Genomic DNA, 72089 nt, shown 5'->3' with positions numbered 1-72089 from the left:
ATTTTCATAAATATATTGGATAACATAAATTTCACGTTTTCAAATTTAAATAATGACAAAATTATGCATCTTAAGACACTCGGCTCTGCCTATACTAATACGAATTTAACCATTTTTTATCCTTCATCAAAATTGAATCTATAACTAAGATTAAAACATCACTTTCATTATAAAAATGATACAATTCCCCCTCCCCCCCCTTTTTACCATTATCACTTTCTTTATACATACGTACAAAATCCTGTATACATTAAATATTGAATCTAGATTGAGCCTTAATTCGGTCATATGATATTATAAGAAGCCATTAAATTTTATATTAAAAAATATATTAATATTATAATTGATGAAGCGTCAAGGCATCCACTTATTATAATACTAATATGTCATGAATGATTATTTCCTAAAATGCTTGTATACCCTACCTTATATGATTTATATATAAAAATATATAATAGAGGAGAGATCCACTTATACCGGTATAAAATAAAATGATTTTACACATTTCAACAACTTTTGTATGACTAATATTTTAATTATTAGATTATCATATTTCATGTTTCATTCATGTAGATCATGTATATTAAGTTTGGAGTAAATTAAAAATTTCTAACTATTTGTTTTATATAAAAAATTTAATCATTATATATATATAGTAGTATAGGCTATATTTTAGATTGACATGATAGAGACATTATATCGATTTAAGATTTTACATGCATGACACAAATATAATTATATTATTAAATTTAACATTGAATTGGTAAAATATCAATCGTATAAAAAACATCAAAATGTGTAAAATTATTTTAGTTTTACACTAGTGCAAATGGATCCCAGCTCTATAAATATATATCTATCTATTTATATATCAACTTTTGATTATCTAAAAACTGTAAAATTTTGATATAACATTTAAATATATCAAAATTTGTCATGTCAATTCTTTAAGAACAAAAAACTAGATGTGAAAATGTATCTGAATCCATCGATTGTTTGAAATCCATAAGTATCGTGTTTTGATATTCCAAATTAACATATAACTTTTAGAGAAAGGGACTCTTCATTTTTTGAAGATAAGATGATTCGTCAACCACGTCAGCTTTTAACGATTAAAACGGATGAAATTTTTGATAGAAATACTAATTTTCTCTTTGATCAAAGATACATGGATTAATCTATTTATTTTTTGAATAAAAAAATGCTAAAAACTTCTACTAAAATGACTCATAACTCACATATATAATTTAATCAATGATAAAAACTAAATACTTTCTCAGATTCACACCAAAGCGATTCATACATTTATGAATTAATGAAAAAGTTGAATACGACACAGACTTGTGAAAAATACATAGGACAACAATCCATGCCTTGAATGATTCAATACCGACTTACCTGTAAATCCTAATGATATATAGGAGAACCATATAATCTTTCTTAATGTGTAACCTTTTCTCTATCGAAGTACCATTGGCTTGCCCAATCCGAATTCAAAATACCAAATTTATAAAATCTTAACAATCAATTAAAAGCAATAGAAAATCTATTTTGAAACTATTTGCTAGATTTACAAAATTTTGATATAAAATTTAATATGTGAAGATTTGTAATGTAGATTAATAAAAAGTAGATATCAATATTTATTTGAATTTATTAATTGATATATTGAAATATGAGTATTGTGATTTTAATCTTCAAAATTACTACATCACTTATAAAAAAATGACTTTTTTTTCCTATAATGATGACAATGGAATGGGTCGGATTTTTGCTTGCCTAACTTCCATCTAAAGCTCTATCACCTTCACTTGATCCCAACCTGATCTTGACTTAAGAAAATATAACCTGCCCCGAATTTGATCCTAATCCTAACCTCAAAAATTGATAGAGAAATCGACTTAAATTTTATTGTTGATTGTTGAAAGCAATTCACTGACATGAATTTGTTTAGTAAATAGATCTTGCATCATACACTTATCAAACAGATTTTCATAATAAACTTTGCTCTGCTTGCCAACATATTTTTAGTATATGTTTATATTTTATGACAAGAATGAAACCATAAACTTTAAGGAAGTGGCAATGTAACGGTCTGTTTAGTGGTGTAGGAAATAGTTATTTCGAGATCACAAATTTGATGAATAAATTCATATTAATTATTATTTAATTTGTATGAGTCTATTATAATTTTATATTGAATTTTGACTTGATGAATTTTAGCTAATTGAATAAATAGATAATTATAAGTAGTTTATTCAGATAGTTAAGTAGTTTCGAAAAGTGAGATATCGGGATCTTGTTTCTGTAAATCGAACTTGTAAATATTTTTATTAAATATTTATTGAGTTATTATTTAGGTATGTGAAGATTCAGTTTGAAAGTTTTACCGTTTAATTAGTTAATTAAATAAAAAGGGTTAATTTATAAAAGATGCAAAACTTAAATCAGTATTGAATTATAATGATTAGATGGCTTAATTATTAAATGAGGGGGACTTATATGATATTTAGACCATAATATGTTTACATGGACGGTTAAGAGGTTATGTTTAATGTTATTGATGTTATTTTATAAAGGGTAAAATTGTAAATTAATAATTAAAGCATAAACAAAATGTAAGAAAATCTATCATCATCATCTTCCTTAGTGCCATTGACCACCGAAATTGGAAATTGAAGAACATCATAGCTTAGTTTAACATTCGGCCAATCACATACCATTGCATGTAAGTGATTTTCTTTATCGTAAATTTTACGTTTTTGAAATTATTGTAGCTTAATTTAGCTAATCAACGACTATTTTATAAATTTGTTAAAGATTTTGGAAATTTTCATTGATAAATGCTAGGTGTTTTTGTGATTAAATGATGAAATTGTAATCTTGGTTGTTGATTAAGACTAATTTATAAAGTGATTTTAGTTAGTTTTAAGTTAAAGGATTAATTTGATAAAATATTAAAATTGACATGAAATTCTTGTGAATTTTGATTAATTATGGGCTGTGTTAGTTTAAAAGAAAATTCGTTTAGCATGAAAGTGGGTGAAATTGTGATAAATTGAAAGTTTTGGGTTTAAGGATTAAATTGTGAGAAATGTAAAAATTTAGGAAAAATTTATAAAAAGATAAAAACTAAATGAGTTGATAATGTTTTTGAAATTGATAAATTGAATTTAATCATTATATAGATCAAGAGTTGAATCGTAAGGAAGATAATCGAGAAAAAGGGAAAATCATGATTAGTTCCTATGAGTCAACTAAAAGCATAATCTAGGTAAGTCCATAGTATAATTATATATATGTGTACTTATTTATAGCTTGTATTAATATGTGTTAGTTTAATTGTACTTAATGTGGAATTTTGATATTAAGTTGTAAATTTTTAAATACAACAATTAAGTACAAGTGAGAAATGAATATTCAATAGTTGGTGAGTAATATGGTTACATGACATTGAAATGAATGTAATAGGTTTACAGCATGTGTACAAATATTATGGAAGTGCCTCTGATTTGGTAATGTGAGGAATTAAATTAAAATGCTTGGTTGAACGTAGTGGACGATTAGGTGCCTCTATTAGTATTTCGATGCTCTCTGGTATGATTTAGAAAAAATTCGAGTATTTGAGTCAAGTTGTTATAGTTCAACGAGCCATGAAAATATATGTTTATGGTTAAATTATTCATTGAATTGGACTTATGTTTATTGAGATTTTTATATATATATATATATATGAAAGAATGAATTGCTTTGGTTTGAGCCATTGTGAATTATGAATTTTAATTGAATGTTTTGGTACTAATGATATGTGATTTTGGAAACGGTTATTAGGGTTTTAACAATTTAAGTTCATTTAGTAATCAATTATAAGGAAGGCTGGTATCTTCATTTCACAACAGAAGTATGCCCTAGATGTTCTAAGGAAATTTAGGCTGGAATTTTGCAAAAGAGTTGACTCACCAATGCCTTTAAACTTGAAGTTGTCAAAGAAAGATGGTGAGAAACTTTGTGATCCTTCAATTTACAGAAGCATAGTTGGAAGCTTACTTTATTTGACAGCAACATTGTTATCGAGGTTTATGAGTTCACCTTCTGATGTTCATTTGGGAGTTGCCAAGAGGGTTCTTAGGTATGTGAAGGGCACAACAAGTGAAAAGTTGAATTATTTAAAGGTAGGTAGTGTGAAGTTGACTGTTGGGTAGGGAGTTTGAATGACATGAGGAGTACATCCGGGTATGTTTCTAATCTTGGATCAGGTGCAATCTATTGGAGTTCCAAGAAGTATCAAGTTGTGGCTCAATCAACTGTAGAAGCAGAATATATTGTTGCTGTTGTTACTGCTATTGTAAACCAAGCAATTTGGTTGAGAAATTTGCTTTATGATCTTAGTTTTGAGTAAGAAAGTGCCACTGTTCATTTGCGTGAGAATGAGTCAGCTATTGCCATTGCTGAAAATCTAATTTAGCATGGCAGAATAAAGCACATCAATGTGAAGTTTCATGCTATTCATGAGGTTGAGAAAAATTTGCTAATCAATATGGAATTTTATTATTCTGAGATGCAGGTTGCTGATTTGATGACAAAGTCTCTTTTAAGGAATAGAATTTCTTTTCTCAAACGTGAGCTTGGTATGTCCAATACCAACCTCAAGGTGGAGTGTTGATATATTTTGAGGTTGATATTGGTAATCAAATATATGTTTTGTGTGTCAGTTGCTTTAGGCTTGCAGTAGTAACTATTAGTTTGTTGCGCGGAAGTGTGTGAAAGAGTAAAATTATTGTACTGAAAAATCACACTAAGTTCAATTCCCAGGAAAGAGAGGTAGATCACGAAGATCACTTAAATACCAAGTCTTTCCTAGCCAGAATATCCCTCTATCGTAATTTAATAGCACAATAAATCACTACAATCACATTCACAAAATATGCAAAATAAATAATAAAGAACACCAGAATTTTAACGAGGTTCAGCAAATTTTGCCTACGTCCTCGGGCACTACCAAATATATTTCACTCCAAAAATTACAAGTGAAATTTACAAATAGAGAGAGAGAATAATGCCTTAAGTAGAGAATGGCAATTATGGGATGAAGAAAGTAAGAAATGGTTAGGCCTATTTATAGTTGAGGTTCAAGGATCAACTTGCAATGTCCCTATACAATTAGGGACCAAAATTGCAATTATCCCATGCCAACTTTTAACCCAACTTGCCAACCAATATTACTTTCTACTTTCGGTGCCCATCCCATTTGACTTTTCAAACAATGGTGGGTTCCAATAATCTCCACCTTGAAGATTTGATTAGGATAATCTTATCTTTACACAATTCTTTCTGCTTTTGACAACAATATTTGATAGTGCCTTCTTCAACTGTTAAACTTGCAGGATATTAATCAAGTTCAAACAATGTTCGAACTTGGTTGCTGTTACCACATTGGTCATCATATCTGCGAGATTATCTGCAGTCTTGATTTTTTGAAGACAAATTTTCCCCTCTTTAATAATTTCCCGCACAAAATGGAATCGTACGTCGATATGTTTTGTACGTGCATGATAGACTTGATTCTTTGCTAAATGAATAGCACTTTGACTATCACAATACACGTTAATATGCTCCTGAACCAACCCCAAGGTTTTAGCCATACCTTGTAACCAAATAGCCTCCTTTACAGCCTCTGTTACAGCCATGTACTCGGCTTCTGTGGTTGACAATGCAACTGTAGACTGTAGTGTAGACTTCCAACTTATTGGTCCTCCAGCAAGTGTAAACACATAACCGGTGGTTGATCTTCGCTTGTCCAAATCACCGGCATAGTCAGAATCAACGTACCCAATAACACCTTTACCAAGTCTATTATCCTGCTTGAACAGTAATCCAACATCCACGTTCTTCTGAATATACCGTAGAATCCATTTCCAGCTTGCCAATGTCCTTTTCCAGGATTATGCATATACCTGCTCACTATACTAACTGCCTGTGAAATGTCGGGTCTTGTACACACCATTGCATACATCAAGCTACCCACTGCATTAGAATACGGAACTTGCAACATGTATTCTCGTTCCGTATTCATCGAAGGAGATAGTTGTGTAGAAAGCTTGAAATGAGAAGCCAACGGGGTACTTACAGGTTTTGTCTGCTCGTTCATGCCAAACTGCTGTAGTACCTTCTTCAAATACTGCTTCTGAGACAAGCTAACTCTATCATGAGCTCTATCTCTTCATATTTCCATGCCGAGAATCTTTTTAGCTTCTCCTAAATCTTTCATCTCAAACTCGAGATTGAGTTGAGTCTTCAATCTTTCAATCTCAACTCTGCTCTTAGATGCTATTAGCATATCATCAACATATAAGAGCAAGTATATGAAAGTTCCATCTTGCAGCTTTTGAAAATACACACAATGATCAAATTTGCTTCTTGTGTACCTTTGCCCTTTCATGAACTGATCAAATCGCTTGTACCATTGCCTCGGAGATTGCTTCAATCCATAAAGCGACTTTGTCAGTTTGCAAACCCAATTTTCTTTTCCAGTAACCTTGAATCCATCTGGCTGAGTCATATAGATTTCCTCTTCCAAATCACCGTGTAAAAACGCGGTCTTCACATCAAGCTGAACTAGTTCAAGATCATATTGCGCAACCAAGGCTAGCAAAATCCGAATAGACGAATGCTTCACAACTGGAGAAAACACTTCATTGTAGTCTATTCCTTCTTTCTGAGCGTAACCCTTTGCTACCAATCTAGCCTTGTATCGAATTTCATTTTTATCAGGAAATCCTTCATTCTTTGCATATACCCATTTGTATCCAATTGCCTTCTTTCCCTTGGGTAGTGTCACCAACTCCCAGGTCTTATTTTTATGAAGAGACTGCATTTCTTCATTCATTGCTTGCTTCCACTTTACACCATCAGGGTTACTTATTGCTTCTGTGTAAGTAGAAGGAACATCATCATCTGCAATTGGAAGTGCATAGGCCACTATATCATCAAATCGAGTAGGCTTGCAAATCTCTCTTCTTGGCCTTCTATATGCAATTGAATCTTGTTGCTGTAGAGGTTCTTGGGTAGAAACCTCTTCATCATTTGTTCCTCCAATATTAGCTGGATCATCGTTAACCTTTTCAAGCTCCACCTGCTGTAAAGTACTACTGGTTTTGTCATCCTTTTGTGAATCCTTGTACTTTAACATGGTTGATTCATCAAAAGTCACATCTCTACTGAAAACAATCTTCCTTGTATCAGGACACCAGAGACGATATCCTTTTACTCCATTAGTTATACCCAAGAATAATGCTTTTTTTGCTCTTGGGTCTAACTTAGATTCTTTTACAAGATAATATGCAGTGGAACCAAATACATGTAAAGAATCATAATCAGTAGCAGATTTACCAGTCCACATCTCCATAGGAGTTTTTCCATTTATTGCAGCTGATGGCAAACGGTTAATTAGATGACATGCATATATAACTGCCTCAGCCTAAAATTCCTTGCCCAATCCAGCATTGGACAACATACATCGAACTTTCTCCAGTATAGTTCGATTCATGCGTTCTGCCACCCCATTTTGCTGTGGTGTATCCCGAATAGTGAAGTGTCGCACAATGCCCTCATCTTGACATACTTGTAGAAATGGATCATTTTTGTATTCAGGGCCATTATCTGATCGAAGTCGTTTGACCTTTCGACCAGTCTGAGTCTCCACCATCTTTTTCCATTTCAGAAATGCATCCAAAACTTCACTTTTTCTTTTCATTAGATACATCCATACTTTTTTTGAATAATCATCAACAAAAGTAACAAAATAGTGCATACCTCCCAAAGAAGCCACTTTGGTAGGTCCCCACACATCACTGTGAACATAGTCCAGAATTCCTTTCGTATTGTGAATTGCTGGACCAAATTTTACCCTCTTCTACTTGCCCAGAACACAATGTTCACAGAATTCCATTTTGCAAGAATTTGCACCTTTCAACAAGCCTTACTTCGCCAATGTCTGCAAAGCTTTTTCACCAGCATGTCCCAATCACATATGCCATAATCTGGTAGCCTCTGAATCTACATCTTTTGTAGAAACTGTTGATGTTGATCCAATAACTGTACTTCCATTTAAAAAATACAAGTTATTTCTTCTTGTGCCTTTCATCACCGTCAATTGCCCAGCTACTACTTTTAGTAATCCATCTCTCAAAGTGATTGTGAGCCCTTTAGATTCTAGGGCCCCTAATGAGATGAGATTTTTCTTCAGGCTAGGTACGTAGCGAACATCTGTCAAGACTTGGATTGAGCCGTCGTGATTCTTCAATTGGACTGTACCTACTCCCATTGTCTTCCAAGCACTATCATTGCCCATAAGAACAATTCCACCTTCTAGCTCTTTAAGACTAGAAAACCAGTCCTTATTAGGACACATATGGTAAGTACATCCTGAATCCAAAATCCACTCATCCGTTTGACATACCATTGCCATGCCAACCAAGCTAAAGTCTGACTCCTCATCATGCTCCGCTACATATGCATTAGAAATAGCCTTGCCCTTTTGTAGCTTAGGACAATTCTTTTTCCAATGCCTTTTTTCACGGCAAAAGGCACATCATCTTTGGCGGGTCTCCCTTTGGACTTTCCTCTTCTACCAGATTTGCTGCTGTGTGAACGACCTCTTACTGTTAAGACTTCTGCAGTTGTATCTCTGTGATCTCTTTTATCTTTCTTTCGAGTCTCAGATCTATACAACGCACTACAGACTGCATCAAATGTGATCATGTCCTTCCCATGAAGCAATGTGGTGGTAAGATGATCATATTCATCAGGAAGGGAATTCAACAACAATAATGCCTTGTCTTCATCTTCAAATTTCTCATCCAAATTTAGCAAGTCTGCTAAAATTTTATTGAATGAGTTTACATGGTCATTCATCGACATACCGGGTACGTATGTGAATCGATAAAGTTTCTTTTTCATATAAAGCCTATTTTCAAGACTTTTCGTTAGAAACTTTTCTTCCAGTGTATCCCATAACTTCTTCGCTGATGTCTCCCTCATGACAGAGTACTTCTGCTCTTTGGCCAAACATAGGCGGATTGTACCACATGCCTGTCTATTGATCTTGGCCCACTCCTTGTCATCCATCTTGTCAGGTTTTCCTTCAAGGGCTATATCTAGCTCTTGCTGACATAAGACATCCAGGATCTCACATTGCCACATACCAAAATTATTGGTACCGTCAAATTTCTTTACTTCAAATTTTGCATTTGTCACAGTAGTCCTTGCTGATGACGATGCTGCTGCCATTTTTCTCCTCAATCCCAACTACTGTATACGTGAACAGTATCGTATACGTGAATAGTACCGTATACGTAAATAGTACCGTATATGTGAATAGTGTCGTATACGTGAATAGTACCGTAAACGGTCGTATTCCCCAAGTACGAATCTGGCTCTGGTACCAATTGTTGTGCGGAAGCATGTGAAAGAGTAAAATTATTGTATTGAAAAATCACACTAAGTTCAATTCCCAGAAAAGAGAGGTAGATCACGAAGATCACTTAAATACCAAGTCTTTCCTAGCCAGAATATCCCTCTATCGTAATTTAATAGCACAATAAATCACTACAATCACATTCACAAAATATGCAAAATAAATAATAAAGAACACCAGAATTTTAACGAGGTTCAGCAAATTTTGCCTACGTCCTCGGGCACTACCAAATATATTTCACTCCAAAAATTACAAGTGAAATTTACAAATAGAGAGAGAGAATAATGCCTTAAGTAGAGAATGACAATTATGGGATGAAGAAAGTAAAAAATGGTTAGACCTATTTATAGTTGAGGTTCAAGGATCAACTTGCAATGTCCCTATACAATTAGGGACCAAAATTGCAATTATCCCATGCCAACTTTTAACCCAACTTGCCAACCAATATTACTTTCTACTTTCGGTGCCCATCCAATTTGACTTTTCAAATAATTGTGGGTTCCAATATAGTTGTTTTAAGTTAAGTTTTTCTGTTGTAAGTTTTCTTTTAATTTATGTTTTATGTTTTTTTTACTCTAGTGTTAAGCAACGGTAAAACTTTTTTTTTTTAATAAAAAGGTTGTGTGTGTGAAAAGCTAAATAGATAGCCTTCTCCATTATTCTGAAAAATTTTGTTTTCCTTCTCTTTTTGTAACAAAAACTGCACCAACAGTTGTAACCCATGCGCTAGAGCATAGCTCAAGTGGTATTATCTTATGGATAGATATTTTATATGCTAATAGGGAATGAATTTCAACACTACTATATGCCAAGTCCTGGTAAAATGAAAGAAACCGAAAATTGATTCAAACAATAGTGTGCGCACGGTTTTTGTCAATTCAATTAAAAAAACCACCATTACTTATCAACCTAAATTATATTTTTTTACTTATTTATAGTTACTTTTTGTTTTTTTTGATATAAAGATAAATATTTTTACATTGAAAATAATGAAATAACTTAAAAATATTATATATGTTTAAAAAATTACTATGTAAGAGTTATTTTTAAAAGAAATTAACGTTATTGATTTTTTTTTTTGTTTTTTTATGAAAACGACTTTGAAATTTTACTAAAACATCTAAAGCCTTGAAATAAAGTCTATTTTGTTAAAATAAAGTACAAAAACTCAAAATCAAAATCAAAATTAGTAATGAAAATTGAGAACTAAACTAAAATAAATAATTATAGATGATTCAAAAAATCTTAAAAACTTGAACAAACCGAATTCAGCCCTATCACTCGAAGTTCTTGAGTTTGTACATTTCTAGACACTACTTGTGACTCTGAGCATAGTCATGTGAACCATTAAGCTCTTAGAACCATCGTGTGATCCATTGACAAAGGGTCTAATGCCCTCTTTAAAGATAGAGACAAAATCTCCATATTAAATTAGAGCACAACTACCTTAAAAATACAATATCACACTTGTTGAGAGTAACCTCAACGAATTTCAATGTATTTGTTTTTATAAGATCAAACTGCATTTCAATTTTTCACATATATGCATCATCAAATTAGTTACTAATGTCTTAATTGTCAACAATAGTTAGAACTTTTAGCAATTTTACTTATTGTAATATGGCTGTTTAGTTTTTGAAATGGATTGAAAGCTTTTTAATCACAGGATATGGACGGTAGAAGTGAGTTAGAACATGAAGAAGTGAAGCAAGAAGTGGGGAGAATGTTGGTCACAAGTATGGATAAACCATCGCTAAAGTTGCACTTAATTGATGTAGTCCAACACTTAGGCGTGGCTTACCATTTTGAGAAGAGATGGAAGATATTTTACAATATATATATAAAGTTGGTTGCATTGATAACGAGAGTGATGATCTCTACAATACAGCAGTTCGATTTCGATTACTAAGAGAGCGTTCAATGCATAGATAGGTTTGTACCTTGTAAGATGATTTTATTGCTACTTCTAACCGAATATTGCCGGAAGCTTCACCCCTCCAGGCCAGCGTGTCATTATGAGGAAACTGAGCAAGTAGGATGTACAAGATCCTGGTAGCTTCATCTGCTGCCAAAGTTCTGGTAATTAGCTGCACATTCCATTTTCTTTGCTGCTAATCTATTAAGTTAGAAACATAATTTGTAGGAGTTTATTTTGGTTCCATGCATCATTCCAGAAATTTATTTTGGTTCTCAGTCCTCCTCGCCAGCACAACCCGTTTGGAGGAGTTTTTTGGCAGCCCATACACTCTTCCAAGTATACGAAGGGTGAGTACCTAATCTTGAATTTAGAAAATCCAAGTTCGGGTAATATTTAGCCTCTAAAAATCTCGTCAATAATGAATTCATACTGCAGAACAAACGCCACCCCTATTTTTTTTTTTTTTGAAAGAAGCGCAATATTAAATTTTGCAAGACACTTGAACCCCATCCCACCATTTTCCTTAAGATTGTACAATTTTGCTCACTCGCACCAATGAATACTTCATTTTTTTCCCATGCTTTTTCCACCAAAACCTACTAACAATACGCTCAAGATCCAAACAAAGAGATAACGGTAATAGAAAACAGGACATTGAATAAGTTGGTATTAATTGCAAAACACTTTCAATAAAAACTTCTTTCCCTCATTGGGAAAGTGGTCTAATACACCAACTATTTATTCGACTATTCATGCGCTCTTTAAGCAATTGAAAAGCTTGCCTTTTTTTTCGACCCACCGTGTTAGGGTGCCCCAAGTATCTCTCCGGATCCGAAGAGTGCCTTACCTCCATAATTTCAGAGATTTGTTCCCTATCTTGATCCTGCACATTAGTGTTATAAAAAATGAGCGATTTGTCAAAGTTGATGCGTTGTCCCAAACAACTTTCGTATTCTCTCAGAAAGTATTTTATAACCCAGCTCCTCTCCCTGTAGCTTCCCTAAAGAGAACACAATCATCAACAAAAAGTAAATGGGAGACCTCCACGGAAAACCTTTGCTCCTGTTAATAATCCATCTTTGTTCGCCAAAGTCACTAGAGAGGATAGATCTTCACTGCAAACCAGGAAAAGGTAAGGGCTAATGGGTCTCCTTGTTGAAGGCCTCTAGTTGGTTTTATAATCCCGCCCACTTCACCATTAAGAACAATGGAATATGACGCTGAACTGATGCAGTGCATGATAAGATCCACCCACATCATTGAGAAGTCCATTTTTTTGCATCATCTATCTCAAAAAACCCCATTCCACTCTGTCATACACCTTACTCATTTCGAGTTTTAGGGGAAAAAAATCTTTTTCTTCCCATTCTCTTCTGCTTGAAAGTGTTCAAAATTTCATAAGCTAATAGAACATTATCTGTGATCAAACGCCCTGGAACGAAAACAATCTGTGCTTCATCTATGCATTCGTTCAACACTTTCTGAAATCGATTTACCACTGTCTTCGAAATGATTTTATAAAACACTAAACATAAGCTTATGGGTTGAAAATATTTCAAATTATGGAGATTTGCCACTTGTGGAAGGAGGACAACATGAGTATGATTTATATCTTCCAGCGAGGCCCCTGTATCCAGGACTCAAATAATTATGAGCTCATATTGACACCAACAAACTTTCGAGTTTAAATTTGTTTTGTCAACTCTAGTATTGCTTCATGGTTTGGTATTATTTTGCGTAAGGATTTGGTTCCTTAAAAAGGATTCATTTTCTGTAAGCAGATTTACTAAATCTTTGTAACCTTACTAGATGTTTTGGTAATCAACGGTATTATGTAAACAAAAATAATTAGATGTTTAAACCATTTAAGATTTTATTGCTCATATTATCTTCAATTCCGCATTCGTCTTATTACGTCCAATTTTAAAATTAGATACTTTTTAGTTTTTATTTAATTTGATCACTTCTTTTTTATTTTCAAGAAAAGATTGTATATACACATTCCTTGGGCATTTCATGTTTGCTACTTTCCATCTTGATATTAGGCTTAGAGTTGGGTGAAAACCAAAATAAGATTTAATTACAATAATGGAAAAGTAGAAAGATAGTTAAGATAAAAAGACGGAAAACTCTTTCTTTTCATTTCATTTTGTTACTGTTTTTTTTTTGTTTTTTTTAAATATAATAAATTTTATCTTAATAAAAGGACTAATCGATTTTAACAACCTTTCACATAAAATAAATGAAGAAAACAAATAAGTCAATAATGAAGTGATCCCACATTAGGTGTATAGTTTCAAAGTGGGTCAGGTTCAATCAGTAATGAAGTGATCCCACCTTTCGCAGCTTTGCCAACATGTGTGTAGCCATCCCCTTCTCTATAAAGCACATCCATAACTCTTGCAAGATTGAGACTTCGATTTAAAACTGGTATTGGCATTTCTGTTGGTTTTAAGAATTCTTTATTAATTTCCTTCCACGAGCTCCTCTATATTTTTGTTGAAATCATCGTATGCCTCTTGTGCTGTCACACCATATTGTTCCATATAGCACTCAATGGCTGAGCAATCATCTTCTCTCCTGTGTTTGAACTTGTGCTCAGCAATGTCATCCATGAACCTTCAAATTATAGTGGAGGCTTTAATGATCTTAGGGTCACCGGCTGCCCAAGTAAATGTCTCTGGAGTTATAACATCTCCCATGCACACGAAAGCTGTTATAGCAAGCATGGCTTAGCCAGAGGTCAGTAATGCATTGTCCCTAAACTCCTCGAATGTTGGTTTGTAGTTTTGATGAGTCCATTTGACTTCCAAAAGATAAGCTTGAGCAAGTTGTATCATCTGTATGGCCATAAAAACCCAACAATTGTTACTACTTATTAATCTTTTCGTGCTTATCAAATTAAACAAAATTAGGCATTAAGTTTTTGATGATCCAAGTTAAGTGCCAATCTATGTACCGCCTTTTTCTGCATATTCGACACGATATTGTCTCCTTTGCTCGGTCATCAATTGATCCATTTCTTCATAAACATCTAATAGCGCCTTATAACTAATTTTCATGAACTCTGGGAGTTGATCCATAAATTTATTATCCCATCTAAAACACAATTTCATAGCTAATTTTAGTATTAATTCGATAACGTATGCACACTTCAGAAAATGAAAGTTAATCTACAATAGTTGAACAAGTCTAACCTTTCAATGGCATCTGTATAGGGAATGAGTTCATCATATGTGTCATCTACGATGAATGCCATGGCTATTACTTTTGTCATCATCTTTCTACCAAGAGAATATTGAGGCTCAAAGTACACTCCCATTATCCAAAAATAACCTTCAACTACTCTATCTCTTGCAAATGGTAGTTTTCTTGTAAAGTCTAAATCCTTCCACCACCTACCAGAAAACAACAGAATTCATACTCGTTAGGACAATCTAATACTCATTTCATTTAGTAGAAAAGAGTGCTGAATTTTTAATTCAAGTGATTAATCCGGACAACCTTTGCTAGAGAAAAAAGATCCAAACAATTACCTGCAAATCTCACTTAGCTCTTTCCTGTGCAAAAGCTGTAACAAGTTGAAATCTATCTTTGCAAACTCCAACAATGCCTTATTGTGGGATTCAATATCCTGGTATATGGAAATGTATCGCCTAGCCTCGACCCTTGCCAAGCCTCTTCGGATCGACTGCTTTAAGACATGAGTAATCTGTTCTGACAGAGGATAGTCTAAAGTTGCATCTGCAAGAGTTAGGTGAGTGGTGGTGAAAGAAATAGCCTCATCCAATATATCTTCCCCATGCACACGCATATAGGAAGCTTCGTAAAGTTCCAACAGTCCTTGCACATCATTCGTCAGAGATGACTTGAAATTCCTTTCCTCATCTTTGAATTTGTAGAATGCCTCTACTCAAACAGTATCCAGAGTTATCATCAAACACATTATTGGAATATGAAATAAATATTAAGAAATTCTAAAGTTGAAGATTTAATTACCACATGAAACATCAAAACCGTGCTCTCTAAGTAATCGGAATCGAAGAGAAGTAGTATGGAGATCATTGTCAGCTTCATTGTTGTCATGGTATATAGCTTCTAATGCATCTTCAATCTCTTTTTCGAAGTGGTAATTCACACCCAATCTTTGGACTGCATCGATTAGGGGCAACTTTCGGATTGAAGTATCCATGGGCGCCACAACCATCCTCCTCACTTCTTCTTTTAATTCTTCATAATGTAGTTGAGTTGTAATATCAATATCCTGCTCCAAGATGAAAATATCTTCGTATTAAACACAATTCATATTCATATATACACAAATTACGTATGTATGTATGTATGTATGTATGTATGTAGACCTTATCAGGACAATTGAGGAAGACATCTCCCCAAATGCCAGGATGAAAATCGGCCTTGGGACGATTTTCCATGTTGCAGGAAATGGGTGAAGCAAGGATTTGAGGAACTTGTGAAGCCATTTCTCTAGCTTGTTGGAACTTAATATTGTTCAATTGCTAATTAATTTTCTCTTCTTAAATGAAATTAGCACAGATTTATGTGAGGCTAAGTCAGCAATTGTTGCACCAATTTATACATACCAGATTACTCATTCAAGTCAAAGAAAGGCAACTCCAAACTTAGGAAAGGAAATTATAATAATTAACAAAAAGAGCATCTGACGTTAGGAATGCAAATGAAAAAGAAAAGCCCCCTTTCTTACTTTTGTTGGTTTCTATTTCGACCTTGGTATTAGTTTTGGGTGAACTTTAAGATCAATTCGGTTGTTAAAATTATAATATTATTTCAAAGTTAGGTTGATGTTAAATTCAAGGTTTTTAGGTTTAATTATTTCGGATTTTAATGTCAAATTATTTTGGTTTTTTTTTTTTGAGAAAAATACTCCGATTGGGCTTTCATTAATTGAAAAACAAGATATATACAAAATCCAAGAAACAAATAAAACAATCGGATCATAAAACTTTTGGCCCAAACTCCACTAATAAAAGAATATTCTAGAAGCTAAACAAATGCCAGCCCTTTCACCCAATCAGAGAGTTCTGTGTGCGTCTCATCCTTTCATCTGTCTTTTCATTTTGGAGACGTTCCAGAATTTCGAGGAAATTTGTTGCCTCATGACTTTTGATTTACTTTTGTTCTTTCCTTTTCCATTTCATATCCTTTAGTCCTCTCCTGAAACTTGTTCTCTGTTACTTTAACTTCAGTAAAAACTCTTTGATGATGACTCATAGCCGATTGGAGATGTCGTTTCCAGCCCCGATCAACTTCTGCTTCAGTAACAACCTGTCCATTTTTAGATGTGTTGTTGCCAGCCCCGATTAGAGTTGTCGTTGCATGCCTGTGGTTAGCATCTGTATGCCTGTCCATTTTCAGAGCCCTGATGCCAGGTTATGTGCTTCTGCATTTTCTGTTCTCTTTACATGTTGGAACTAACATTCAAGAAACATTGTTCTTCGTTCTTTTATGTAAAAAATGAAAGGCCCTATTTCCGACCTGTCTTTGTTTTGATTCTATATCTTCTTTATCACTGTCAAAGAGTCGCCTTCAATGATTACATGAGTTAAGCCTAGTTCTCTGCCTATATTAACTGCCTGTAAACATGCAATGGCTTCAGCTGCAAAACTAGAGGAAATGTTGGTATGTATTTGTTCTTTTGATACTGTAACTGCTCCTTTGGGGTTCCTGACTATTATTCCTGAACATGACTTTTTCTCCTTTTTATCGAAAGCAGCATCGAAGTTGATCTCGAAGAAACCTTGTGGCGGAGGCCTCCATGCCTTGAAATTCCGATCCGAGGTGAGTTCCTTTCTTTCAATATCTTTTAGTTCTTGTATGTACTTCTAGATGAAATTTGCTGTTTCTGCTCCAGACCGCTTCTGACTTTCGTGGACCCATTTATTCCTAGCTGACCAGATAGCCCATATGGCGCAGATAAAAATTTGGACTACTTCTGTTTTACTGTTTAACACCGTCCCGGTAAACCATTCCATATATTCGGATTGTAAAATGTTCTGGGGCCATGCAAACTCTAATTCTGCCCATGTTTCTTTGCTGACAGCACAATCGCGAAAAAGATGGTCTCTATTTTCCTGGCCTTGCATGCACCTCTGGCAAATGTCGTTATTAGTTACTCGCTTTGTTTTTAAGTTTGCTAGGGTAGGAAGATAATTAAGAGTGGATCTCCAAGCTGTAATTCTAATTTTTAAAGGGAGGTCACTTGTCCAGATTTTCTTGTAAAAGTTATTATTTGCACTTTGGTTGTAATTTCCATTACTTTGTAAGAGAATTTTGTACCCACTGCGTGCCTTATATTCGTCGGATGCCTTGCCTCTCCAACAAAGAAAGTCGTCGTGAGGAGAACGGGCCAATGGGATTAATAAAATCTGTTGTGCAACCTCTTCCGAAAAGGTAGTATGAATCAGCTTCGACTTCCATGTTCTATTTCTATACTCGATAAGTTCTGAAACTATTGGAACCCACCCATTGTTTGAAAAGTCAAAAAGGGTGGGCACCGAAAGTAGAAAGTAAAATTGGTTGGCAAGTTGGGTTAAAAGTTGGCATGGGATAATTGCAATTTTGGTCCCTAATTGTATAGGGACATTGCAAGTTGATCCTTGAACCTCAACTATAAATAGGCCTAACCATTTCTTACTTTCTTCATCCCACACTTGCCATTCTCTACTTAAGGCAATTGTTCTCTCTCCCTATTTGTAAACTTTCACTTGTATTTTTGGAGTGAAATATATTTGGTAGTGCCCGAGGACGTAGGCAAAATTTGCTGAACCTCGTTAAAAATTCTAGTGTTCTTTATTTTTGTTCTGCATATTTTGCAAGTGTCATTGTAGTGATTTATTGTGCTATTAAATTACGATAGAGTGATATTCTGGCTAGGAAAGATCTGGTATGTAAGCGATCCTCGTGATCCACCTCTCTTTTCTGGGAATTGAACTTAGTGTGATTTTTCAGTACAATAATTTTACTCTTTCACACGCTTCCGAGCAACAATTGGTACCAGAGCCAGGTTCGTACTTGGGGAATACGACCGTTTACGGTACTATTCACGTATACGGCACTATTCACGTATACGGTACTATTCACGTATACGGCACTATTCACATATACGGTACTGTTCACGTATACAGTAGTTGGGATTGAGGAGAAAAATGGCAGCAGCATCGTCATCAGCAAGGACTACTGTGACAAATGCAAAATTTGAAGTAGAGAAATTTGACGGTACCAATAATTTTGGTATGTGGCAGTGTGAGATCCTGGATGTCTTATGTCAGCAAGAGCTGGATATAGCCCTTGAAGAAAAACCTGACAAGATGGATGACAAGGAGTGGGCCAAGATCAATAGACAGGCGTGTGGTACAATCCGCCTATGTTTGGCCAAAGAGCAGAAGTACTCCGTCATGAGGGAGACATCAGCGAAGAAGCTGTGGGATACATTAGAAGAAAAGTTTCTAACGAAAAGTCTTAAAAATAGGCTTTATATGAAAAAGAAACTTTTTCGGTTCACGTATGCACCCGGTATGTCGATGAATGACCATGTGAACTCATTCAATAAAATTTTAGCAGACTTGCTAAATTTGGATGAGAAATTTGAAGATGAAGACAAGGCATTATTGTTGTTGAATTCCCTTCCTGATGAATATGATCATCTTACCACCACATTGCTTCATGGGAAAGATTCAATCACATTTGATACAGTCTGTAGTGCGTTGTATAGATCTGAGACTCGAAAGAAAGATAAAAGAGATCACAGAGATACAACTGCAGAAGTCTTAACAGTAAGAGGTCGTTCACACAGCAGCAAACCTGGTAGAAGGGGTAAGTCCAAAGGGAGACCCGCCAAAGATGAATGTGCCTTTTGTCGTGAGAAAGGGCATTGGAAAAAGAATTGTCCTAAGTTACAAAAGGGCAAGTCTATTTCTAATGCATGTGTAGCGGAGCATGATGAGGAGTCAGACTTTAGCTTGGTTGGCATGGCAATGGCATGTCAAACGGATGAGTGGATATTGGATTCGGGATGTACTTACCATATGTGTCCTAATAAGGACTGGTTTTCTAGTCTTGAAGAACTAGAAGGTGGAGTTGTTTTTATGGGCAATGATAGTGCCTGTAAGACAATGGGTGTAGGTACAATCAAATTGAAGAACCATGACGGCTCAATCCAAGTTCTGACAGATGTTCGCTATGTACCCAGCTTGAAGAAAAATCTCATCTCATTAGGGGCCCTAGAATCTAAAGGGCTCACAATCACTTTGAGAGATGGATTACTAAAGGTAGTAGCTGGGGTATTGACGGTGATGAAAGGCACTAGAAGAAATAACTTGTACTATTTAAATGGAAGTACAGTTATTGGATCAACATCAACAGCTTCTGCGAAAGATGCAGATTCAGAGGCTACCAGGTTATGGCATAGACGATTGGGACATGCTGGTGAAAAAGCTTTGCAGACTTTGGCGAAGCAAGGCTTGTTGAAAGGTGCAAATTCTTGCAAATTGGAATTCTGTGAACATTGTGTTCTGGGCAAGCAGACGAGGGTAAAATTTGGTTCAGCAATTCACAATACGAAAGGAATTCTGGACTATGTTCACAGTGATGTGTGGGGACCTACCAAAGTGGCTTCTTTGGGAGGTATGCACTATTTTGTCACTTTTCTTGATGATTATTCAAGAAAAGTATGGGTGTATCTAATGAAAAGAAAAAATGAAGTTTTGGATGCATTTCTGAAGTGGAAGAAGATGATGGAGACTCAGACAGGTCGAAAGGTCAAACGACTTCGATCAGATAATGGTACTGAGTACAAAAATGATCCATTTCTACAAGTATGTCAAGATGAGGGCATTGTGCGACACTTCACTGTTCGAGATACACCACAGCAGAATGGGGTGGCAGAACGCATGAATCGGACTATACTGGAGAAAGTTCGATGTATGTTGTCCAATGCTGGATTGGGCAAGGAATTTTGGGCTGAGGCAGTTACATATGCGTGCCATCTAATTAACCGATTGCCATCAGCTGCAATAAATGGAAAAACTCCTATGGAGATGTGGACTGGTAAACCTGCTACTGATTATGATTCTTTACATGTTTTTGGTTCCACTGCATATTATCATGTAAAAGAATCTAAGTTAGACCCAAGAGCAAAGAAAGCATTATTCATGGGTATAACTGGTGGTGTAAAAGGATACCGTCTCTGGTGTCCTGATACAAGGAAGATTGTTTTCAGTAGAGATGTAACTTTTGATGAATCAACCATGATGAAGAACGAGGATTCACAAAAGGATGACAAAACCAGTAGTACTTTGCAGCAGGTGGAGTTTGAAAAGGTTAATGATGATCCAGCTAATATTGAAAGAACAAATGATGATGAAGTTTCGACCCAAGAACTTCTACAGCAACAAGATTCAATTGCATATAGGAGGCCAAGAAGAGAGATTCGTAAGCCTGCTCGCTTTGACGATATGGTGGCCTATGCACTTCCAATTGCAGATGATGATGTTCCTTCCACTTACACAGAAGCAATAAGTAACTCTGATGGTGTAAAGTGGAAGCAAGCTATGAATGAAGAAATGCAGTCTCTTCATAAAAATAGGACTTGGGAGTTGGTGAGACTGCCCAAGGGAAAGAAGGCAATTGGATGCAAATGGGTATATGCAAAGAAGGAAGGATTTCCTGGTAAAAATGAAATTCGATACAAGGCTAGATTGGTAGCAAAGGGTTACGCTCAGAAAGAAGGAATAGACTACAATGAAGTGTTTTCTCCAGTTGTGAAGCATTCGTCTATTCGAATTTTGCTAGCCTTGGTTGCGCAATACGATCTTGAACTAGTTCAGCTTGATGTGAAGACAGCATTTTTACACTGTGATTTGAAAGAGGAAATCTATATGACTCAGCCTGATGGATTCAATGTTGCTGATAAAGAAAATTGGGTTTGCAAACTGACAAAGTCGCTTTATGGATTGAAACAATCTCCGAGGCAGTGGTACAAGCGATTTGATCAGTTCATGAAAGGGCAAAGGTACACAAGAAGTAAATTTGATCATTGCGTATATTTTCAGAAGCTACAAGAAGGAACTTTCATATACTTGCTCTTATATGTTGATGATATGCTGATAGCATCTAAGAGCAAAGTTGAGATTGAGAGATTGAAGACTCAACTCAATCTCGAGTTTGAGATGAAAGATCTAGGTGAAGCTAAGAAGATTCTTGGCATGGAAATATGTAGAGATAGAGCTCATGGCAGAGTTAGCTTGTCTCAGAAGCAGTATTTGAAGAAAGTACTACAGCAGTTTGGCATGAACGGGCAGACCAAACCTGTAAGTACCCCGTTGGCTTCTCATTTCAAGCTTTCTGCACAACTATCTCCTTCGACGAATACGGAACGAGAATACATGTTGCAAGTTCCGTATTCTAATGCAGTGGGTAGCTTGATGTATGCAATGGTGTGTACAAGACCCGACATTTCACAGGCAGTTAGTATAGTGAGCAGGTATATGCATAATCCTGGAAAAGGACATTGGCAAGCTGTGAAATGGATTCTACGGTATATTCAGAAGACCGTGGATGTTGGATTACTGTTCAAGCAGGATAATACACTTGGTAAAGGTGTTATTGGGTACGTTGATTCTGACTATGCCGGTGATTTGGACAAGCGAAGATCAACCACCGGTTATGTGTTTACACTTGCTGGAGGACCAATAAGTTGGAAGTCTACACTACAGTCTACAGTTGCATTGTCAACCACAGAAGCCGAGTACATGGCTGTAACAGAGGCTGTAAAGGAGGCTATTTGGTTACAAGGTATGGCTAAAACCTTGGGGTTGGTTCAGGAGCATATTAACGTGTATTGTGATAGTCAAAGTGCTATTCATTTAGCAAAGAATCAAGTTTATCATGCACGTACAAAACATATCGACGTACGATTCCATTTTGTGCGGGAAATTATTGAAGAGGGGAAAATTTGTCTTCAGAAGATCAAGACTGCAAATAATCCCGCAGATATGATGACCAAGGTGGTAACAGCAACCAAGTTCGAACATTGTTTGAACTTGATTAATATCCTGCAAGTTTAACAGTTGAAGAAGGCACTATCAAGTATTGTTGTCAAAGGCAGAAAGAATTGTGTGAAGATAAGATTATCCTAATCAAATCTTCAAGGTGGAGATTATTGGAACCCACCCATTGTTTGAAAAGTCAAAAAGGGTGGGCACCGAAAGTAGAAAGTAAAATTCGTTGGCAAGTTGGGTTAAAAGTTGGCATGGGATAATTGCAATTTTGGTCCCTAATTGTATAGGGACATTGCAAGTTGATCCTTGAACCTCAACTATAAATAGGCCTAACCATTTCTTACTTTCTTCATCCCACACTTGCCATTCTCTACTTAAGGCAATTGTTCTCTCTCCCTATTTGTAAACTTTCACTTGTATTTTTGGAGTGAAATATATTTGGTAGTGCCCGAGGACGTAGGCAAAATTTGCTGAACCTCGTTAAAAATTCTAGTGTTCTTTATTTTTGTTCTGCATATTTTGCAAGTGTCATTGTAGTGATTTATTGTGCTATTAAATTACGATAGAGTGATATTCTGGCTAGGAAAGATCTGGTATGTAAGCGATCCTCGTGATCCACCTCTCTTTCCTGGGAATTGAACTTAGTGTGATTTTTCAGTACAATAATTTTACTCTTTCACACGCTTCCGAGCAACAAAAACTTTAGTAACATCTTGCCTATTGCCTATTTTCTGAACCAGCAAACCATTAGCATTCGGAACCCAAGCATCTTCTTCAATTTTGATGTTACTTCCATCACCAAGCCTTCAGCTTAGACCTGAGAGCAGTAGCCCTTTGGCTGCCCATAAAATTTTCCAAGTATATGATGGTGAGTTTCCTAACTCTGACCTTAAGAAATCAGAGTTTTGATAGTACTTTGCTTTTAATGTTCTTGCCAAAAGGGACATCGGATTATCAATTAATCTTCACCCTTGTTTTATAAGGAGGGCCAAATTGAATTTCGCTAAATTACGATAACCAAGTCCACCCTCATCTTTTAATTCACATAATTTGTGCCAAGAACACCAATGAATTCCGCGTTTACCTTTCCCCTTTTTCCACCAGAAGTTTGCCATTAATTGTTCCATTTCGTAGCACGTAGTCATCGGTAGTAAGAAGCAGGACATTGTGTATGTGGGAATTGCTTGTAAAATAGCTTTAATGAACACCTCTTTCCCTCTTTGTGATAACAAACGAGTACTCCAATTGTCTATTCTCATCTTTATACGGTCTTTTAGATATTGAAAAGCCCCACGTTTTCTTTGGCCCACCATATTTGGTAAACCCAAGTATTTTCACAGTTATTGGACCTTTTAGCTCCCAGTCGGTTTGATATATTCGCTCGAACTGTCTCTAAAGTATTTGAGCTAAAAAACATCGTTGATTTTCCATAATTAATGCATTGGCCGGAACATTCCTCGTACTCTTTTAGAATTTGTTCAAATGTTGTAATTCCCCGCTCTGTTGCTTCCCCAAATAGAATGCAATCATCAGCAAATAACAAGTGAGAGATTTGAGGTCCTCGTCTGCTTGCTTTGATCCCTTTTAGTCTTCCTTCCTCAGCTTCTAACCTTAGTAGTGTAGAAAGTCCTTTGCTACATATGAGAAATAACAAAGGGCTAAGTGGATCGCCTTGTCATAGTCCTCTTTCAGGGTTAAATACCATTCTTGGGACGCCATTTAAAATCACCGAGTATGTGACCGTATTAATACACTGCATAATTCTCGCAACCCATTCTTCATCAAAACCCATCTTAATCATCATTTGTTTCAGAAACCTCCATTCTACCCTATTGTATGCCTTACTCATATCAATCTTAAAGGCCATGAACCCTTTTTTCCTCACTCTTTTGTTCCGGAGAGTATGTGTCTAAAATCTATGGGGCTATTCGGGTGAGCTGGTTTTGGAATTAATACTATATTCGTATGGTTTAAAGGTTGCAAAGACATACCTTTATTTAGGACTTCTAAGCAAAACTCACAAATCTCTTTGCCTACATTAAACCAAAATTTCTGAAAGAAAATAGCTGGGAAGCCATCAGGCCTAGAGGCTTTTGTCGGCCCTATGCTCTTAAGCGCTTCAACTATCTTTTCCTCCTTATAATTTGCTGCTAATATTTGGTTCATATCCTCATTGATACATTTTTTAACCCCTGATAGAAGATGGTTTGTGTTGCCAACCCTTTTTGATTTAAAGAGCTCCATAAATTAATCTTTAACGATGGTCTCCATATCCTCTCTTTCTGTCTTAAAGATTCTATTCTTGTCTTCCAATCCCTGGATACGATTCATCCTCTGTCTTTGCGTGGCTTTACTATGAAAAAACACTGTGTTTTTATCACCCTTAAGCAACCAATTGGCTCTGGCCCGTTGTTCCCAATATAATTCCTCCTTTTCCATTTCCTAATTAAGCTCCAACTTTATATCAATGATTTCTGCTATCACATCATCGTCCCGATCCATATTATCAAGTTGAACCAATCGATCTCGAAGGTTCTTCCTTTTCCTATCTTATGTGTACTTGATACTTCGTCCCCATTTTTGTAGGCCAGCTCGAAGATTTTCCAATTTAGCAAGAGCATCACCTGATTTCTCATCCCATAGTTTCCTAATAACATCAGCACAATTTGGTTCCATAAGCCACCAAGACTACTTAAAGCGGTTTTTCCCATCATGTGCACTATTCATCTCTGTTTTGATTAGAATTGGACAGTGGTCAGAGAATGAATGCGGAAGATTTTGTACCTCGTAATTACTAAACAAGTTGAGCCAAGCATTATTTGCCACTCCCCGGTCTAGCCGTTCTCGAATATTTGTGTTCTGAAAGTTGCCCCTCTCCCATGTATCCTTCTAGCCCGTATAACCCAAATCGACTAATTCACAATTTGTCAAGACCTTTTGAAAAGCCTCCACCTGCCTTTCATTTCTTGTTGCGCCTCCTGTTTTTTCATGGGCATACATAATCTCATTGAAATCACCACATACACACCATGCTCCTGAATTTGTTTCTCGTAGCCTTCGAAGAAGATTCCAAGATTCCTGCCTATCTGAGACTCGTGGATTCCTATAAAATCCAGTGAACCTCCATTTGTTTGAGTTATTTTCATCAGTGACTTCAACATCAACATGAGATTCTGAATAACTAAGAACATTAACCAAGTGATTTTCATTCCATGCAAGGCAAATTCCACCACGTGTACCCGTTGCTGATATGTCTATCCCGTTTTGAAAACCACATTTTCTCTTGACTCGTTCCATGCATCTATGATCTAATTTTGTCTCCATTATGACGACCAGTTGGGGTTTGTAGAGTTTCAACGTGTGTTGAAATCTCCTAATAGCCCGGGGATTCCCCAGTCCCCAGACATTCCAGCTTAGGAGTTTCATGGCTTCCGGTCGGCTTGCCCATTGGCAGCCGCTGATATAACTTTTGTCAGTTCTGAACTAACGTGGGAAACAGTCTGCTTACAATCAAAATTGGCATAACCATCCTCCCTATCCTTATTTGCCTTTGCTTTTTTAACCGGACTTTCATTAGTGGGGTATGTCACATTCTCAACTAGGCCTTTGTGATTAAACTTGCTTTTACCCAAGATCCTTTCTGACATATTTACATCAAAGTTCTCCTTCCTGTCCAATAAACGCCATCTGCTTCTGTGATATCTCGGTTGTTGTGTTGCGTACCATTCTTCATAATTTTTAATCTTCATTTCATCTCTCTGATTTTCTGCCATGCTACTTTGGTTTTTCTGTAACTTTTCCTCCACAGTGGTCATACGCTTTCCAAGACTATCAATACCATCATTAAATTTGTTATTTTCCTCCCCATCACTTGCTTCCAGAATATTTGGGTCTTTTTTTGAAACTTTTTCCATCTTCATATCTATCTGTGTCTTCGGCATCAATAAATCTGTACTGCACTTACTGTTACTATCTGGTTCTTCCATGCCTGTATAGTTACACTGTATCATTGTTTTCTTTTTCAGGGACCCGAGCCATATGCTTTTTTTTCCTTTGATAGAAGATTCAGCTTTGAGCGCTATTGAATAAGGTAAGTCATCCTCTGTCTTTACCCTTTCTTCAGACGAAATACTCATGCAGTCTTTAAACCCATGCCCTATCCGACCACACCCAAAATAGAACGTTGGTAGGGTTTCGTATTTAAAAGGAAGCCAGGTTTTTCTTTGATTATTTGGAGAGACAAACAGACCTCTCCGTAGTGGTTTCTGAACATCTAAATTGACCTTAAGCCGACAAAAGTCCCCTTTAATCTCTGATCGTATCACACTCCCAAACGTGGATCCCACCGCATGCATCAGATCCTTTTTGTTGCATTCTGGAGGACATGGCCCTGTTTTTATCCAAAAAGGAGAAAAAATCACTCGAATCTTGCCTCGCTCCAGTGGTTCCTTTAATTGATCAAGAATTAGTAGTTGTTTTCGAAAAAGCCATGTGCGACCTTCCATGATACGCTCCAAGTCATCCTCGTCTTCAAAAACTATTGAAAACAGGTTCTGCCCCATAATATTAATCTCGAATTTCTTTCTACTTTTCCATACACTTCTTAATTGTGCTCTCAAACTATCTGGGTTATATGATTTCTTTGTCCAAACAGTGCAAATCAGTGTTGGATTTTCTGCCGGAGTTACTAGCGAACTCTTTACTGTTAACTGGATCAGTTCTTCTTCAAGGAAAGCTAATTCCTTTTCTGCTTCCATACCCTCAAGTCACCACTCGTACGCTGCCTAACCACAGTAGCCGCTGTTTCTTTGGGATGCTCAGAGAGCACTCTTGACTTTTTAGGGTTAAATTAGAGTTGAATTAATTTCCAACCTATTTTGGGTTTTATTTTTAATGTTCTAACAATAGAGTGAAAATTATTTTAAGTTTAGGTTATTCTAGACTTAAGCATTACTAATCTAAACTATTCTTGAATTTAAATTATTAAATTTTTATGATGGAATTAATTAAATCATACTATAAAATATTACTTAGATATTAATTAAAAATGTGGTACACTATTTCATTTTGCTTTCTTAGACAGAATTGAAGTCATGTATGTGTGTGACCAACCCATTGTGAATGGTTTATTGTTGAAATTTCCTAGAAAGGAAGAGTTGCCACTTGGTGGAAGACTTTTGAGTATTAAGCATGCATCCATCCATCCAAGTCATTTGATAAATTAAGGTTTTATAGTATATGGGTAAGACTGAAATATATTTTCATATTGGGTGTTTTAAGGAATAAAATAGAGTGGCCCATGACATATTTAGCACCATTTCTTTCTAAAAGGGTATTTGCGTTTTCAATTGAGATGGGATGATTCCATTTTGAAACCATTAAAATCCTCACACCATGTTTGACCAAGTGAGAGTTTCCTTTACATGAAAACAAAAATCCACAGCCAAAATATCTTAATATCTATTATCTTTTTATTTATTTATTTGAGTATGTTATAGTCGTCATTCTCTTCTCAAGAAGTGAACTAACAAATTAAATTCAATGTTTAACTCTTTCTTAGCATACCCAATAATATAACTAAAATTCAATATGCTGTTCACTCCAATTGGATACAGAACCCTTAAGTGAATTTGCTTTCCAACATAATGTTTTCAATTCAAGCCCTCTTGTTTGAATGAAGATTCAAGTAACTGCACGTGTTTGCTTCTTTTTCAACAAGTTTGAGAGGAAAAATCATAGCAATCCAGATTTTCTGCTGTAGATGATACAGAAAATTACTTTTTTATTTCCACATTTCCCGGGCACCCTTTGTTTCTACACTTCTCAGCTGAGGAAGAAAAAGAAAACGATTAAAAAGTAAATGTTACACTAGTAATCTATTCAATTAAAAAATCATCAATATATGAATTTTTTTTTATTTTTATTTTTTATGTTTAGATAATGACATGTAATTAAAAAATGTAAATGTGCGCCACTTAAAAAACTAACAAAAATAGAATAATAAAACATTGCAAATTAGCCTAAACATCTAATCCATCACCCTTTTTTTTTAAATTTTAATTACTGATTATCCATTATATTAATATTACTTGTGCATATGTTTGTTTTTTCTTTTTGGTACATTACTTTTGGATTTGGATATGTTAAATGTCTTAGCAGGCCATTGTAATTTGCAATTTAAAAGTAAGTAGTCAAATATAATTAAATTTATTAGATATTCTTCTAGAGACTGTTTAGATGAGGGGTTTCTAAGTTTTTATAATTTAAATTTTTGTTAAAATTATGAAAAAATTTAAAATGGGATTTCAGTAAGTCAATTTCTTCCTCTTTTTAAAATACAAATTCTTTCTTCAAATTGGGTGGTTTTTCAAATTTTCTTCAAATGGGATTTAAGCTGGAGAAATGGCTTCACAAGTTTCTCAAATCCATGCTTCACCCATTTCCTGCAACATGGAAAATCGTCCCAAGGCCGATTTTCATCCTGGCATTTGGGGAGATGTCTTCCTCAATTGTCCTGATAAGGTCTACATACATACATACATATTTTGTGTATATATGAATATAAATTGTATTTAATATGAAGATATTTTCATCTTGGAGCAGGATATTGATATTACAACTCAACTACGTTATGAAGAATTAAAAGAAGAAGTGAGGAGGATGCTTGTGGCGCCCATGGATACTTCAACCCAAAAGTTGCCCCTAATCGATGCAGTCCAAAGATTGGGTGTGAATTACCACTCTGAAAAAGAGATTGAAGATGCATTAGAGGCTATATACCATGACAACAATGAAGCTGACAATGATCTCCGTACTACTTCTCTTCGATTTCGATTACATAAAGAACACGGCTTTGATGTTCCATGTGGTAATTAAATCTTCAACTTTAGAATTTCTTAATATTTATTTCATATTCCAACAATGTGTTCGATGAGAACTTTGGATACTGTTTGAGCAGAGGTATTCTACAAATTCAAAGATGAGGAACGGAATTTCAAGTCATCTCTGACGAATGATGTGCAAGGACTGTTGGAACTTTACGAAGCTTCCTGTATGCGTGTGCATGGGGAAGATATATTGGATGAGGCTATTTCTTTCATCACCACTCACCTAACTGTTGCAGCTGCAACTTTAGACTATCCTCTGTCAGAACAGGTTACTCATGCCTTAAAGCAGTCGATCCGAAGAGGCTTGCCAAGGTCGAGGCTAGGTGATACATTTCCATATACCAGGATATTGAATCCCACAAGAAGGCATTGTTGGAGTTTGCAAAGATAGATTTCAATTTGTTACAGCTTTTTCACAGGAAAGAGCTAAGTGAGATTTGCAGGTAAGTGTTTGGATCCTTTTTCTCTAGAAAAGGTTGTCCGGATTAATTACTAGAATTAAAAATTCAGCACTCTTTTCTACTAAATGAAATGAGTATAAGATTGTCATAACAAGTATGAATTCTGTTGTTTTCTGGTAGGTGGTGGAAGGATTTAGACTTTACAAGCAAACTACCATTTGCAAGAGATAGGGTAGTTGAAGGTTATTTTTGGATCATGGGAGTGTACTTTGAGCCTCAATATTCTCTTGGTAGAAAGATGATGACAAAAGTAATAGCCATGGCATCCATCGAAGATGACACATATGATTCATATGCAACCTATGATTAACTCATTCCCTATACGGATGCAATTGAAATGTTAGACTTGTTCAACTATTGTAAATCAACATTCATTTTCTAAAGCGTGCATAAGATCAATTATCGAATTAATACTAAAATTAGCTATGAAATTGTGTTTCAGGTAGGATATTAAACGTATGGATCAACTCCTAGAGTTCATGAAAATTAGTTATAAGGCGCTATTAGATGTTTATGAAGAATTGAAACAACTAATGGCTAAGCAAGGGAGACAATCATGTTGAATATGCAGAAAAGTCCATACATAGGTTGGCACTTAACTTGGATAATCAAAAGCTTAATGCCCAATTTTGTTTAATTTGAATAATTAGGAAACTTTTAGATTATAAATACTATTTTATTTCCTTATTTTTACCAATCTTTTCTCTTTGGGTTTAGTGTATGACTCGTAGTAGGGGAACACCTATAGAGCCGGTCACAAATCCAAAAAGAATAATTCGTAGGAATCGTTGATAGCAACAACAGCAACATCAAATGCAGAACCAACCACCTGCTCTAGGTAATTTACCACCACGTGAGAATCCATTCTTCGACGAAGCTAACAATAACAATTTAGAAGATCCACCACCACAGCTACCCGCAAACATTAACATGGCGCGTAATGAGAGGACTCTAAGGGAATAGGCGTTACTAAATCTGGATATAGTCCAAGGAAGTATATGAGACTAGATATCACAACCAATAATTTTGAGATCAAGCTAGCTATGATCCAGAATAATTTGTAGTTTCAAGGAATGATGATAGAAAATCTGAGTTAGCATTTAAAATGGTTCCTTCAGCTTTTTGATATCTTCAAATAAAATGGGACATTGGTGACGTTATTCATCTTCTATTGTTCCCCTTTTCATTAATTGATAACACCTTTTGTCGGTTAGATTCGTAGGCACTAAGATATATCACAACATAGGATGAACTTGCAGAAAAGTTCCTACAAAAGTTCTTCCTTATTAGCAAGACGGTCTAACTAAGAGGGAAAATTTCTATGTTCAAACAATTAGAGGGAGAAAGTTTTCACGAATCTAGGGAGCATTTTAAAATGCTGATTCAGAAATGCCCACATCACAGGTTGCCGAATGGTTACGACTGCAAATTGTTTACAATGGTTTAGATGTATATGTAAGGTCAGGATTAGATGAAGCTATAGGAGGTGCCTTAATGAACCAAACGTACGAGGATACGTACGAATTAAAAGAAAATATGGAGATGAATTCCTGCCAGTGGCCAACTGAACGATACATATATGGCTAAAAACCATTTATGGTGAATGTTGTCCAAGAGGACGACTGATATCAATAGTTAGTGGATAGAATCAACCGCATAGAAGCTGGGAAGAATGCATTGTCTATATATGGAGAAGACAAACTGCTCTTCCAGTATATTATCAATTACATCATGAATAGGGGTGGAAATCCTTATTTAAATACTTACAGTCCTGGATGGAATTGTTATTCGAACTTGAGATGAGGAGGAAATTAAGGAGGAGGGACTAGTTCTGATCAAGTCAAAAACACTAACTATCAACCTCCTTATCTATAGAAACTTCAGGAAAGGGCCAACCCAAATGACCATACTATATGTGGTCAATGCTTGAATCGAATCGAGGGGGAAATGCAGTCAATGAGGATAGATGTGAAACATGTGTAGTCTGAGTGCACCAACTCAGCAAAAATATTGACTAAGCTTGAAGGTCAGATGAGCCAATTGATGAGCATGATAGGTGATATAAAAAGACAAATTGACACAGGTATCTTTAGCAACATCGAAGATAGCCCTTGGAGAGAATGGAATGAACATGTAAAAGTAATCGCGCTCCGATTAGGTAAAGTATTAAGTAGCCTAGAGAACCTTACTCAGGAAAAACATAAGGGGAGTACAAGTGGTCTTAATAAAGGATTCTTAGAAGCTATTAATGAGCCAAAACTAGAGGAACTAGTCGAACCAACAGCTGAATTGGAGAAAGAGGCAATTAAAGAACCTCCCGTTGTAAAGATAACATTCCTACCAAGGTTAGAGGAGAAATAAACACGAGTAAAACATTAAATGATAACTTGCCTTTGATCGAACTAATTGAAAAAGTCCCTAAATACACTAAAATTTTAAAAGAAATCATATCTAGGTGTAGGAAAATTAAGGTAGGTAAATAAGTTAATATGAATGCTTCTTGTAGTGCTATTATATCTAGACAAGTTCCCCAAAAGCTAAAAGATCCGGGAAGTTTTACAATTCTCATAGAGATAGGAAGTATAAATCTAATGCCCTTATCTGTATATGAGAAACTCGTATTAGGGAATCTGAATCACACTCAGGTAGCATTACAACTGGCTGACAAATCTTTAGTACAACCAAAAGAAGTATTAGAAGACATGTTATTTAAAGTATGCAGCTTCATTATCCCGACGGACTTCATAATTCTAGACTTCGAGGAATATTATAAGATACCTATTATGTTAGGTAGACCATTCTTAGCAACATCAAAATCAATCATTGATCTAGAAAAGAATGAGTTAAAAATGAAGATCAATGGTGAAACTGAAACTTTTAAATGCAATTATCAACAGAGGGGGAAAAGAATACATTAAAAGAATACAGTAATGAAATATCTATTACTAAACTTGACTACACTGAATTAGAGAAAGTACTTTTTGTGAACATTGTAGGTCCAAAAATTAGGTTTAGAAAAAGGGACAAGCGAAAGAAGGTGGAGTGGCATGACAGACGCAGGGCCAGTACCGAGAGAAACAAGAATGACATAATGTCTTTAAGACTGTCGGACGAATCTGGTAGTGAAACGTGACAAATTGGAGTAACTTTTAAATTTAATGTAACATATTGTATATTTAACTAACTGTTTAGTGTAGATTCTAGTTTGTATCAGATTGATGTTTTATAAAAACCGAGACATCCTGGGGATTGGAAATTTAGGCTAAAACAGATTCGGTGTTGCAAACAAGGCTAGAATTGAAGGAATCAAGAAAACCATCTCGATATCGTAACATGGAAACCATTATGTCCCGACATGGTAGGCAGCTTCCCCAAGTTTTTCAAAACTGCAGGGTGTGTCGCGACATTGACATTCTGATAGAGATGTCGCGACACGGTACCCTTGTGTCGCACATCACTGTAATTTATTTTATTGGGTTGACCCGACCCAATTGCAACCCAAATGACTAAACCTAATTATATCTGGTTTTAAGCAAAAAATCTTTATTTTAAAACCCCAAGACACTCTAAACCATTACTTAAAACCTTTTTAACGTCTAATTCTTTCAAAATCCTCTAAATTTATTAACCCCTAAAATTCTTAAAACCTCAAATTTCTTTTTATTTCCAAATCTTTGTTTTGCAGATCTTATTTTCGGAATAAACTCACTAGGTGTAAGGATTTAAAGACAGAACAACAAGATTTCTCAAGGGAATCCGACGAATCTCCATTTGAGGTTAAGAGTTCCTAACTTATTTTATTGTTTTTACTATTCTAGTGGAAGGTTTGATTGCTAGGTTATTAGTCATTAGCCTAAGAATATAATTGAATATACCTCTAAGGAAAGTTAAGTGAACTAATGAACTGGAACCATCGAAGGTTCCAAAACTCTCAAATTTCCTTAATCTAAATGTTGGATGATATTTATAGAACTCTAAGGAAAAATATTTATTCAAGAACAGGGTTTGAACCGTTAATGATCCTATGTCAGGAGACATGACCTCTAATAAGATATCATAGATGCGAACATTTTTTTACAATCCCAAAAGACTTTATTGTGGTCCCTGTAGTTCAGGAATTCTATTCATCTTTACGGGACCAAGAGTCTAAGAAAACTAAAGGACACATGGGATACAATACCAGTGCGAGGGAAAGAAGTACGAATTACCCTTCGGATTATTTGTGAATTTTATAATGCTCCATTTTATGAAATTTTTTTATAAAAGAAACTGATTTGAAATATTTTCGAGATATAAAAATGGATAATATTATAAACTTCCTAACAGAGAAGAGGGGTGAATGGAAATGTCGCCCATGTACTGATATTCTAACCTCCTTTAATCAAGCAATAATGTTCCCTGAAGCAAAATTGTGGATTCAATTTTTGTGCACCAAAATAGTTCTTGCTTTGAATATTTCTAATGTCAATACTTTTCGAGTGGTTTTGCTTTATGCTATTTTGCAAAAAAATAGGTATGCATTGGAACGTGGATATTTCAAAATATGAAATGGTGCACTGGTAGCCAGAAAGTGGGAGTATTCTTTCTCAACTTAGTGACAACCTTATACAAAAGAGTAGGTGTTCCAATGTCATCTACAAAGCAATCAATGAAGCCATCCCTAAGCATAATTGGTGACACTTTGTATACACAGTACATTGAGCTTCGGACTAAATAGGTTATGGAGTGGAACAAATGCGAACAAAAGATGATGGCCGCTACGGCTTCGTTTCAAAGGAAAGCAAAATTGACCACTCAACAAGAAATTGATGAGAGTAGTCATCCCAAGCTAGATTGGATGATACAGTGGATGCAGTAGTTGGACCCGATTTTTGAGAAATTCGCACAAAAAACAATATTAAGGTACCTAATTACATACCAGACATGTTTGAGCCAATGCATCCAGAGTAAGAAGAAGAGGAGTAGGAGAGCGAAGAGGAAGAATGAACTAAGGAGAGGGAGGAACATGATGAGATGGATTTTGAGGAGGATGACTGAACTTCTAATTTTTATTTTTAAAGATTATATTAAATTTGGGATGATTTTTAATTTATTTAAATTGTTAGGAATAGGAGTAATAGTAGATTATTAGTTGTTTGGTGTTTTGTTTAAATTTTCTACGTAGGAATCCCACATAGTAGATGCACAACAATTTTGAGTTGTTAATGATCGAAAGAGGAAACACCCACCAATTGTAATACCCCTTACCCATGTCTGACTTTGGGACAGTGTACGAGGTATTACCGGACTTAAACATAACCAATCATACAAGACCGAGTCATAAAATTTCCATCCAAATTAAAACTTTTCATGTTTCATCATAAAGTCCCTAATATGGGCTTACGAGGCCCAATACATGCTTTGAAAGTGGTTCGGGACCAAATTGAGAACTTATGAAAACTTTGAAAAATTTCTTAAAAAACAGGGGCACACGCCCTGAGCATATGGCCGTGTGGCCAGCCGTGTGGATAAAAGTTAGGCTATTTACCAAGCCTTTTTCTATCCAAAACGTTTACACACTTATACCAAATTTATCAACACACAACATGGCATTATCATAAACATACAACTTAACCAATAATAGCCAACATTAATGGCCTTATACAAAATGAACTATCAAATAACATAGGCCAACTTTTTAGGCCAAATCAATTATGACACATAACAAAATAACCAAGTCCCCTATACATGCCATAATTCAAAATATTGCTTACAAAATACCAAAAGAGTGTTGATAGTGTGGATGGATCTCCGACGATCTCCGTACCTCGAGCTAGCTTGGTGACACTATAAGACAAGGGAAAAAAGAGGGAAGTAAGCATATAGCTTAGTAGGTAGGCATGTAAATAATAAACAAATTATTAGCATGCTTTTATAAATCCTCAAAATATGTTTTCAAAGTAATACAATCATAACTACACATAGATCCACTATTTATTCTAGTTTAAAACAAGCTGTCTATTCAAGTCACAGTCACTAAATTATTTATATCTAGAGTTATGGAACTCTAAATTAAGACCCGCTAAATTTTTTAGAAACTAGACTCGCATATATTCTTACCATAAAATTTTTAGAATTTTTGGTGTAGCCAATAAGTACATTTTATTCTTTAAATTCACACCTGTTTTGCTATCTGATAGTTCTGACCCCTCTTCACTAAAAATTAATTATCTCCTCATACGAGATTCAGATGATGTTCCTGTTTATTTCTTTTGAAACTAGACTCATTAGGAATTTTAAGAATATAAATTATAACTCATAATTATTTTTGTAATAAGAATAGGGGATTCCGAAATCATTCTGACTTTGTCTCACAAAAATTCAAATATATCATAATATGAAATTCTTTTGCTTACACCATTTCTTTATATGAAAATAAACTCAATAAGATTTAATTTCATATTTTATTCAACCTCTAACTCTATTTCGACCATTTTTTGTGATTTTTCAAAGTTATACAACTGTTGCTGTCCAAAACTGTTTTATTACTAAATTTCACTCTTTCATGGTTTTTTTGTAGTAACTTTCGTTGTAACACTTACTCCATATCAATCTTACCAAAGTTCGATCACATATTGAGCACATTGCTCATATTTTTACACACACATACCTGCACTTATTCATCACATAGTAATATTCAATTACACCTAGTCATTTCCCGTTGAACACATCGGAATAATAACGGATACCCGGCGGCCTACACATAGTACCACCGTTGTAGTCAAAGCTACCTTCTTCACAAAGTGGCCTTCACATAGTACCACACTTGTGACCAAAGCTATCTTTCTTCACAAAGTAGCCTTCACATAGTACCACACTTGAGTCACTAGTGACATGTCACTTGTATCCTATTCTGTTCCTAATGTTTAACTGGGAAATTTCTTACTCTTCGATACTTGTCAATTTCATTCAATATTCAGCCACATTTCATAAAACATAATAAAATGTAATAACGTAAGTAAAAATGATGCATTATTTACATACAAACTTACCTCGGTGCAAAATATGATGAATTTGCAATTTAGTCCACAACCTTTTCTTTTCCCCGATCAAGGTCAATTCATCGTATTTCTTGATCTATAATAACACATTTAAATTATTTAATACTCACATTATTCAATTTAGTCCAAAAATCACACTATGGTAAAATTACATTTTTGCCCCTAAAGTTTCACATATTTATAATTTTGCCTCTAGGTTCGTAAGATGAAAAGCACTTATTTTTCTCAAATTCTAAGCCTAGCCGATTCATGTTCCCTCTTATAGCAGCTCAAATTTTTCACTAAATCACATTTTCTACACATAATTTTACAACTTTTACAAATAGGTTCTTTTTTGCAATTTCATCAAAAATCACTTAGTAAAAGTTATTTATCACACCCCAAACTTTCATATTCTTCCATAAAACATCAAAAAACATGCATATAATCCATGGGTAAATTTTTAAACACAAACCCTAACTCAAAATAATGGTGGAAATAGCTAAATCGAGCTATAAGGATCTCAAAAATGTAAAAAAATATTAAAAATGGGGCTAAAAGGGACTTACAGTCGAGCTTGGAAGCTTGAAAAACCCTAGATATGCCTTCATCATGTGAAATTTGGCAAAGGGGTTGAAGATGGACAAAAATTGGCTTTTAATTTTGTTTTTAATTCATTTTAATTACCAAATGACCAAATCACCCTTAATGAAAAACTTTAGAAATATACCAAACCATGTCCATTTTTGTCCACCAACTTAACCAATTGTCTAATTACCATTTAAAGACCTCCAATTTAAAATTTCATAGCAATTTGACACCTATAGCTTCTAGAACTCAAGTTTTGTACTTTTTACAATTTAGTCCTTTTGACTAAATTGAGTGCCCAAACGTCAAAATTTTTGAACGAAATTTTCACAAAATCATTCCGTGAAATTGTAGACCATAAACATATAATAAAAAATTTCCTAATTCGGATTTGTGGCCACAAACCACTGTTCTGACTAGACCCAAAATCGGGCTGTTACACCAATAGCCCACGAAACCATCACGGTTAATTGAGTAACTCTGTCTGTATATTTTATGGGGCTACACGTTGGAGACAATGTGTTATCTAAAGTGTGGGTGGTAACATAGAGAATTTGTTTAAATTTGTATGTTTTTTTTTCTATTACTTGTCAATTGTTTGCTTGAGCTTGTAGAAATACAAGTGATTGGTTAGGAGCATGTACATAGGTTGATTGTATTTATGGTAAATTTGGCATGATGATAATTGATTTTTAAAATTATTATTCTACTAAGTTCTATATATTACATTGTAAATAGGCATTATGATATTGAATGTACCAAATGATATAGAGAATACAAGGAAACAAGTGTGCTAATATGAATGATAAATTTTTGAATTTGTGATTGTTTGGCTGACTAAATTTATGAATATTGAGATACCTAAGGATAACTTAAGGCATTATTTAGTATACACCTAGAACCAAAAAGCTAACCCTATTTATTAATCCTTAGTACCTATTTTGAGCCATAAAACACTTCTTGATGAACCCATATACAAAACTTGAGCTAAAAATGATAACTTGTGCTTGCCCCCTTTTTTTTGGTCCTGAACTGCATGATTATAAATGTCTAGCCATACATATTGAGGGTTAAGTAGAAACATTACAGTGGTTTTGTACAAATAGAGTGATAGGAAAGATCAGTAGAGCATAGTGATTATAGGTTAGCTTAAAAGTGCAAAAAGAAAAAAATTCAGAAAGGAAATAAAAAAATTCAGAAAGGAAATTACACGAGTAGAAAAAGTATGTGAAAAATGAAGGCATTTGTGAATGAGGTACTGTGAAAAAGAAAGAAAAATGACAAATTTACAACAATAGAAAAACTCATTCATTAACGTCTCATTCATTAACGTACAAAAACTCGTGAGCTAGATGTAATTGTTGTATGATACTGAGATTTCCTATAAGGAGACATAAGGAAGGTGAGAGAAGGAGAAAGACTGGGGTGAGTGGGAAAGGGTTACTAAGGGGGAGAATAGGGGACAATATGATGTGCTAAACTATTTTCATTCTTGAAACTATTTTATGCTTACTATTCTTGATTTCCATACCTATCCTAAGCCTCAGATTGTTACAAGATGAAAAGCCCTATGCGATCTAGGTAGATTTATTCACAATTTGAAATCATACTGAATAATTGCAATTATGATTGTTTGTATTCTACTAGGATAACCAAATTACTTGTATAATTTATTGATGGATCCTTATAATGCTGGTGTTTGATATCAGGAGTGGCAAGTCAAGTACATATCATGCCAAGATTATGTATGTGTATTGAAATACTTACTCATGTGCTCCAAAGCTAAACAGATGTACCATACTTGCTCAAGGGTCGTCTTTTCATTTTCAATTTGTGATTTGTTTTACTTGAGGACAATCAATGACTTAAACGTGGGAGAGTTTGATCTACCTTAATTTGGTGTAGTAGATTAACTAGTTTTCACATGTTAGGAGCTTAAACACAAGCATTTTAGTTAAGTTTTAATTACATTTTCATAAGTTTAGTTAAATTCAATAAAGTGCATAATTTGAGTGTTTTATTAATCTTAGGGGCTGAATGAGGCCTAAGGGTGAGCTAATATACTTCGTGAGCATGCATGATACTATTAAAAGGCATGCTAACTCGATATTGGTCACTCTGTTGCAACACGGAGAGTCGGATGTCGCAACATAGGGAGCAAAATAGAAGAATTCCAAGACTATCTTTGGTGTTGTGACACAACCTGAAGATGTCGCGACACACTTCTGAAGACACCCTGAAGATGAAGCATACTACCTTTGCAACAACCCGTTTTTCAGTGGTGTGAAAAACAGTGGTTTCTAGACCATGAATATGACGAGTCGTTTAGTAAATATTAATTATTTAATATTTACAAGATCATTAGTATTGTATGAAATTCTGTTTAATAATTTAATCCATGAGAGTTAAATTAGTGGATTTAAATGATGATATACACATGTGGATTTAAATTAGTGGATTTAAATGATGATATACACATGTGGATAAGTTTAATTGGGCCTAATAATAGTTAATTAAGAATTAATTATGAAAGTTGATATATTTTCAAAAAAAACCTAAGTATATAAAATAAATTAAAGAAAAATAAATAAGTAATTGCTTCATTTTGCTCATCTTCTCCATGGCACACAAGAAAACTAGGGTTTCCATAGTTTTCAACTTTGAAGCTTTGGTTTATAGGTGAATCCTAGCCCGTTCTTAGTAATTTTTATGTTTTTGGGTTCATATTAGAATAATCTAGCTAACCCGAGGATCAATTTGTGAAATTGTTAAATGTTTTGGATTGTGCCATTCTTGATTTAGAGTTGTTCTTTAAATTTTATGGAGGAATATTAAGCTTTGATGTTATATTTGGTTATTTAGTAAAGTAATTTTTGATGAATTTAATGTTTAGAGACTAAATTGCTAAAGTATTTGATAAATACTCTAGAATGACATATATTTATATATTTATTATATATTTATTTTGAGTATGATCCTACTAATTTGAGCTATTTATGGTTTTTTATCTTGTAGGGACTAAATTGAAGGCAAAAAAAAATTTAGGGGCAAAAAGCGTTAATTTAAAGATAAAATGGGCCAGCATGCGAAGTAGGAAAGAAGTGGTGTCAAAAATGTAAAGTATGGAAGACTTGAAGGCAAAAGTGCAAAAAAGAGATTTTATAAACACAAGATTTTATTTAAATTTTAATTATATTAGGATAATTGTTAAGATTATTATTTAGATTTAATTTTAGCTTTTATCTCTATTTATCTTTTAGAATTTAATTAGGAATAGACTATATTTTCTAAGTACTATAAATAGGGGATGGAGTGACACAAATTTCACACATATTTTTTGTCAACATTCCCCCTCCCAAAAAGGTTAGCCTTTGTTCTTTTCATATTATTCAATAAAATTCCATTTTCATTACGTTTATTTTTTCCCCCTAAAAGCATGAGCCACTAAATTTATCTAGCCAAAGGTTGTCGAAATTCCCCCAAAAAGGGTTCATGAGGCTTAGAATCTACGCTTAGCCTTCTCAACGAGTATTCATCGTTTCTCCGCATTACGGGGTGACGCTGTCGTCCATGTCCGTTTAAAGGTGATCTTTTCAACTTGTTTAAAGAACGACCGCTTTGTATGTTTTGGGAATGTTGCGCTGTTGGTTCGTTAGCTTACTGCATCAGTGGTTTTCGACCCTAAGAGACAAAATGGAGTGACATTTTCCATTGAGAAGTGATTTTCTAGTGTAAGACGATCCCACAAAAGCGACGGTTGGCTAGAGTCAAGTTCCTGTAAATCGTAAGTCTAAAATCTAAGTTTAGCTGGTGGTCATAGGCGTCCTCTTCCACTATAACTGTCTTTCTCTGTTCGAGAAGGATCACTTAAAAGCCTAGAATTGAACTCAAGGTGGATTGAGACAACTGGAGGCCGGAATCTCTCCATAAAAAAAAACTCTCTTTCCTCAACTCTGTTTATCTTTACAATTTTAATTTTAATTTTTGCAATTTCAATTCAATCAAACTTTTAATTTTGTTTTTTTTTATTTTTTTCCCAGGTACGCAGGTTTTCTTGGGCATGACTCTGTCAAGGATGTCGAGGAACAGGAACTTGTGCAAATCCAGTCCTTGAGGATTTGATCCTACTTCCCTTATACTATTATTTTCATTATTTTATCGGGTAGGATATTTTTGGTGCTCTCAACGACGCATCAATATTATAAACCCAAGGACTTGGTGTGAAATTATTACAAAAATGGGTTGTAATGAGAGCTATTGGCATTCGGTTAGATTGGGTTTTCAATAAAAATGGATAATTTGCATGATTAAGACCTAGGGACTAAATTGATTAAAAATAAAAAGTTGAGGGTAATATTGTAAAGTAGTAAAAAAGACTTAATTGCATAAAATTAGTCAATTTTACTATTGGATTTAGATAATTAAATGAAACTATTGTTTTAGATCACAAACGTTTGAAGAACCGAGGAAAAGATAAGATAGCGTAGTAGTCCCTGTATTTTGGCTATTACTGCGAATTAGCTGGTAAGTTTGTATTTCTAATTCTTATAATTGATGTTTCTTCCAATAAAATTATGAATATATAAGTTGGAGAATTGCTAAGCTTATTGGATCAAAATGCGAGATGGTAAAATGAATAGTTAAGGTGATTAGGCCTTGGTCTAGGACGTGAAGTGACGAAATGATTATGCAAATTTGTTATGGCAATATGGACTAATCCAATGGCTGAAAATCCTTCATAAGATTGTGGATTCTCGACAGCTTGTGTGAGGAGCATCAAGATTTAGTGAAAAAGGCTAAATGCTCTGTTCTAATGAATGAACCGTAGCAATGGTTGAGGTTCTGCATTTGTTGTAGATCCTTTACAGCTTGTGTGAGCAGCATTGTGGAACGGTCAATAATCTGGGATCTAGTCGAATGAATGTTACTCTTCATTTCTGAAATGTCAAGCTATGTTATCTGATCAAATTGATTTAATGAAATGAGTGGCTATTATCTGTGGTAGATTATGAAAATTGCAGATTTATCTTAGTTGTTATTCAGTTGTGTTGTTAAGATAACTTGTGGTAAGCTCCATCGTTAATTTTTACAAACTTATTAAGCTTTAAGTAAGCTCACCTCTGTTTGTTCTTTGTTTGTGGATTTCGTTTTTGCGGTTGGGAGATCGGATCAAGCTCGAAAAAGCACACTATCTCAAAGACTAATTTGGTAGATTTTGGATGTTTTGGTTATATGGCATGTGTAGGACCTTGAATAGTAAAAGCTCTTGAATGTGTTTATAATCATCTTGGTACAAATATGCTTTTGAACTTAAGTCTTCTTGGATGGATTTTAAATACTTTGATAAGCTTGAGTCATTTGGTCATTGTAAGCACTAGGAATATAAGCCTTATATAGTATGTTTGAAGTAAAGAAAAAGTGAATGGTTAAGTTGATTGTTATGTGGTGGTAGCTAGAAAAACCAAGTTCATGCTTGAAATGTAGTTAAATTCCTTTACTTTGGATAGAAATGTTTTGATGGAATGTGGTGCCTTTGAATGACATATTGGTTAGTTTAAATTAGGATTTGAAATGGTATTTTGATGTGTGTTGGGTGACACTTAGGTTCCTTAAAGTGTACATGAATGGGTTGAAAAGTTGTGCATAGAATGATTTTGAGATGACTTGAATTTTTGGGTAAGTTTGGGTCCACACGGCCTGAGACACGGGTGTGTGGCTCAGCCATGTAAGGCACATGGCCTGGTGACACAACCATTTGTCATCTGAGAGTTCCTTAGCACTCAATTTAGTGAGTTACATGGCCTAGCACATGGCTTGGCATACAAGCATATGGGGAAACTCAGAGAGTTACACGGCTTGGCACACGAGTGTGTGACCTTACTGAAAGAGTTACACGGTTGGGGACATGGGCATGTGATATAGCCATGTGAGGCACACGGCCTAGACACACGGCCGTGTGACCCCTACTTCCAATTTTTGCATGTTTTTCCTAAACTTCCTGATTTGTTTCAAATTAGTCCCAAAGTGCTCCCAAGCTATTTTTATGTCATCGGGGCCTCGATTTAGGGGCAAAATGTATGTGAATGAATAGTTTATGATATAATTGAATTTACTGAATGTTATGATGTTTTAAAGTTTCTAGTTGATCAATAATACTTTATAATCCTAATCCGGCGACGGATATGGGTTAGGGGTGCTACATCCTTCGATGTCGTGACACAAGACCTAGTGTGTCGCGGCATCACCTCTATACAAGAAATAATTATGAGCCAAGAGCATTTTGGTCTGTGCAATTAAATGTTAAGCACGAGAACAACATCTGACTGAGGGTTAAGGACAATGACCACTCTAAATTCTATAAATAGGCTCATTTAACACATGTTATGGACAACTTTCATATTGTATAATTTTCTTCTTAGATTTAGTCTTTAGTTTTTCTATTTTTAGGCTTTAGGTTTATTTCATTTTTTGTTATTTAATTTTGTGGAAGAAATCAGATTTGTGAAACATAATCAACCTCTGTGAGGATTCTGCATTTAATTCTAATATAAACCAAGCTTCTTATAAATTTATATTCTTGAATTATTATTCATGTATACTCTTTCTATCAAGTTTATATTGTTTATGAGATCCATGAGAACTAATCCTCCTGTGGGGGATTTGCGAGTAGAGGTATGATTAATTAATTTTTTGTAGGGTTCTCATAGCAGATCAGTTGTTTAGGAAAGGAAGAACATAATCCTTATACCTGAAAACGCTATGAAGTCATTAAGGTGGGAATAACCCAAATTTTGTTTGGCTTATCCATGAACACCTTAACAGTGAACCGGTCTGGACTGTGAGGTCGAGAGACAAATAGTTCTTGCCGAACTGTTATTCTAGTAGAAGATCGAAAGATCCTGCTAGGATATCGACTAGTTGATTGAACAAGAAAACTTGGAGTAATAATTGATTATGATTATTGAAGCGAGCTAATCACCTATGCCCAGAGTTGATATATTCTATTATTTGATTTCTCATGATTTTTTTTCTTTCTTTTATTATTATTAGCATAGATTAAAAAAACCTTTCTTTTTATTTCATCATAATATAATTCATTTCAAGTACTAATTAGATCTATTTCTGGTTAGGTTAGAATTAATTTAGTGCTCGCCTCTCTTGGGTACGATCCTCAGAGTACTCATCTACTCCTTTGTAACTATATTACAACCTAACCCGTATACTTGCAGATACCACCTTTTTATATATTATGTGTAGGATTTCTACTCTAGATGTTGGTACGTCCGGAGGCGGTCAATTTTCCATAATTAACACACTAACTTGAGCATTCTTCATATTCCTTTAGAATATTCTTAAGGATATCAGCGCCTCTGTCAGTAGCTTCTCCAAATATGATGAATCATATGCAAATAGCAGATGAGAAATCTTCAGTCCTCTTTCACTTGCGCTTACCCCTCTTAATTTCCCTTCCTCAACTCCTAGTCTCAAGAGTGTCAGAGCCCTTCACAAAAAAATTAAGAATAAAAACGGACTTTAATGGATCGCCCTAACGCAAACCTCTTCCTGGTTTAAGCCCCTCGCCTACATTATCATTCAAAACAACCAAATAGGAATGGTGCTAACACACTTCATGATAAATTGGACCGACGACACAGCAAAGCCCATTTTACTCATCATTCTTCTAAAAAAAATCTCATTCAATACGATTATAAGCTTTGTTCATGTCCAATTTCAATGCCATAAGAACTTTCTAACCCAAATGTTTTCTACTTTAATGTATGAAGAATTTCATATGCAAGGAGTACATTGTCTATTATTTAACATCCCAAAACAAAAGCACTATGGGCTTCATCAACATAACAACCTATCACCTTCTGAAGTTTATTTACCATAATTTTTTGAGATAATTTTGTATAAAACCATACAAAGGTTGATCGGTTTGAAATTCATCAAATTCCTCAATTGCCTTACTTTTGAAAATCGTCCGTCCTAATCTCACCATAATCATTCTCAAGACCTCCAATTTTATTCATCTATTTTTGTTGAGATACAAAGCTGTGAAAGAAGGTCATATTTCTGTCACCTTGTTTCAGCTAGTTAGGTCGTGCTCTCTGCTCCCAGTAAATCTCCTTATTCTTCATTTCGAAGTTTAATTGTATCTTGGCATCAATTAACTCCATAAGAATATCGTCATCCCTGTGAGACCATCCAATTCTTCTAACCATTTTATAAGGCTCATTTTTTTCCAACTCGTCTCTCCTTAAGGTGTTTTTCCCAACTTTGCAATCCCTTTCGAATTGTAATGATCTGAAATGTATGGGTATCGAAAAGTGAATTTTTGGTCTCCGTTTTCGGCAAACAGATTCATAAATATTTATTAAAAATATTTATGAAGTTAATTGTATGGTTAATTAGGTTTTGATCAGGTGAATTAGCTTGAATTAAGGGTAATTAGGTATAATGATTAAACTGAATAAAGGTTGAAAGTTGAATTATAGGATAGAAAAAAGTTAAGGGACTAAATAAGTAAAAAAAACCAAATTGTGACAATTGTATGATAATGCTAATATACATGTGTAATAAATACATACATACATTTGTAATATACATATATACTTACTAATTATTTAAGAAAATATTATTATATTATATTATATTATTATAATTAAAACAAATAAATAAAGAAACAAAAAAAGAATAAAAAGAATAGAATAGAAAACGAAACAGAGAAGGAGAAAGGAGAAAGAAAAGAAAAAGGAAAAACTAGGTTTTAAGGTTCAAAGTTAATTTTGTAAGTCAATTTAGCCCATTTTCTTGTAATTTTGATGTTTTTAGAATTCTAGAACAAAATAATACTTGATTTATGTTAAAATTTTAGAAATTAGTGAATTTGTAGATGTTGTTCATGTTGAATAAATTGAAGTATTAGGGGTTAAATTGATAGAAAGAATTTTAAGTTAGAATAGAGAAAATGATTGAATTTTAAAATAAATTATAGGTTTTGAAATAATAGGGAATAAATTGGGAAATATCAAAATTTAGGGGTTTATGGTGAAAATAGAGAGCTAAAACTAGTTTTAAGTGGAAATTGAATGAAAATATAGAATAAATTGTGAAGAAAACAAAGTTAGTTTTGGTTAGGGATTAAATTGGAACTTAGGCAAAAGTTGAGTATAAATTGAAATATTCAATGTGAAATTGTGTTATATTGATGATTTTAAATTGTTTTAATTTCTGTAGCTAACATTGTGCCAGAAACTTCGGCTAAGAAGGGAAATAAAAAAGTTGACGAGGAGTAACTCGGGAAATTATGATTTGTATTTTTATAATCTAAATCTAATTATTATTAATTGTTGTATGTTAATTAATAAGTATGGTAAGTGAAATGAGGTAAGTAATTGATATTATAATGTTGAAATTGAATACATGAATATATGTGAATATTGATTTGTAATGGAGATTGATTGAAATGAAAAATGTGATTTGAAAATCCTATTAACTGTATCGGGCTGAGTCGGATATAGTTGGCATGCCATAGGATTGGAAGTGTTCAGGGATACTTCGACCACGAGTCGATAAGACACTAGGTGTCAAACTATTACTTTGGATAAATTCGATGAGGTACTAGATACCAACTTACTTCGGCATGGCTAATGAGACATTGGGTGTCAATCTATTACTTTGAATTATCCGATGAGGCACTGGGTGCTATATTGGTGTGTTTTGGTTAGATCCGTGTATTCGCCAATGTTCGAGTCTTGTTAATAGGGGTGAATAAATAAACTGGCAACATGAATGATATTGAATGATTTTGATCATGAAATTGAAATAGATATTGAATTGAATTGAATTGTTCAAATGGAAAATATGAATCATGGATTCATGAAAAGATTATTGATATTGATAAATGATTGTGAAAATAAAGTTAAGAAAAGCTATTGAGATAGCTATTGATGAAGATTGAATATATGATAATGATTTATCTATGAATTGATTAATTGAATGATTAAGGATTTTAGATGATTAAAATGTTTATGTTTTATTATTTTATTTAAAGTTTTCAGATTATAGAAATATAACTGAGTTTATACTCAGCGTACAGTTAGTTTCCGTGCGCAGGTTAGGTTAAAGTCAAATTGCCGAATCAACATCCAAAGCCAATCCTGAACTCAAAATTATTGAAGTGTATTTTTCTTTGGTAATGGCATGTACGTAGGATGTTATGTTGATCATTTTGGAAAATATTTGTAAATAATGTTATAAGATTTTATTAGTTACTTATATAAATGACTACATGTGTTATGTTAAAGTTATAAATTGGTAAGTTTAAGTTAATGCAAAAAGAGTGAGAAGTAGATCAAAATTTGATTTAAATTGACATATATTTAGATTTGGTTTGATTGAAGTAATGTTGTGTAATTTTGATAAAAATATGTAAGGTTAGGTCATTAGATTGATTATTTGGGCATGTTTTAGAAGTATTTGAATGTGTTCTGGATTGGTTGAACATTTGGTTATTGAATTGCTTGTGGTTTAGGTTTGCAGGGTTGGTAAACTTAATATTAAAAATTCATTTTGAGTCCACACGACCTGGCACACGGGCGTGTGACCAGATTGTGTGAGACACACGGCTTACACTTGGGCGTGTGATTAGGCTGTGTGTCCTCTGCAACCTAAAATTTTCAAAACAGAATGCTCAGGTATTATCACATGGGCAAAGACACGGGCGTGTGTCTCAGTCGTGTGAGGCACACAGCTTAACACACGGGCATGTACCCCGGTCGTGTGAAAACTGCACCTAAATTTCGAAAAATAAATTGACCACACGGCCTAACACATGGGCGTGTGGCTTGGCCGTGTGAGGTAAGTCAGGAAGTTACACGGGGTAGGACACGGCCTAAAGTACGGACATGTGATTGGGTCATATGGGCGTGTGTGCCCTGCACCTAGGAAAAATTTTGAAATTTTGCAAAAAGTTTTCTGAGTTTTCGATTGAGTCCTGATTCGTTTCTAACACATATTTTAGGCCTTAAGGGCTCATAAGAGGGACGATATGGTTAAATTATGATGTGTATGCTAATTGATTCGTTTAATGTTCGTATTGATTTGAAAAGTCTGATCATGCTCCATAACCTTATTCTAGCGACGAATAAGGTTTAGGGTCTGTGACACGAATACTCTCCAAATTTTCTAAAACATTCCCTAAACTCGCTTCACAAATCATTTTAATCTCCTTCTCACAAGAATCCTCAAATTCCCACCAAGCTTCAAATCTGAACCTTTTTTAACCTATCCATCTTTCCCCCTGATCTGTTTGGATAAGTAGGCAGTGGTCAGAAAAATAATGGGGTAGGTGACTAATCGAGAATTTAGAAAATAAATTCATCCATTCCACGTTTGCTACTCCCCTATCTAGTTTCTCCATTATATTTGTTTCAGCCAGATTCCCCCTCTCCCAAGTAAACCAAGGCCTCGAAAAACCCATATCTACCAAGTCGCAATCGGCTAAGGCCTTTCGAAAATCCTCCATACGTCTCTCCTCTTTTATTACCCCTTCTACCTTTTCATTGGTGATCTGTTGTAATTTGGTGTAGCAGATTAAGCTAGTTTTTGCACTTTAAGAGTTTAAACATAAGCATTTTAGTTAAGTTTTAATTAAATTTCTGTAAGTTTAGTTAAGTTTAATAAAATGTGTAATTTGAATATTTTATTGACTTTAGGGGCCAAATAAGGCCTAAGGTTGAGCTGATTTACTTTGTGAGTGTTTAAGAGACCATTAGAAGGTGTCCTAACTCAATACTGGTAGTTAGGTTGCAACACGGAGCATTTGATGTTGCAACATAGGGAGCATAATAGAAGAATTCCAAGACTGCCTTCAATGTCGCAACATAGTTTGAGGATATTGTGACATACCCCTCAAGTTGGACATACTGCCCTCAATGTCGCGATATAGGACCTGGTGTGTCACGACATCACCTCTGTATGGGAAATAATTATGAGCCAGAGGCGTTTTGGTCTGCACAATCAAATGTTAAACACAATGACAATAGCTAACCTACGGTTAAGGACGACAATTACCCTAAAGTTTATAAATAAGCTTATTTAGCACATGTTAAACATACTTTTTTAGATTGGATAGTTTTCTCTATCGATTCAATCTTTAGTTTTTCTCTTTTATTAGGTTTTAGATTTTATTTTTGTTCTTGTCATTTACTTTTATGGGAAAAATCAGATTATTGAATTACTGTCAAACTCTGTGGGGATTCTGTACCTAATTTAAATTCAAATCAGGCTTATTCTAAACTTTATTATTGAATTGTCCTTTATGTTCATTCTTTCCATCAAGTTTATATCGTTTATTAGATCTATGAGGAACTAATCCTCTTGTGGGGGATTAGCGAGTGGAGGTATGAAAAATTAACTGTTTTGTAGGGATTTTTTAACGGATCAGCTATTCAAGAAAGGAAGAATCTAAACCTTAGGTTTGACAACCTTAGGAAGTCATCAATGTGGGAATTAACCCAAATTTGGTATGGCCTATTTATGAACATCTTAACCATGAATCGGTTTGGACTGTAAAGTCTGAAGATAAGTAGTTCTAGCCGACTTAGTACTTCAGTGGAAGAATAAAAAGACGGAACACCCCTAACCAATAACCGTCGCCGGAATAGGTTAAGAGGCATTACCGGACATGTAGCTCAATTTAGAACAATCATATATCCAATTTCATCTTATTTCAATAAAAAAATATTCATTCACATTAAATAAGTACTTAAATCAAGCATACAAAGCTTTAGTCATACATTTGGGACTAAATTGATAACAAATAAAAATTTCAGAAACATATAAAATTTTCTACATTTCAAATATCACACGCCCGTGTGAACAGGTCGTGTGCTTCACATGGCTAATAGACATGCCCATGTCTTAGATCATGTGGAAACAGGGCATACATACTAACTTGCACTACACGGCCAGAGACACACCCGTGTGCCCTGGCTGTGGTCGAAACTGACTTAGGTCATATGGCCAACCACACGCCTATATGCTAGGCCGTTTGTCACACACGACTAATAGACACGCCCATCTATCTAGGCTATGTCAAAACTGTAGGGTATACTGACTTTTATTTGTAGAGTACCCCAGGGAACACATGGCAGTGTAACATGACCGTGTATCGCACACGACTGAGACAAACACCCGTGTCTCTGCTTGCATGGACAAAAATAGGCCATTTGAAAAGCCAAATTTGCCACCCTTAAACATAAGCATTTATAATCATATTTGACCACATTTATCAACCCAATTGGCAACCAAAATAACCATTTCAATACACATTATAAGCCATATCAAGACTTACCATTTACATAATTTCATTCCATGTTTCCTTGCTAAAACATACCATTATTGAAAACTTCAATTCAACCAAAATATAACATCAAAATAAGCCAAATCACATGGCTTAGCATATACACAAAAATATGCCAAAGTCAAGATATCAAGTAGCATGACTATCATCCCTTAAATTAGCCTATACATGCTATATTTACAAATTCACAAGTTCAAAAGTACTAATCAGAATTTGGATAGTGTGATCTGGAACCCTGATTTGTCCGGAACGAGCGAGCTAACAAACTTTTATAAAACATAGAAAAAGAAACAGAGTAAGCTTATAGCTTAGTAAGCCCGTATAATTCAGAACTAAACTTACCAATTATACATAATCAAAGAAATACAATTATGCAACCAATTTAATTAACCAACACCTAAACACACATATGCATCCAATGTTAGTCATTGTAAACATACATGAAATCATCCATTAATTCAAGGCTTCGTCATTTTAGATTCACAAATCATATATAACATTAATAACATTCATAAATAGTATCTCTTCAATATAACATTATTTAGGCCCGTTGAACCTATTAGAACCTCAAATGATAGTCTAGTGAACAATGTCAGTAATCTATCAATCCATTATCATACATGCTCTTTCGAGAATGGTCGGTAAACTCGTCATGAGCTGATAAACAGTAAGCTCTATTGAGTTGAACAGTAAGCTCTTTCGAGCTGAATCGGTAAGCTCCAATGAGCTAAAACAGTAAGCTCTTACGAGCTATGGTGAGTCCGCAACAAATGCAGGAGCTCGACCATTACGGTAATTCCAGTAACATGTCACTCGTATCCTATGAATTCAAATAGTTCAAACGGGGCTCGGTAACACATCTAATATAACAATAAGACATTCATACTTCAAATATCTCGATTATACACATTCTTTTCAATAATTACAAATATAGAAAAGTTCGATTCTAATTATACGAACTTACCTCGTATTTGCTCGGTTAACTTTCGTCTATCCGTCTACCTTTTGTTTCCCCCGATCAAGTTTCGATATTTGTTTGTCTTGATCTATATTTATCAAATTCAATATTTTCAGTAACTATTCATTTCAGTTAGTCCCTAATTCACATAAATGGAAATTTACATATTTGCCCCCATAATTTTAACTATTTACCAATTTAATCCTTTATACATAAAATGGTAAATTACACATTTTTAACTACAATCCACCTTAGATGAATTCTATATGGTATTATAATAGCGCATATTTTCACTTGTTTCACATTTCTAACCACAATATTTCTATCTTTTTCAATTTAATCCTATATGCTCATTTTTGTCAAAATTCATTTAATAAAACTTGTATATCCTTCAATATGCATCAATAATATAGCATAATACTTCAAAATATACTAGTATTCATCAATGGAACATTTCAAAATCATCAAAAATTTCAGAAATTGAGGTACGGGCATGATAGAACACAAAGCAATGATCTAAAAAACGTATAAATTATCAAAAACCGAAGCAAAACATACCTTAATCTAGCCAAATTTCTAGCCGAACCCTAACTTGGTATTTTTCTTTTCTTCCTTTGATAAATCAGCCAACAAAGATGATAATGGTATTTATTTTATGTTTGTTTTATTTATTAATTCATTTAAAATCAACTTATCATTTTATCCATACTTAATAAACATATAAAACATATATAACAAGGCTATTAATGTCCACTAACATTTAAAATGGTCTAATTACCATTTAAGGCCACTATACTCAAAAGCCAAAGCAATTTAATGCATTTAACATATAGAATGCTACTTTTATATTTTATGCGATTTAATCCTTTTCATCGAATTAACCATTTAAACAGTAAAATTTCTTTACGAAACTTTTACATAATTAATCTATCATGCTGTAAACATTATTTAATAATAAAATAACTATTTTGACTTCGGATTTGTGGTCCTGAAATCACTGTTCTGATTTGACCTAGAAACGGGTTGTTACAAAAGATCCTACTAGCGTATTGACTAGTTGATTGAAAAAGAAAACCCGAGACGGCAATTGATTATGATTACCAAAGCAAGCTAATTACCCATGCCCAAATTTGATACATATTTGATTACTTGATTTCTCATTTTTTGTTTATTTACTTTTCTTTTATTTCCTTTCTTATTTTTAGTATAGTTTATCAAACTCATTCTTTTAAGTCTTTGTACTATAATTCGATTAAAGTACTAATTAGATCTATTTATGTTTAGATTAGAATTAATTTAGTGCTTGTCTGCCTTGGGTATGATCTTTGGAGTACTTACATACTCCGTTGTAACTATATTACAACTTGACCTGTATACTTGCGGATACCGTTTTTCACATCTTTTGTGTAGGATTTCTACTTTGGACGTTGGTACTCCTAGAGGCGGTCAATTGGCATATAGAATTTCATTAAAATCGCCAGACACACAACACGACATTTCACAATTTATTCTCAACCGTCGTAATAAATTCCATGATTCTTGTCTATTCGGAATCATCGGATCCCCGTAAAATCTTGTAAATCTCCACTTTCTATTATCATCACTCTCATTGATGTCCATATCTATATGGTTATTTGAATAACTTCTCATTTAAACCAAACAGTTCCCATTCCATGTAAAACTAAGACCTCTTCGGGATCGCTTAGTCAGAACATCTATTCCATTATGAAAACCATATCTTTTTCGAACACATTCCATTCTAATTTTAGTCAACTTTGTCTCCATAAAGAAGACCATGTGGGGCCTATAAATCTTTAACATTTGCTGAAGTCTTCGAATAGCCTGCGAATTCCCCAAATAAGACATTCCAACTTAGAAGTTTCATTGCGCCCAGTCGACTTTCCTCCTAATAGCCACCAATCTTATTTGAAATGGAACTATGTTTCGTTCCTCATTGGTTACCAAATCCTTCTGACTAGAAACAATGGCATCCATAATTTCCATCTATGGTCTCTTCTTTCTGTCTCCATTATCAATTGGATTATCATCCAAAACATGTTCCATTTCCACCCTCTTTTCCCCTACAAAACCCCCCCATAATCAACCTCCTTGCTCTTTTATATTCCTTCTAGATTGAATCCCAAAATAGGATTGTTGTGTAGCTCTCCTTGATTGAGCCTTCAAAGATATATCTCATCCATATTCCAGGACATTTGACTCCAAATTCAGCCTTATTGTGACCCAAACGCCCACATAAGAAACAAAAAAGGGTAAGTCTCTCATATCTAAAGTTCGAATAAGCAGACTTCAAAGAAGAAATCATTATTTTCTTTCTGCACTTCAAAGGCCTTCTAATGTCCACTTTTACCAATAAAATCTCCCAATTGAATCATCACATTTTCCGAATGATAGCCTGGGGGGAGATCATAGATCTGAATCCAAAAGGATGCATAAATCAAAGGAACCTCACTAATTACCTTTTCAATATCCAACTCATGAAAAAAGTTGAAATGATACCACAAATTTGCCATTGTTCATAAGCTGAGTTTTGAGATCCCACTGCAGACGGAAGATTCAGCGCCTCCTGTTCTCCATCATCAATATTTAATCCAGCCATCTCCTCCTCCATCGCCATGGAAAGAATACCAGATTCCAAAGACATAATTGTACATTTTTAATTAATATTTACTAATGTTACACTTGCTAATATCCAACTTGGAACAAGTAAATAGAAACAAACTGATACGAGTAACTCAGCCCAATTCAAAGGCAATAATAGAGATGAGTTTAGTTTTCCTCAAGGCCCAATTACGAGATCCAAATCCAAACAAATAAAGTCAAAACTCAACTTAGTGGTTCAAGACTTTATCACGAAAAAAATTCAAGAAGAAGAGTTGAAGTTTCAAGACAATAAATTCTGGAGTAATGATGAATTAGAAGAGACTAATTATGTTTGTGGGCCTAAACTCTCAATCTATGACGACAAGCCCATGTGGAAAATGCTAACAAGCTTAAGTATTTCACTTCAAGAACCCCAATTGATCTTACAAGCTTAGACATTTCATATTGGGTTTAAGTTTTAGGCTTAATTTTTATTATATATAAGTACAATATTTTGTTTATTAGCTCTTATTATTTTATTATTATTTTATTCTGAATTTTTTATAATTATTAAGTATTTTAAGTTATTTAGGAATTTTATGTTAACAAGAAAGTTTAGTTTAAAACTACTTCTTGTTTAGATTAAATTAGAGTTCTAGTATACCTAGGAGTTTTATTTAGATTTATTTATCTAGCCTATATATAGGCCTTTGCATTGTACACAGGGAGACAATTGATTATTATTCTATTTCTCTTTTGAGTTAATAAATTCTCTTTGAGTTTTTTCTTTTCAAGAATTTCTCTTGAGTTTCTTTTAGAAGAGTTTTAACAATCTTTTTAGATTGTGGGGATCATCTTCAAACTTTTTCTTGCCAAGGTTTTTATCTTGGAGGGGAAATTAGAGCCGCTTGAAGGGGGTTGTGGATTCTTCGTGTTTCCAAGGCTTCTTAGGACTTCTACACACCACGTTCTATCTTTCCATTTATCTTCTTTATTCACTTCCTGAATCCTTGATTTATTATTTGTTTTAATTATTTTATCTAACTTGATTTTGTTTCAGGTTGTGTCAAGAAAAATCCAAGTTTCTTTCCAAACGTCTAGAGCCCTAAGTCAAATCCGCGACTTTGACAAACTTTACGATCCTCTTTCGCGTTCATCCTTCTCAACCTTTATCACAAACATATAGTAAGCAAGAGGATTTTCCCTTTATAATAGTCAAATTTAGTGGGATATATAAAAATATTAGCTGGAACCCATACTTACTAGTTGTGGGACTTATCCACTTAAATGAACTTTTTAGTATTTATTGATGAGGTAACTTAATTACTATAGTTAACTTACTCTATTTTACATTCTTCTTGTGATATTTTTAAAAATGGACAATTGGTGTGAGACAAAAAGTTCCTAAGCTGTTATATTTAGAGATATGTTTGTCAATTGCCAAGATTTTGCTGCAATTTCCATTTTCACGTTTTTCTCAATCAGTGCACGGTGGAACCTGAATACTATTGGCTTGAATTGACCCTCCACTGATTTAATCTTTTTTGTACTTACATAAGTTTTCCGTGAGAAACACCAAAAAGCATTTTTCTTTTACTTCCCATTTAAGCAAGTTATTTTTAATATTTTTTCATGAAATAATATTTAATGTATTATCATTGTATGTATAAGTTTAATTTATCATTAATGAATAGTAGTAAGTTACTTCATTAATATTTTTTGATACAATATTTAAAATTATCTATAATTCCTCCTTAATTTTTAAATAGGAGAATAATGTACTTCAATGCACTCAAGCTCACGTCCTCCTGTATCGACAACAATGCCAATGCCAATCGAGTTAAGACTCAATCGATTTATTGATTGGTGTTTACTTGTTAATCTTCGAATATTTACTCTATTTTACTTATTATTGAGGTGATTTATCATGATTTATTGATGGTAAATCAGACTTATGCATTGATAATATATTGAATATTATTCCATAAAAAAAATTATTAAAAAAATTATCATGAAGCGGTTAAAGGGGAACTTAAAAGTAAAAACAATTCACTTAGGTGGAGGGTCAATTCAAGCCAATAGCGTTCAGGTTCCACCTTGAACTGATTGACAAAAACGTGAAAATGGAAAATGCAGCAAAACTTTGGTAATTGACAGATATATCTCTATAAATACAACAGCGTAGGAGCTCTTTGTGAATATCACAACAAGAAGATATCGTCTCATTTTTATAGTGTACTTTTCAAACTCAATTACTAGGTAGAGAAATGTCTTCCATGTCCAACGTCAATCGTCGCTCCGTTAACTATCATCCTAGTATTTGGGGTGATATTTTCCTTTCATGTCCCTCCAAAATGGTAAACAATTACGTCTGCTTGCAGATGATTCATATATAGATGTGTTTGCATGCAAATACAAATATATTTATGTTTTAATTTCTTCTGTGTGTGTGTGTGTGTGTTTGCATGTGAGTACGAATGAAAGTGATTGCCACCCCTAAACTTATTTTTATGATATTCTTATGAGCCTTAATTACAACTATGCAGAAAATAGATACTGTAACTCGACAAGAATACGAAGAACTGAAACAAGAAATAACGAGGATGCTTATGGTGGCTCCTGATGGGTCGTCTCAAAAATACCGTTTAATTGCTACAATAAAACGCTTAGGTGTGAGTTACCTTTTCGAAAAAGAGATAGAGGATGCTTTACAGACTGATTTCCATCACCATGGATACAAAGCTGACCAAACTCTTGAGTATACGTCTCTTCAATTTCGATTGCTTAGAGAGAATGGTTTTAATGCTCAAGCTGGTAAATTTATCTACTCTATGCACTCTATAAAAGATATTTATATATTTGGTGATAGTTCAAGAATTAAGATTTAATTTCTATATGTACAATTCCTTAATCGAACAGAAATATTCAACAATTTCAAAGATGACAAAGGAAATTTCAAGATATCCTTAACAAGTGATGTCAAAGGCTTGCTAGAATTATATGAAGCGAGTCATTTGCTTGTTCATGGAGAGCATATACTAGAAGAAGCACTTGCTTTCACCACCACTCATCTAGAGCTTGCCCAAAGGATTGGCATTGAGCGTCCCCTTTCAGCATTAGTCTCCCATGCCCGGAAACGACCAATTCGTAAGGCTTTGCCAAGGTTAGAGGCAAGGCAGTTCATTTCCCTGTATCAAGAAGATGATTCACATGACAAGACGTTATTGAAGTTCGCAAAGTTGGATTTCAACTTATTACAAAATTTGCACAAGGAAGAACTAAGCAAGATCTCTAGGTGATTGCTACTTACTAATCCTCATATGAAATATCTTTGGAACATTTCTCCAATAATTATTAATTTTTTAGGTAATGGTTTATATAATTCCAGGTGGTGGAAAGATTTAGATTTTGCAACAAATCTACCTTTTGCACGAGATAGATTGGTTGAATGTTATTTTTGGATATTAGGAGTGTACTTTGAACCCCAATACTCCTTTGCAAGAGAGATAATGACAAAAGCAATAGTCATGGCATCAACCATGGATGACATATATGATGTACATGGGACATATGAAGAACTTGAACTCTTTACAAATGCGATTGAGAGGTCTGCAGTATCTGTGTTTACAGTATTACAATTTAACTTATTCTACGTCTTCAAACAATTAGAATTTGACTGAATCTTTAATTTTAATTTCAGGTGGGATAGCAACTTTATTGATCGGCTCCCAGCATACATGAAAGTTTTCTACAAAGCACTCTTAGATCTTTATGAAGAAATGGAGAAAGTGATGACCAAGCAAGGAAAATCATACAGAGTCCAATACGCAAAAGAAGCAGTAAATTCACATTAATAAAACCCTTTTAATTTCAATTATCATTATTTATTTAGTTCAAAAGAGATAATTTCTGTGTATATATCTTTTTTTTTTCTTTTCAATTTTCAGATGAAACAATTATCTCAGGCTTATTTTATTGAGGCCAAATGGTACCATGAAAACTACGTACCGATGGTAGAAGAGTACTTGAAAACTGCCTTAGTATCTTCTGGCTACCCCATGGTTGCAATCACATCTTTTGTTGGAATGGGAGACGTCGTTACAGAAGAAACCTTCAATTGGGCATCTAACAACCCTAAGATCGTAAGAGCTTCTTCGATGATTTCCCGTATTATGGATGATATCGTCTCACACAAGGTACCAGCCATTGTACTCTTATTTCTTACAACTTTAATCGTCTCAAATGTTAGATTGCATAAATGTTTGATTTTGGATTTGCATGAAAATAAAAATAAAAAATAAAAAATTATGGGCGCATGCAGTTTGAGCAAGAGAGAGGACATTGTGCATCGGCGGTTGAATGCTACATGAAGCAACATGGAGTTTCAGAAGAAAAGGCATATGAAGAGTTAAAGAAGCTAATTGATTCTGCTTGGAAAGATATAAACCAGGAGTTGCTGTTTAAGCCAGCTAGGGCTCCATTTCCAGTTCTTACTTGCGTTCTCAATCTTGCGAGGGTTATGGATTTCCTTTACAAAGAAGGAGATGGTTATACACACGTCGGAAATGTTACAAAGGCTGGGATTACTTCACTGTTGATTGATCCGGTGCCGATTTGATGACGAATTTTGGATTTGAGAAAGCTGACAAACTGGCCAACTCCTTTCCCTTTAGTCTACGATCCAGGGAATTTGCGGTTTGCAGCATGTGTTTTTAAGCTGCTTTGTGATGGCTTTGTTATAGCTCAATCTGTTGTGTGCTTTGTGAGTTAGGTCTTTAGTCTCTTTGTGCTGTGATTCTGTTTCTCAAATTTGTGTGGTTCATCTCGGCATGTTTGTGCCTATCATGTGGCGATATTAATGGTTTTAATAAGCGCTTATATCTAAATAAACACTTTTTAAGAAATTGGGAAATTTTAATTAAATATCTTTATTCAACTCGTATCCTATTAAATTTTGTTCTTAATTGATTCTCCATTAATGAAACTCGTGATTAATCATATTAATCATTAAAATAAATTAATGGACCAAACAGATGTGACATGTGGTAGATTCTAATTTAATCTAATATTATCTCATAAAAATATTAAAAAATCATAAAAATTGTTAAATATTTAAAAAAAATTAAAATTGATATAAACTTATAAATATTATAAAAATATTAAAATTCAAATCAATTATAAAATTAATAAAACATATTCAAAATTGTATAATAACGTAAAAAAATCTTAAAAACTTATAAAAAATCATTAAAAATCATAAAAATATTAAACATTAAAAATTATTAAAATTCTTATAAACTTAAAATTTATAAAAATCATAAAAACTTATAAATATTCTAAAAAATCTAATAAATAATAAAAATTCAAATTAATAACAAATATTTAAAATTTAAAAAAAAACTTATAAAAATCATAAAAATATATAAATAATATAAAAAAATATCAAATTATCAAACTATTAGCATATATTAGTATGAAATATTCTAACCAATATTTTTAGAATCGCGCCGTGGTCTAACTGATCAGGCCATTAATTCGTTAGTTCAACCAGTTTGATTGACCCATCTAATTCAATTAAATAAAACGTTAAAATTAAAAATATTAAAAAAATAAAAAAATTGGTTCAACTACTTAGTTCATAAGTCAACCCATCTAAATAAATGTATATATGTATTTTTTGGTCAATAATATATATATGTATTTGATTAATTGAAAAGGTAAATGCATAAAATTAAGCAAAATAAGGTTTTAACCAAAAGTGATACTAATTTTATTATATCAAACTGAAAATTAGATTTTTTAACGGGATTAAAATAAATATTTAGATGGACCAAAGCCAAATTATTTAAAAATATATATGCTGATTAAAAAAAGGAATTTATTGTATTAAAATTTAGGGAGCCGAATACAAAAAATTTCCTCCAATGAAAAGCTTGAAAAAGAACATAGATATATTCCTTTATTTATTTTTTAATCTAAATAAATGCCAAAATCTAAGAAACAAATTGACACGTTAAACATAAGAAATTTTCAGAAAACACAATGCAACATTTTCAACTTCTGACTTTCAAAAATGATTTCTAAAAATACATTCTCATTTGTTCAACCTTATACTTAGCTATATATAGTCATTTTCATCTTGCTAATAATATCTTGTCTTGTACCGAGTGTTACTAAATTTATTCAATCTTTTTTGCTTTCTCCTCTCTCTACCAACAAAATTATTGTTGCAATTATTTATGTATGTTTAGATCTTCTCAACCGTGTTGAGCTTTTTATCATTTCTTTTATAATTTTATCTTTTTATTAATATTAATATTCATTATAAATATTAAATTTATGATAATTGTTTATGAATAAATACAAATTTTAAATTAACATGCTATTCATACTTTTATCACTAATTTTAAATGCATCGTTTAAATAATGAAATAAAAATACCAAATTTGCTTGTGAGTAAACTACAAATAAACTCCTTTAGGTTATGTTTGGTTTGGTAGGCTTATTTAAAATACATGTATTATGTTAAATAATATTCAAGTTTCAAAATATTACTTTTCTTACCATGTGTTTATTATGAATTAAAATATAATTTTAAATATTATATAATAAAGTCAAATTATTTAAAAAATTATATTGAAATATTATAATATTTAATTTATATTAATATTAAAATAAAAAATAAAAAATTAATACTTATATTAATATATTAAATATTAATATTAATAAAAATTATATATTTTAATATTTTGTTAGTTATATATTTGTATATATTTTTTTATTAATTTAATAAAATTATATAATAATATTAATAAATTGGTTTTATAAAATAATACTTATAATTTTAATATTAATATAATACAATATATTTTCTCAAAAAATTATCTATATAACTGTATAATTTTATAATTTTATATTAAATCTATAAATAATAAAATATTACTTTTTAAATGAATAAAAAATATTTTTATTAATATCTTTATATTTTATAATTTAAATTAAATAAAAGTACTTTAAAATATAATTTGAATTAAATTCCAAACGGGTCGAGTTGGCCTGAGGACAAGAAATGACGGACTAGGCTGACCTGGTTAGGTGAGTCACCCAACCCATGAACAGTTGTACTAGAAATATGTGGTTGTTGGGTGAGGATATAATCGGAACAAAAATAATTGAAGTTGAGTGAAAGATGAGTGATATTTAAAGCATACTTTCACATAGGTGAAAGCTATTACTCAAATTAAGTAAAAAAGCCACGCGACCTTATTATTTATCAAGATTACCAAATTCTTTGTTTTTTAATATGTCACACCCAAAAATCTGGTTAAAAGAATCAAGTTTCTGAAAATAGAGAGTAGTCATGCCTCGATTTATAAGGTTATTATTGTGTGTTTGTTAAATAAGAAAATTATTGGCCTAGTGGTTAAGAAGTAGTACCCTTGGATACCATTACGATTAATAAAAAAAGATATTTGTAACATTAATATGAAAATAAGTATGTGTATGAATGTAAGGAAATTTTCATGGATTAAGATGTGGAAATAATGAATTAGTGAGATAAATAAGAAAATGATGAATAAATATATATGAGAATTATTGTGAAATAAATATGTATAAACTTTATGTTTAAAATGTGTTGATATAATTCATTGATAAAGTCGAAGTAGAAATGATTGATTATGAGATGTCTTATTAACTAATAATATATTTTGTGTATTTTGGTTGCCATTTAATAATAAAAATAATTTTGGTGTATTGAAGGAGTCATGAAATGGGATATTAAAGTAGAAATGTGTAAATATGTTACCATGACAAGTAAATGGGAGATAATTTGTTAAATTGTTAAACCTTACAAGTTGTAGATAGAATCAACAAATTATTGAAATGTGAACAAAAACGTAGGTGTAACACCCCAAAAATTAGAAGGTTAGAATTTTAAAATTTAATTAAATTAGGTTTTAGTGTTTGTGGTTAAGAGCTTAATAAAATCTCTAGAGAACCAAGGTTCAAATATTACATTTTTCACTTTTCCCTTTTATTTTTCTGCACTTAAGGAATCAATGGTAAAGTAGTTTATGTATTATTTGCGGTAAAATATGGCTATAGAATGGGCATTAGCTCAATAGCTAAGATTCATACTTTCCATCCCTTTGAGTAAAGTTTTAAGTCATGTTGATGTCACTTCTTTTTTTTTTATTTTTCCCCTGATTTTGGCCAAAAAGGGTTAATTGCCAAACAACCCTTATTTTTTCCAAAGTCCAACTAATAAACCACCTCCTAGCACAATTAGGATTTCCTATTTGATTCTAACCCAATTTGAAACCCTCAGTCTCCCTAATTCTTCTCAATTTTCTCTACAATCTCTCTTTCAAAATATTCTCTCTAAGTTCTTATTGGAAATTTAGTGCTTGAATCTTAACTTTGCAATCAAGTCCAAATCAAATAGTTATCACCAATCGTTGAATTTTGTGCCATCAATTTCTAAATATCTAATAAGGTTGGTAAGCTTTTCTTGTTCCCAATAGCTAGATCTCATCAATTCTAGAAAATTATTGTTTTTGTTAGATCTTTCATCCGTTACAAATCTTTTATGATTTTGTCAAACCCCCTTAAATCTTGAAATTCGTCATTAATTCTTGTGTTTTTCCAATGAAAAGACTCGTGTAGGTAATCCAGATCATACTTAGACATGAGGACCATTGTACGAGACCTCAGAAGTCAGGTGTATATTCTTTTATGAAAAATCGAGTCAAAATTTGAAAGTACCCAGTCGCATACGGCCTACCACATGGGCGTGTGGCCAGCCCATGTGGATCACATGACCATGTCCCAATTGAAACCCTAAAACTCCGCTTCTTATACGATTTGAGCCTTTCCACACGGCTTACCCGCACAGCTGTGTGGCCCTTGCATTTTATTTTTTCCTCTGCACGACGTATTGCACACGGTCTAGGGCTCTCTATACAGTCTGATCACACGACTGTGTAGCCCCTGAAACTCAAAATTATAGTTTTGACATTTTCTTTATTATTTTGTTTAAACCAGTCCTTGATTAGGTTTTTAATGGCATTTAGAGAACTAGATTATGCAAGTAGGTCCTGGATTAGGAATAGAACAAAGAGATATATGGATGATTGAATTTATTAATTGAATTACTCTTGATTGATTTCTTGAATAGTGAACAATGTACATGTATTTTATGAATACCCGATTGAATAACCCAAATGCCTAAATTGTTGGAAAAAATTGGATGTCTAATTTATTCATAACTATTATTGATTGGTTATGAGATAAAAAGTAAAAGATATATTGATTGAATGTCTTGAAATGCATTTCTTTTGCATTTGCATGGGATTGATATGATCGGAGGAAGAACCAACAGTATATTTGTGTTTAATCGTTCGCTATGTACTCACAGTTACAGTAGATTCCAACTGCGAGGGTCTCACTGTGTACCCACAGTTACAACAAAGTCTAACTGTGACATTTTCACTATACTCTCACGGACCCTCTAACAGCTCTTATTTGTAAGACGATTGTGTTTCCTCAGTTACCGACAACTTTTATTTGCAATTACCTGAATCTGAATGTGGTATTAAGTCCACAAATTGGAGTGACGGTGGAGGGAGTTCGGGGTAACTCCCAATTTTGGAGCGCTAGTCGTTGGGGGTAGGACAACTGATTTTTGTATAGCATATTTGACAATTTATGAATACATGACTGAATTTACTTGATGAAATGATTGAACTGATTTATGTTCATATATTTTTTGCTAACAGTATAAATAACTCTGAAATGATTCAGTTGATTGTCTTGTTTGAGAATATTATTATTGTTTCACTAAAGTAGCAACACCGTATTACCACATTTGAAATTGACAAATATTTATAATCGATTGTTATTCTTGGTAATGATGTTATTTGATGTTTAAATAAATAACTGTATGTTTGGTTTATTATAAAGGGACTCGCATTGAGCTTACATAGTTCACTCTCCCTAATTTCTATCTTTACAGATATTCATAAAGCTAGGATGCAAACACGACACTCGAAGGGTCTTGGCTTTTGTTTCATCTTTATTTTCGTTAATGTTATTATTTTTAATTCCTTAGGAGGTAGATTTATTTTCCGTTTTCTTTTATTATGAACTGTGATTTAGGATTTAGTTTTAATTTAATTGCTAGATACATTTCATTCAGTATAGGTTATAAAATTTAGGTTATTATTTGTTAATATTTGATTAAACCAAATTGTTTTATTAAAAAAACTTAAATTTTAATTTCGCTGCTAACTCTAATAAGTTAAATTAGAATATACATTGCAAATCACTTGAATAAACTTAAGTTTTAAAGGAAAATTGATTTTGATAAAGACCTAGCCATTTCGATGGTTAATGTAATCTCCCAAATTCGGGTCTACCATCTAGGTCGAGTTGGGGAGGTTACAGTAGGAACATATGTGAGGTCATGAAATTTGGTTAAACGTGAGGTCATAATGACCCTTCTAGGATATTACTAGGAAAGTATTGATAGATAAATAAATAAATCTATTACTTAGGTTCAGCGAAATCGTAATGTGAAAAATGAACATGTTTATAAAGCCACAACTAAAATATATACTATCAGGAATAAAAAATAGAGAAGAAATAGGCTTCGAACCTAATGATTAAGTGTTAGAGAGTCCCTCCTAGCGACCCAAGTTTGATTTTCATTCCTCCTATTTTATTATTTTCAACAAAAATTAAGTAAGAAATGAGTCTGAGGCTCAATGGCTTAAAAGTTTGAATATCTATCCTAAGGTTCCAAGTTTGAACCCTTCATTCGCTTGTTATTTCATAATTGTACCAAATACGCCCCAAAACATATGTACATGATTAAGTGTAAAAAATAAACAAGAAATGAGTAAGGGCTCAATGGTTAAGGCATTAGCACTCCTTAGACATCCAAGTTCAAACTTTTCCTTCCCCTTTTATTTTTGAAATTCGGCAAGCCTCCCAAAAAGAAACAATATTTACAATTAAGTGTCAAAACTAAGCAAGAAATAGGCCCTTAAGCCTAATGGTTAACACACTAGCATCCTTCCCATAAACCCAAGCTTGAACCATACTCTTCCCCCTTCCATTTCCTTTTAAATTCGGCTAAGAATAGGGAAAATTTGCTAACTGGCACCTTTTACTCCTAATTTTGAAAATTTTCTTGTGTAGCCTCCGGGGTTTACAAATACTAGGAATTTAACCAATTGTTTCCTAATAAGAATTCATATATATAGAATTAGAATTCCACCAATCTCAATAGAATTAGAATTCCACCATTTTTTTCTCTTCTTTTCCTAATTAGATTTTCATATTGTCCATTTTCAAATCCTAATAAAATTTGCTTTCCATCTTTCTATTTATTCTTTTTTTTCTTTCCTTTTTCTTTGTATTATATTTTCATTCTAATTGTTGATAATTATTTTGCTTTATCGAATTAAATCATCCTCCATTCAATCGTTCTTTCTATTAGTTTTGTAATGGCCATCAATAGCATCCCTACCTTTGCCAATAAAAGATAAGTACATCTCGTTTCTGATGTTTAGATCCTGAATTTTCGTAATATTACTATTCAGCGCTAATCTTACATTTGATTATTGAATATTTTACGGTTCTTGCCAAATCTTTTTTTAATCTTGTCAAATCTTGAAACCAACTATTAATTCGTGTGTAAATGTTGTTTGAATGATCGAATTTAGGTGAACCGGATCAGAATCAAGCGTGAGAAACATTTATCGAAACCCCGATGAAAGGTTTGTGTTCTTTACCACCTAGTCTAGTTCATGAACCACACAACCAAATTGCTATAGTATTGATCTGTCATAAGCATATTAATTTCTATCGTATTGATTTGTTATAAGCATTTTAATTGTTACTATATTGATTTGTTATAAGCATATCATATTACATTGCATGGGGTTGGACAATGTCGAAACCATTTTTAAAGGGAGATTTTGAAAACGGGAGTCGCCACCAACCTTTTTAGGTATGATTGGATTACTTTATAAAACATTTTGGTCTACGAAAATGTGAGAAAACAGGTTCAGGAGTCGGTTACGTACGAGGAAGGATTAGCACCCTCGCAACGCCCAAAATTGGTACCAAATTGAATAGTTTTCTGTCTTAATGTCAAAAGTTTGAAAGAATTTAAAAGTAGGATCCCTTTTGAAACTGGAATAATTTGAGTTGAAAATCGAGATTCCTTCGCTCCAAAAGAATACAAACATCACATCCAGCATGATTGGATACGATATTCTTAAACTTTCGTAACTAAAATCATCTCGTGATTTACAAAATCTATTTAGAAGGATATTTTAGATATTTAGACAAACGGGAAATCGCAACCCAGCATGTTAGGACACTACTTCCCGAATTCCTAAATACAAAAAAACATTGCCTCATTTTTAAAATTCTTTTGGATTAAATGAAATATAGATTTTTAAAAAACAATGATGCATTTAACATATTACAAGATATCAATACTAAATAATATAAACTATATGATACATACTTTAACATTTTATACAAATATAATATAGAAAATGATAAATAATGACATAAATTACATAATATACATTAACATTTCATGCAGATATAATAATAAATAACATAAATATACATACATTACATTTCATGCAAAATACAACATAGAAAACAATGAATATAACAATATAAATTACATAATATATACAATAATATTTCATGAAAATATAACTTAAAATAACAACATAAATAATCAATTTCCATGCAAATATATGAAAACAATAAATAACATAAAAATAACAAATAATTTATGAGATAAAATTAACATACTAAAACTATACTAAATAAATACAAAAAGATACAAAAATAAATAAACAAGTTATGAACATATAAAATATAAAAAAATAAATACAAAAAACTAAATACAATAAATGTGGTAAAAAATAAAATATTTAAAACAATATATAAATAATAAAGGAGAATTTAAAAAAATGATTAATATATAAAAATATACTATATGATATAATAACTTAATATATATTTATAAAAATATTAATATGTTAAATAGGAACAAAATTTTATAGTAAATTTCAGAATATTACATACTAAATACTAAATATTTAATAATGATATATATTATTTAATAATAATTTAGAATTTTTAAAATTATACATAATAAATAATAAAAAGAAAAATAATATAATATATAATAGAATAAAAATAATATAATGAATAATATATATAGTAAAATGATATAATATATAATAAAATATATAAATAAAATATATAATAAAATATAAATAATATGATAAATAATACATAAATAAAAATAATATATATAATAATTTTTTTACATATATAAATAATGTTTATAGTAAAAATAAATAATATATAAAATATTTAAAATAAATAAATTATAAAAAAAATAATTAAAAGGATTAAAATTAAATAAAAAGAAAACTTTAGGGATAATTTTAAAATAAAAAAATTGGACTTAATTGAAACGCGTGCTAAAATCCGAAGGACTCACTGGGCAATTAGCCCTAATCCCAAAAACGACGTCTTTCCCAAAATAAATTTTATAACAACCATTAGGACTAAATTGAAAAAAAATAAAAGGTTGGGGCCGAATTAAAATAAAAATAAAATGAAATTATAAATATAAATATGCAGAAGGGCTCAAATGGCAATTTTCCCATCCACCAAAAACGCACGGATCCTCTCCGGGTCACGAGTCAACGCGGGGATCCTTCACTTAAACGGTGCCGTTTTGGTGCTTATTAAACTAAGCAAAACGACACCGTTTTTATAATACTATATAAATAAGATTTTGGCCCAAAAATTCATTTTTTAAAGCTAGTTTTTTTAAAAAAAACGTAAAATCCTCTGAAAGAGAAAAGCTCTCTGGGCTCTGGCCTCCGTCAGGCCAAGCTCCGGTCGTCGAGCTGCACGCACCCACGCGTCACACGCGCCGCCTTACACGGCCGTTGGAAGGTTAAAACCTTCATTTATCTTGGCGAATCGCAGGTAATTTCTTTTCCTTTCTAAATACCGACAGTTTTTTTTGTAAAAAATGATTCATATGTGTTGAACAAGAAGAAATAAACAATAAGGAACGAAATATGTAACTAAATAACCTTTTTTCAAAAAGAAACTACTTGTATTTCTTTCTTATATATATGCGTGTATCTGTTTTTATATCTGTAAAAAATCGTTTTTATTACAGTGAAAATATTTGGCTTTTATAGCCCATGTTTTCTAAGTACAAATTTGGTGTGTTTTTTCTGTTCGATTCCTTACCATATTTGCTGTGTATTTCTTTCCCTTTTTTGTAGGTGACGACAAGAAAACTGGTGACAATCGGGCACTGATGACGATTCACTGGCGCGCTGATTGTGGAGACGATGGGGGCTGATAGCACGAATCTGTCGGTGGTGGGATTGGCGCTCCGATTGTGGCGTGAGTTTAGGGACCTTCGTCTAGTGCTTGCGGGCGCTTAGGGTTTCAGAAACCCCAGGCCTTCTGTCTTCTGTTAACTATTTGGGCCATTTGGGCCCCGTGCATTTTGGATCTAATGAATTTTGGGCAGCATTTGGGTATTATGCTACAGTATAAGCTTGGGTGTAATTGGGGCACTGGGTTTAAGTATCTGTGGGCCTTGTAAAATGGACTGTTTAAAAAAACTTTATTTTCTTTTATTTGGTTTATTCTGTTTTTTAGACTTTTAATAGCCCGGGCAAATTGGGCCTATTACAGCTGCCCCTCTTTGCTCATTACTATGTAACAGGAATAGAGTAAAGATTATAAAAGGACCAAATTTGCCCGATCCTATCAGATCCTGACTTCATGGTCTTCAATTTGCTCTTTGCAAACTCAAAGACGCCATGTTACTATCCTTGATCTTCTCCTTATCAAATACAAATACGCCAAATCTGCTATCTTTGATCTGCTTCGATGTAAACACACAAATGTTAGATCTACTATCTTCGATTTGCTCCCCGTCTAATACAGAGACGCCAGTCATCTTCGATCTACTTCGATGTAAACATACGAATGTCAGATCTACTATCTTTGATCTGCTCCCCGTCTAATACAGAGACACCAAATCTGTCATCTTCGATCTGCTTTGATGTAAACACACGAATGTTAGATCTACTATCTTCGATCTGCTCCTCGTCTAATACAGAGACGCCAAATTTATCATCTTCGATCTGCTTCGATGTAAACACACGAATGTCAGATCTACTATCTTCGATCTGTTCCCCGTCTAATACAGAGACGCCAAATCTGTCATCTTTGATCTGCTTCGATGTAAACACACGAATGTCAGATCTACTATCTTCGATCTGCTTCCCGTCTAATACAGAGACGAATGTCAGATCTACTATCTTTGATCTACTCCCCGTCTAATACAGAGACACCAAATCTGTCATCTTCGATCTGCTTCGATGTAAACACGCGAATGTTAAATCTACTATCTTCGATCTGCTCCCCGTCTAATACAGAGACGCCAAATCTGTCATTTTCGATCTACTTCGATGCAAACACACGAATGTCAGATCTACTATCTTCGATCTGCTCCCCGTCTAATACAGAGACACCAAATCTGTCATCTTCGATCTGCTTCGATGTAAGCACACGAATGTCAGATCTACTATCTTCGATCTGCTCCCCGTCTAATACAGAGACGCCAAATCTATCATCTTCGATCTACTTCGATGTAAACACACGAATGTCAGATCTACTATCTTCGATCTGCTCCCCATCTAATACAGAGACGCCAAATCTGTCATCTTTGATCTGCTTCAATGTAAACACACGAATATCAGATCCATTATCTTCGATCTGCTCCCTGTCTAATACATAGATGCCAAATTTGTCATCTTCGATCTACTTTGATGTAAACACACGAATGTCAGATCTACTATCTTCGATTTGCTCCCCGTTACAGAGACGCCAAATCTGTCATCTTCGAACTGATTTGATGTAAACACACGAATGTCAGATCTGCTATCTTCGATCTGCTCCCTGTCTAATACAGAAACACCAAATCTGCTTCCTCGATTTGTTCTCCGTCAATACAGATATGCCAAATCTGCTATCAGTGATCTATATTGTCCCCTAAAGGACATAACCTGTAGAATGCGTATGTGCTCATGCCTAGTGATTAGGATGCCATGATCGAAATGAGTCAAATGCTCCTAATTAGACATATTATGATGCAAAATGTTATGAGAATGACTCCTATTTTGGACGTCTTTACTCATTCATCCATCAAAGTTTCATCTTTATTTTACTTGAAATATCAATCATACTCTGCTCTTATGCTTTGAATCAAATTGGTTCTATTATACCATTCTTCGAATGTTACGACCTGCCGGAGATGATCCTCTCTTAGGATTGAGTCGTTTGAATTGTCCAATCATCCTTTGAAGAAGAAATTTTCTCGAGTACCTCCGACCCTCACTCATGGGAATTCTTCAATCAATTGTTCTGTTTTAGTTTCTCGTATTATCTAGAGATTTCCAGAGTAATATGCAAAACTTCGTTTGTAAAAATATTTAGTTCATCAATCATTATTTCAATGCAACACACTTTATGAATAATGGAAGACGAATAATTTGATCTTGAGAATAGTTAGATAAATCATCAAAAGTACAAAAGGAAATTAATCTGAAAATATATCTTTGAGAAGAAAAAGAATCCAAAGATAGAAAACAGGACAAAAATCAGATGCCCTGCATATCACAGCTTGGGCTTCTGTATACAAACTCCATGAAGACTGTTTTGAGTTTAACATGTGTTTAGAAGATCCAAAGTACTTTGTTGATGCCCCGGTATGTAATACACTCCACTTCTTGTCAAATCTAGTAAAGCAAGGTCACTGCATGCTTTTCAAAATTTGAGCTGCCCTTTCGGGTTTTCAACTCAAAACCCCTTTGGTCTTAAGGCGCCCTTTGCGGGTTTTCACATTGGCCTCTCTATTCTTTTTTTTTAGAAGTCTCAAAGCACCCTTCGTAGGTTTTCACCTTGGCTTCCCTTCTCTTTAGACAAAGTACCTCTTGACTGAATCTGAATTCACTGGATTGGTTAAACTCTTTCCATCCATTTCTGTCAAAATCAGTGCACCACCAGAGAAAGCCTTCTTTACAACATACAGCCCTTCCCAATTCGGCATCCATTTTCCTCTAAAGTCCTTCTGTATAGGAAGAATCTTTTTCAGTACCAGGTCCCCTTCGTGAAATTCTCTTGGATGAACTTTCTTGTCATAAGCTCGCATCATTCGCTTTTGATACATCTGACCATGACGAATAGCCTTTAGCCTCTTTTCTTCAATCAAGTTCAATTGATCATACCGCGATTGAATCCATTCTACTTCATCCAGCTTTATCTCTGACAAAATTTGAAGAAAAGGTATTTCCACTTCAATGGTTAACACTGCCTCCATCCCATAAACCAACAAGAAAGGAGTTGCCCCAGTAGAGGTTCTGACGGATGTTTGATAGGCAAAGAGTGCAAATGGTAATTTCTCATGCCAACTCTGTAGGTCTCAGTCATTTTCCCCACTATCTTCTTAACATTTTTGTTGGCAACTTCCACTTCCCCATTCAGTTTTTAGTGATATGGAGATGAATTATGATGTTTGATCTTGAATTGGCTGTAGACTTCTGCAATCATGCTGTTATTCAAGTTCAATGTATTGTCCGATATGATCCTCTCAGGCATTCCATACCGACAAATCATCTCCTTTTTCAAGAATCGAC

The 72089-nt window shown here is 33.7% G+C and overlaps 2 protein-coding genes, 1 non-coding gene and 2 pseudogenes across 13 annotated transcripts; 3 read left to right on the top strand and 2 right to left on the bottom strand.

The window, feature by feature from the left end:
• Positions 1–13689: 13689 nt before the first annotated feature.
• LOC107917687 ((+)-delta-cadinene synthase isozyme A-like) lies at positions 13690–15874 on the bottom strand (annotated as a pseudogene).
• A 510-nt stretch (positions 15875–16384) lies between these two features.
• LOC107917008 (uncharacterized) lies at positions 16385–27453 on the top strand. Of its 10 annotated transcripts, none has more exons than XR_005900189.1 (7): positions 16385–17051; positions 17146–17210; positions 17284–17822; positions 23170–23297; positions 26455–26519; positions 26788–26979; positions 27084–27453. XR_005900189.1 is itself a non-coding variant. In XM_016846396.2 (3 exons), exons 1-3 carry the CDS (start codon positions 16749–16751, stop codon positions 17580–17582), a joined length of 381 nt encoding a protein of 126 aa, XP_016701885.1. In that variant the 5' UTR covers positions 16424–16748; the 3' UTR covers positions 17583–17711. The 10 variants fall into 10 exon arrangements, 1 of the variants encoding a protein (XP_016701885.1); XR_005900192.1 differs by having other exon boundaries at positions 16426–17051; positions 17143–17210; XR_001689669.2 differs by having other exon boundaries at positions 26455–26979.
• A 1301-nt stretch (positions 27454–28754) lies between these two features.
• On the top strand, positions 28755–30395 carry LOC107917667 ((+)-delta-cadinene synthase isozyme C2-like; annotated as a pseudogene).
• A 683-nt stretch (positions 30396–31078) lies between these two features.
• On the bottom strand, positions 31079–31184 carry LOC121206825 (small nucleolar RNA R71). Its single transcript, XR_005902003.1, has one exon. It is a non-coding gene; the product is annotated as a small nucleolar RNA R71 (small nucleolar RNA).
• A 25319-nt stretch (positions 31185–56503) lies between these two features.
• On the top strand, positions 56504–59221 carry LOC107916720 ((-)-germacrene D synthase-like). Of its 2 annotated transcripts, NM_001327132.1 has the most exon segments (8): positions 56513–56669; positions 56859–57126; positions 57232–57607; positions 57701–57919; positions 58013–58151; positions 58260–58508; positions 58634–59028; positions 59055–59221. In NM_001327132.1, coding segments are annotated over 7 exon segments (1638 nt in total). In that variant the 5' UTR covers positions 56513–56579; the 3' UTR covers positions 58931–59028; positions 59055–59221.
• Positions 59222–72089: the final 12868 nt, after the last annotated feature.

Source organism: Gossypium hirsutum, chromosome A01 (assembly GCF_007990345.1).
Source record: "Gossypium hirsutum isolate 1008001.06 chromosome A01, Gossypium_hirsutum_v2.1, whole genome shotgun sequence".
Taxonomy (NCBI): domain Eukaryota; kingdom Viridiplantae; phylum Streptophyta; class Magnoliopsida; order Malvales; family Malvaceae; genus Gossypium; species Gossypium hirsutum.
The sequence above is the reverse complement of the archived record's forward strand: the minus strand, read 5'-3'. Positions and strand labels throughout refer to the sequence as shown.

Excerpts from the sequence above, each read along its gene's own strand:
- LOC107917008 (XM_016846396.2), top strand. The coding sequence starts at position 16,749 with ATGCCTGTGGTTAGCATCTGTATGCCTGTCCATTTTCAGAGCCCTGAT. Across the intron at positions 16,802-17,145 it reads TTTCAGAGCCCTGATGCCAG|CATCGAAGTTGATCTCGAAG; the intron begins GTTATGTGCTTC and ends TATCGAAAGCAG. Across the intron at positions 17,211-17,319 it reads CCTTGAAATTCCGATCCGAG|CTGACCAGATAGCCCATATG; the intron begins GTGAGTTCCTTT and ends ATTTATTCCTAG.
- LOC107916720 (XM_016846073.2), top strand. The coding sequence starts at position 56,580 with ATGTCTTCCATGTCCAACGTCAATCGTCGCTCCGTTAACTATCATCCT. Across the intron at positions 56,670-56,858 it reads TTTCATGTCCCTCCAAAATG|AAAATAGATACTGTAACTCG; the intron begins GTAAACAATTAC and ends ACAACTATGCAG. Across the intron at positions 58,152-58,259 it reads TCCAATACGCAAAAGAAGCA|ATGAAACAATTATCTCAGGC; the intron begins GTAAATTCACAT and ends TTCAATTTTCAG.